Raw genomic sequence first — 72,089 nt, 5'->3', positions numbered from 1 at the left:
TTCTCTGTTAAACTCTGGAACTCCCTGCCTGCTTCTGTACTTCCACCTTCCTATGACTTGAATTCCTTCAAGAGGGAGGTTTCAAGACACTTATTCATCAATTTTTGACCACTGCTTTGACCCTTTTATGGGACTGGCATTTCAGTGGGCATATTTTTTTTATTGGATTTTTGTTGCCCTTGGCCGATGTCCTTCCTACAAAAAAAAAAAAAAAGATTTCACAAACACTACAACGATTTGTTACAGTTCTTTAACATGATTTCACAACACTGTAAAGGGCTTTATACTTATCATTTGGATCCGGCTTCACCCAGCTCTTAAGACTAGGGTCTTTCAGTCTTTCTGTGTTAAAAGCTTTTTGGTACCATGTTTTTGTTTTCTTTTTAAACGGAGATGTACTTTTACAGGCACATCCTCCTGTTACAGGATGATCAACATTACTCTGATCACTCATTGTTTTTTTTTTTCAAACAAGTAGACCCGACCTCAGTATGTACTGACCCTCTCGGAACTGAATGTCTGAGACGTACGTGATGCCTCCCTCCCTCTGTATCACATACGTGTCCTATACTTGTCCCTCCCTCCCAGGCTCATATAAAGACTCATACGTGTATCATGTACGTACTTTTGCCTGTTGCGACGTGCCACATCGTTAGGAAAATATCTCTTACCGATATCTAGAAGCTTAATACACAGAGTAGTACCAGAAATTAAGCATTTTCCTGGATGTCGTATCAAACTATTGTTCTTGATAGAATTATTTTCTTATGAATAGGTTACTGTAGGTAAAGCAGGCCTAGATATCTTTAGTTAAAACTAGCAACAAAACTAGTAATATATAGCTTCTTATAAGAAATCGCCAGATTAGTGACATTTTTTTCTTAGAAATCCAAGATTCCAAGACTAGGTATAAAAAAAAAAAAAATCTTGGGAAAAAAGCCAAAGAGTGGTCACCTGCTGAGTAGAAGGCAGATTTGTTTCTGCCTTTATACCGCGTAAAGAAAACTGCATTGAAGAGTGTATGCAGTAAGTGGGCTAAGCCACTATTAAGCGTAGCTCACATATAAAGGCAGGGGCGAATTATGCCTACTTATTCTTCACAAAAATGAAACACTTTATGTATAATAATCAGAGTAACCTTCACAGTTTTTTTTGGATTAGGTGCATATCATGACACAGAGGGAGAATGCAGCTTCTGAACTATTTTATTCAGGGTAAGCACTGCTTACCCTGCCTACCCAGTCCCTGGTGATGAGGTACTTAAGTGTGAGGGTACCAGTGGGCATATTGTGAGATGTCAGTGGACTAGGAGGGAGTGAAGAGCAAGATTAGAGAGAGTTGAGAAGATTAGAGAGTTGTGTTTCAGGAGTTCGGGTTATGTGAGGAACAATTCAGCAGCCTTATGGCGTTTTAGCTCCTCGGGATCCTGTGGTTTGTGGTGAGTACATAAAGGCGCCTCGTTTTCATGGGCCGCGGGCCGACTCTGCATCTAACTTCAGGGGACTCATCTTCCTTGAGTGAGGTGGGCCACGGCCTGAAGCCTGTTGGTTACTGGTGGAATGCTCCTGTGTTTGTGTGTGTGTGTGTGTGTGTGTGTGTGTGTGTGTGTGTGTGTGTGTGTACGTGAGCGTCTGAGAGGCCACTGACTGAACAGTTTTGGTGCATTTTTATGTTATTTTCTTCTAACAAACAGTGATATCTACACACAGTGTCCATATGTGTATTTAGTTGAATTGAAAGGGTGTTGTATCTATTAAAGTATTATTTGTATGTGTTTGTCGCCCTAGCCCTAGCTGGTGATTCTTTTTTTTTATTTTTATTTATTTATTTATTTATCTTTTATTGGGGGGTTAATCAAGTAGTGAAGTTAAGGTCAGCCCAAGCTGGATGGTAGATAACCATCTCACTTCATTACATAATGGAGTTTTTGACTAATTGGAGAACAGAACTCCCACGACTCCAAACAAATATAAAGTGCATGAAATTCAGATGACGGAGGGCTCAAGTACATTTTGTGGGCCACCTCTCTATCATGTATCACAAGAACAGGCTGTGTTATACCAATGTTATACCAGATACTATCACCTATGTTATGCGTTTACTACACAAAGACAAGACTGACACGGAAGCAATAGTCATTCCATGGAAAAATCAGCATAATGCCTCCTCATGTCAAAAGATTTATGCAAAATGCCAGAGGCATCTCCTTCTTGGGTGATCCTAAGGAGCGATAGAAAATACATATATGAGCTTGTGATCAGAGGAGTCCAACGCAGAAGATGAGGGGAGAGCATAAGCAGAAGGATTAAAGGTGATGAAAAGGTCAAGAATGTTGGGCTATCTCCAAGACGGTCAGAAATACGAGTAGGATGTTGCAACAGTTGCATATAGAGGTCATAGATGATAGCAAAGCTAGCAAAGTCAGTGAAGGGAAAGGTAAGCCAAAGCTGGTGGCGTATACTGAAGTCTCCAAGAATGGAGATCTCTACAAAGGGAAGAGTGTCGGAATGTATTCCAGCTTTGAAATTAAGTAGTGAAAGAATTTTTTATAGTCATAAGAATTAGGTGAGAGGTATACAGCACATATAAATTTAGTTTGAGAGTGACTGTGTAGTTGTAGCCAGATGGCGGAAAATTCGGAAGATTCAAGAGCCTGGGAACGAGAGCAACATAGACCCAATATCCAGCTTTGAATTCAAAATGAGAATAGGGAAAGTAGGAAGGAAGAGAAAACGGGCCACTTTCAGTTGCCTCAGACACCTGTGTTTCAGTGAGGAAAAGAAAATGAGGTTTAGTAGATGGAATTTTGATATAGAAACTCTGGTTTTTGTTACAAATATAACTTATCCTTTCTAAATTAGAAAATGAGAGTAAGATTTCCCCTTCTGCTACTGAAACCCGCTTTGTATTTATTTAACTATGAGCACCATGCAGGTGTTCGTTTGACAACTGGAGCACTCATCACCTATATACAAGTCTGTTCTTTGATGATGAGATAGTGTTACCATGTTCAATGTCTTTAAGAATCTGTTTTCTGCATAGTACTTCAACGAGATTTGCGTTTATAAGTTTATATAGCCCACCCGAGTCTACCTAAACAATTACAGGGATGCTTCTGTCACGGCAAATCTGGATGTTCCTTCCCTGTCAGTTTGCCTGCATCAGTTTCCTAGAGTTCCCTATTGGCAGCCTCCTCTGATACAAATGTACGGCTCTATAATAAAAAAAAAAAAAGAGCTTTTGTTTTTATCTCTTGACTTTACTCTATATTTTTGATTATTTTCTTCCTCGTATCGTGTTTTTAGAACAAACGCATGGTGTTATCTCTGTCAGTAACAGGCCAACCCAGAGGCAAATAAGGAAGACATATAATGAACAACACTGGATACCTGAGTCAGTGTCTTGGGCACATAACGAATAACGCCAAATATCTGGGTAAGTTGGGTCAGTGCTTTGGGTACAATGTGAACAATTCCAGGTGTACCATTCTGCATCATCATGATCAGTAACCCCTCACTTGCAGCTCATATATTTAAATCCTAGCCTGCTGATATATATATATATATATATATATATATATATATATATATATATATATATATATATATATATATATATATATATATATATATATATATATATATATATATATATATGTTTTTTTTTTTGTATTCTTTTAAATTTGATGCATGTATTTTTCTTACCTTTATCTTACATTTTAACACTATTAGCCTTTTATACAATTTTATAATTATTTGCCATATGACCTCGTTTGCTGCAGCCCAATGCAATAGTTATTTTTAGTTAGGTCACCATCTCTCAGTGATGGTTTAGCCACCAACACACCAGTTTGTCCCATCATGCTCAAAAAAATGTTATTCAAATAGGTGGTTTTAAGACCTGTTCCGACCTGCCTTTGGAGAATTCTACGCATCTTGTGACCAATGTTTGCACACACCTAATGTTCCTGACTAATATTCCTGAGTGACAAAAATCCTTCAGGAAAAGTCTATTCTCCCATGTGTCATATTGAAGTATCGAGAGAGAGAGAGAGAGAGAGAGAGAGAGAGAGAGAGAGAGAGAGAGAGAGAGAGAGAGAGAGAGAGAACTTCAGACTATCAGAAATGCAATGCAGTCTTTAGCACCCTTGACCTCTCGCCAGATTTATTCTAGGCTCCCTTTGATAAATAAACGTGTGATAACTGCCTTGAACACATAATTATAATGGTCACTGCTAATGGCTATGCTTCCCCATGAGATCATATAAAGTGTCGCCTTATTGCTACCGCAAGGTGAATAATCAGTTCTTATGCATTATCGACCAAGATCTGGTCACTTATTGCAGTGTCCGGTGACTTAAACACAAACTCAGATACTAAATCTTCTCCAAGACCATCTTTTAAAGCAAACTTAATTTACATTAGTATGCTATTTCTCTGAAATTTTTCATCACCTTCATAAGATGTTCATTCTGACAGCATCCACACCAATGACTATAAGGTTACTATTTTTCTTTTTGTTAATTTGTAAGTAGCTATGACAAATAACGTAAAACACTGCAGTGTGAGATAAGAACTTCATATAATTTCCTATATTTTATCTGGAAACTACATCTGTCGGGAAGAATTCATCAATTGACATATCGATGTCAATTGGGAAAAAAATAGGAAAAAAAATTCTTTAAGTTACCTCAATACCACATCCTTCCGGGAAGAATTCATCCAATGCTATGTTGATGAGTTCAACAAAATCATCGATAGAAAAACTGCGTGTACCAGGAAACCCGCCATCAATATCCAACAAGTAGGGTTGAAAATCAAGAGACACAACTTTCTTAACGACCTGCAAGAGATAGGTATATATATATATATATACCTATATATATATATATATATATATATATATATATATATATATATATATATATATATATATATATATATATATATATATATATATATATATATATATATATATATATATATATATATATATATATATATAAAATGTATATATATATATATACATATATATATATATATATATATATATATATATATATATATATATATATATATATATATATATATATATATATATATATATATATATATATATATATATATATATATATGTATATATATATATATATATATATATATATATAAATATATATATATATATATATATATATATATATATATATATATAGATAGATAGATAGATAGATAGATAGATATAGGTTGGAAATCAAGAGGCACAACTTTCTTAATGACCTGCAAGAGATAGGTATATATATATATATATATATATATATATATATATATATATATATATATATATATATATATATATATATATATATATATATATATATATATATATATATATATATATATATATATATATAATATATAATATATATATTTTTTTTTTTATGTAGGAAGGACACTGGCCAAGGGCAACAAAAATACAATAAAAAAAATATATGCCCACTGAAATGCCAGTCCCATAAAAGGGTCAAAGCAGTGGTCAAAAATTGATGAATAAGTGTCTTGAAACCTCCCTCTTGAAGGAATATAAGTCATAGGAAGGTGGAAATACAGAAGCAGGCAGGGAGTTCCAGAGTTTACCAGAGAAAGGGATGAATGATTGAGAATACTGTTTAACTCTTGCGTTACAGAGGTGGACAGAATAGGGGTGAGAGAAAGAAGAAAGTCTTGTGCAGCGAGGCCGCGGAAGGAGGGGAGGCATGCAGTTAGCAAGATCAGAAGAGCAGTTAGCATGAAAATAGCGGTAGAAGACAGCTAGATATGCAACATTGCGGTGGTGACAGAGAGGCTGAAGACAGTCAGTTAGAGGAGAGGAGTTGATGAGACGAAAATATTTTGATTCCACACTGTCTAGAAGAGCAGTATGAGTGGAACCCCCCCCAGACATGTGAAGCATACTCTTGTACAGAGTTAGCAGCTGGGGGGGTGAGAAAAACTGGCGGAGACGTCTCAGAACACCTAACTTCATAGAAGCTGTTTGAGCTAGAGATGAGATGTGAAGTTTCCAGTTCAGATTATAGGTAAAGGACAGACCGAGGATGATCAATGTAGAAGAGGGGGACAGTTGAGTGTCATTGAAGAAGAGGGAATAGTTGTCTTGAAGGTTGTGTGGAGTTGATAGATGGAGGAATTGAGTTTTTGAGGCATTGAACAATACCAAGTTTGCTCTGCCCCAATCAGAAATTTTAGAAAGATCAGAAGTCAAGCGTTCTGTGGCTTCCTTGCGTGAAATGTTTACTTTCTGAAGGGCTGGACGTCTATGAAAAGACGTGGAAAAGTTATATCATCAGCGCAGGAGTGGATAGGACAAGAAGTTTGTTTTAAAAGATCATTAATGAATAATAATAAGCGAGTGGGTGACAGGACAGAACTCTGAGGAACACCACTGTTAATAGATTTAGGAGAAGAACAGTGACCGTCTACCACAGCAGTAATAGAACAGTCAGAAAGGAAACTTGAGTTGAAATTACAGAAAGAAGGATAGAAACCGTAGGAGGGTAGTTTGGAAATCAAAGCTTTGTGCCAGACTCTATCAAAAGCTTTTGATATTTCCAAGGCAACAGCAAAAGTTTCAACAAAATCTATAAAAGAGGATGACCAAGACAAGTAATAAAAGCCTGAAGATCACCAGTAGAAAAACTCAATTCCTCCATCTATCAACTCGACACAACCTTCCAGAAAACTATCCCCTCTTCTTCAATGACACTCAACTGTCCCCCTCTTCTACACTGAACATCCTCGGTCTGTCCTTTACTTATAATCTGAACTGGAAACTTCACATCTCATCTCTAGCTAAAACAGCTTCTATGAAGTTAGGTGTTCTGAGACGTCTCTGCCAGTTTTTCTCACCCCCCCCAGCTACCAACTCTGTACAAGGGCCTTATCCGTCCATGTATGGAGTATGTTTCACATGTCTGGGGGGGTTCCACTCATACTGCTCTTCTAGATAGGATAAAATCAAAAGCTTTTCGTCTCATGAACTCCTCTCCTCTAACTGACTGTCTTCAGCCTCTCTGTCACCGCCGCAATGTTGCATATCTAGCTGTCTTCTACCGCTATTTTCATGCTAACTGCTCTTTTGATCTTGCTAACTGCATGCCTCCCCTCCTTCCGCGGCCTCGCTGCACAAGACTTTCTTCTTTCTCTCACCCCTATTCTTCCACCTCTCTAACACAAGAGTTAACCAGTATTCTCAATCATTCATCCCTTTCTCTGGTAAACTCTGGAACTCCCTGCCTGCTTCTGTATTTCCACCTTCCTATGACTTGAATTTCTTCAAGAGGGAGGTTTCAAGACACTTATTCATCAATTTTTGACCACTGCTTTGATCCTTTTATGGGACTGGCATTTCAGTGGGCATTTTTTTTTTATTAGATTGTTGTTGCCCTTGGCCAGTGCCCTTCCTACATAAAAAAAAAAAAGGTATAATGATGTTGTGTTCAGGTATATGACTTGATCACTGTCGACAGTGACGATGTGCACAGTGCAATGGATGAGGTGAACACCCGTGTGAGTTTCAGTATCAAACAGGCTAAGTTTTTATAAGTCTGTTAATAGCGAACTAATAGTGCATGACATTTACATAAAAAAAAACGTTAAAGTTAATGAATTGGAACGAGTGTCCTGGACAAGGTTACGTCTGTCTTCATACTCGTTGGCAGTTGAAAAGGGACGCTGGAATCGGCGAAGAAGGGGTCGTCTTCCCATAGAGGAAAGATTGTGTTCATGTGGTATGATTCAAACGGAGATACATGTTCTTGAAAATTGTCCTATTTCCAGTCACGTTAGAGAAAGAAATAATGTAACGACAGTTAGTAATTTATTTGTTGATAGATCTGATTATATAAATGTTTGTAGAATTGTACATGAAGTATTGTCTTTATATTAATGTTGGATGTGTTTGCATAAAAGAAAAAAAGGGGGTTTCTTTGGATAAATTCTTGTTTTTTTTATATAAACATATAGGATTACAATTTAGTCTTTACGCATGTCTTTTATGGGTTTTAAATATTTTCAATGAATTTCTTGTCTAATTATTTACATTCCGCTGTTTTATTTTTATAATGTGTCTTGTTTTTATTTGGTTGGTATGTCAGGTTTTTATGAGTTGTGTTTTGTTTTTATGCAACAGATTTTATTTTCGATGATATATTTTCAATATCGTAGTTGCAAAAATTTCCTCTGTATATTTGTAATTTGGACTATTTTTTAATGTGTTTATTGGTGTGTACTTCCCTATGGTCAATAAATAAATAAATAAATAAAGCAATCAATCTCTCTCTCTCTCTCTCTCTCTCTCTCTCTCTCTCTCTCTCTCTCTCTCTCTCTCTCTCTCTCTCTCTCTCTCTCTCTCTCTCTCTCTCTCTCTCTCTCTCTCTCTCTCACCTGTGCCATCCAGGCCATGTGAGGCAGGAGGACCGGCAATGGGTCACCATCCACCATGAATGCCTGGCACTGAGGCAGGAGTGGTGCCAGGGCCTCCACTGCACCCTGCTACCACCCCTGACACCACACCTGCCCTGCCACACCTGCAGGGGGGTGGTTAGTAGTGGGGAGACAGGTAATGAGGTGAAGTAGTTCATCTTTGTTATGAGTATTGTAAAGAAAATGGAGAATACATCTTTGCAAAATATATTATGTATGTGTCGTAACCCTCCTCCTTACCTTTAAGGGAAGGCAGAGTTTACGCAGGAACTGCACTAATTCTTTATATAACAAACACTACAAGGTTTAAATCCAGGTAATCGAGAGTTAAGGCCTGGGTTCTCACAGTGGGGTAAGGCACAAACGCAGTTCAGAAACGTTAACACTATTTATTAACCAGTAGTTAACACATTCCACGATACTCGCAAGCAACGAAAGACCAGAATTCCACCACATATTAAAACATATAATGACCTTTCGGTAAATCTTGACGTCACTATTCACTTTACTTTAACAAGATTTTATCGACCAACTCAGGTCATTCAGTAACTTATAACACATTAACATGTAAGGACACACATAACATACACATAAAAGAATAATCAAATGTAACATTAAAATATTAGCACTACATGCGAAGTGCCACAAAAGATATTAAAATCACTCATCAAGATTCAGCATTATATCAACAGATGGAAAATGACATAAAATATATGGGGACCACAGTATACTGAAACAACATTTTAAATCGAGACACACAAGGCACTTAGGAAAAAAATCTTCTAAGTATTACTTACGACTAAGACGAGGCAGAGAACGATTAGGAGCTTCATGGTGCTATCGAGTGGGAGCACCTTCCAGGAACTTGTAACACTCCATTCTTGGAGTCTAGTTAGGTCTGAGAGAATCGTTCGCTACTTCGCCTTATATTCCATTTTGACGACGGCAACGTCGACCTACGTACATTGCTATCTACTACTACACAAGGAGTTCCATGGTTAACCACCTTTACACGCAAACATACATGGTTTTTTTTTTCTATGTCCTTCTAGTTCGTGCATTACTGAAGTGTTTTGTGAAGTCAGCGACTGTAAGGTAACTTGATCACAAGATTGATTGCGAATAGGCTAGGTCCATTAACTACATGGCCTTAGTCACCTTTACTCGGCGCTCGGGTGCCTCGTCATCAGGGCAGGCACTGTCTTGTTCGTGTGACCAGGGATGCCATAAGCTTCACGAGGGGTCACGGCGGTAACCAGTGACCTTTGGGGCAATGGGTGGCCAAGGTCTGGATGCCTTGGCGACAACACACTCTCGGCTTGGCTACGACATATGTGTCTTATAAGATCATAAACAAATAAGACAAGCTGCAGGGAGCCATTAGGTTAGTTTAACACGTGGCAGTCCTTGTACCAAACACACCTACCTATTTCCACCTATCATGACTGTCTAATCTTTTAATTATCTAATTTTATTTTTAATTGTCAAATTTTTTTAATTTGTCTAATTTCTTTTAATTGTTTATTTTTTTTATTTTTTTTATTTATTTATTTTATTTTTATTTTTATTTTTTTTTTTTTTGTAGCCACACCGGCAGGTCTTTATAAACTCTCAGATGATCCGTTTTACTGATCCCACCCATCATCGTAGGGATGAGGAAAGGTAGCTCTCTCTCTCTCTCTCTCTCTCTCTCTCTCTCTCTCTCTCTCTCTCTCTCTCTCTCTCTCTCTCTCTCTCTCTCTCTCTCTGACATTTATTAATGAGGTAGGCTTGACCATGAGAAGTGCGAACAAGTTTTCGGTCTCAATTTCTTATAAAATAATATTATATACTGATATCATAAACTTTCAATACATTATAGTATTCATTAACAACACATGCAATCAACTTGGTAATATGACAATCAGTTCTTACTACAGAATTAAAGTATTAGAGTAAGTTATATTAGTATGTACCTTAAAACTAGTATTAGCACATAACGTTTTTTGTTACACTGGCTACTCGGCGGGGATGCTCCGGTCTATATTATGCATCACCCTGTAACAGCAATACTAGACTATGTATTGGTCTCTCTATGATGATCCTGTTAGCCTTTGTGCGTCTTCCCTGGTTTTCAAGATTACAGTCTGACACCTGGACCTTAACCTCTCTTACTAGGCCATCATGATCAGGAGATGCTTCTGTTATTGTTCCCAATTTCCACTGGTTCCTTGCTACAATCTGATCCTTGATGATAACTATGTCACCTGCACCGAGATTCCTTTGGTGTTGTCCATTTATTTCCAAGTTGATGAAATTGCACATACTCCTTTCTCCACCTGGATCAGGACTAGATATCCAGGTATTGTGATCTGTGCCCCCTCTTTATGCAATACAGGTCCTTCTTAATAAAAATGCTTGGAGGTGGTAGCAGTACCTTTATTTTCATAGTTAACAAATTAACTTTCTAGTGTATGCATCAGCTATGATACTTTTGTTTGTAAATCTCTACCTAACAATTTTCTTTGCCTGCCCATAGTCAGCATCAGTTAAGGTACGTAAACATTTTAATAGCATCCTTTGCTTCACTAGCTGTATACTTGTTTAAGTAGGCGAGTCTCTCAATACCACTAGAAGTTCTAGATTCTACATAAGATTTAAAGTTTATTTGTCTAATCTTTTAATTTGTCTATTTTTTTTTTATTTGTCTAATCTTCTTTGTAGTTGCATCGGCAAGTCTTCATTAGCTCTCAGGTGATCTGTTTTACTGATCACACCCATCATCGTAGGGTTGAGGAAAGTCAGCTCGCGCTCTCTCTCTCTCTCTCTCTCTCTCTCTCTCTCTCTCTCTCTCTCTCTCTCTCTCTCTCTCTCTCTCTCTCTCTCTCTCTCTCTCTCTCTCTCTCTCTCTCTGACATTTATTAATGAGGTAGGCATGAGCTTAACAACTGCGAACAAGTTCTCGGTCTCAATTTCTTATATGCATTATGTACTGACATCAAACACTTTCAACACTACAGTATTTATTAACAACACATGCAATCAACTTGGCACTATGATAATCAGTTTTTACTACAAAATTAAAGTATTTACTTCAGTCACCTTCCCACTCATCTTGTCATCTTGTCTGAGCGCAATTTGGCCGTGAGTGACCAGCGATTCCACATTTGTCCCGAAATCTGGTAAAAATTATCATATTCGCCTGTCTACTTTTTGTCAGTTCTGCAGAATATCACAAAATATGCCACAGGAACACTAGACACCAATAAGTTTTTGTTAGGCATTTGATATCTCCCTTGCTAGAGTAACCTTGTGCACTGGCAAACGCTTCTGCTATAGTTATTGTTGAATTATATGTTGCACACATATTATGATCCTTCCCACTTTTCTCTCTCTCTCTCTTATTTTTTTTATGTAGGAAGGACACTTGCCAAGGGCAACAAAAATCTAATAAAAAAATATGCCCACTGAAATGCCAGTCCCATAAAAGAGTCAAAGCAGTGGTCAAAAATTGATGAATAAGTAATAATTAATAAGTAATAAGTAATAACCTCCCTCTTGAAGGAATTCAAGTCATAGGAAGGTGGAAATACAGAAGCAGGCAGGGAGTTCCAGAGTTTACCAGAGAAAGGGGTGAATGATTGAGAATACTGGTTAACTCTTGCGTTAGAGAGGTGGACAGAATAGAAGTGAGAGAAAGAAGAAAGTCTTGTGAAGCGAGGCCGCGGAAGGAGGGGAAGCATGCAATTAGCAAGATCAGAAGACCAGTTAGCATGAAAATAGCGGTAGATATGCAACATTGCGGCGGTGAGAGAGAAGCTGAAGACAGTCAGTTAGAGGAGAGGAGTTGATGAGACGAAAAGCTTTTGATTCCACCCTGTCTAGAAGAGCAGTATGAGTGGAACCCCCAGACATGTGAAGCATACTTCATACATGGACGGATAAGGCCCTTGTACAGAGTTAGCAGCTGGGGGGTGGGTGAGAAAAACTGGCGGAGACGTCTCAGAACACCTAACTTCATAGAAGCTGTTTTAGCTAGAGATAAGATGTGAAGTTTCCAGTTCAGATTATAAGGACAGACCGAGGATGTTCAGTGTAGAAGAGGGGGACAGTTGAGTGTCATTGAAGAAGAGGGGATAGTTTTCTGGAAGGTTGTGTCGAGTTGATAGATGGAGGAATTGAGTTTTTGAGGCATTGAACAATACCAAGTTTGCTCTGCCCCAGTCAGAAATTTTAGAAAGATCAAAAGTCAGGCTTCCCTGCGTGATATGTTTACCTCTTGAAGGGTTGGACGTCTATGAAAAGACGTGGAAAAATGCAGGGTGGTATCATCAGCGTAGGAGTGGATAGGACAAGAAGTTTGGTTTAGAAGATCATTAATGAATAATAAGAAGAGAGTGGGTGACAGGATAGAAACCTGAGGAACACCACTGTTAATAGATTTAGGAGAAGAACAATGACCGTCTACCACAGCAGCAATAGAACGGTCAGAAAGGAAACTTGAGATGAAGTTACAGAGAGAAGGATAGAAACCACAGGAGGATAGTTTGGAAATCAAAGCTTTGTGCCAGACTCTATCAAAAGCTTTTGATATGTCCAAGGCAACAGCAAAAGTTTCACCAAAATCTCTAAAAGAGGATGACCGAGACTCAGTAAGGAAAGCCAGAAGATCACCAGTAGAGCGGCCTTGACGGAACCCATACTGGCGATCAGATAGAAGGTTGTGAAGTGATAGATGTTTAAGAATCTTCCTGTTGAGGATAGATTCAAAAACTTTAGATAGGCAGGAAATTAAGGCAATAGGACGGTAGTTTGAGGGATTAGAACTTTCGCCCTTTTTAGGAACAGGTTGAATGTAGGCAAACTTCCAGCAAGAAGGAAAGGTAGATGTTGAAAGACAGAGCTGAAAGAGTTTGACTAGGCAAGGTGCAAGCACGGAGTCAAAGTTTCGGAGAACAATAGGAGGGACCCCATCAGGTCCATAAGCCTTCCGAGGGTTTAGGCCAGCGAGGGCATGGAAAACATCATTGCAAAGAAATTTAATAGGTGGCATGAAGTAGTCAGAGGGTGGAGGAGAGGGAGGAACAAGCCCAGAATCGTCCAAGGTAGTGTTTTTAGCAAAGGTTTGAGCGAAGAGTTCAGCTTTAGAAATAATTGTGATAGCAGTGGTGCCATCTGGTTGAAGTAGAGGAGGGAAAGAAGAAGAAGCAAAGTTATTGGATATATTTTTGGCTAGATGCCAGAAATCACGAGGGGAGTTAGATCTTGAAAAGTTTTGACATTTTCTGTTAATGAAGGAGTTTTTGGCTAGTTGGAGAACAGACTTGCCATGGTTCCGTGCAGAAATATAAAGTGCATGAGATTCTGGTGATGGAAGGCTTAAGTACCTTTTGTGGGCCACCTCTCTATCATGTATAACACGAGAACAAACTGTGTTAAACCAAGGTTTAGAAGGTTTAGGACGAGAAAAAGAGTGAGGAATGTACGGCTCCATGCCAGACACTATCACCTCTGTTATGTGCTCAGCACACAAAGACGGGTCTCTGACACGGAAGCAGTAGTCATTCCAAGGAAAGTCAGCAAAATACCTCCTCAGGTTCCCCAAACTAGCAGAGGCAAAACGCCAGAGGCACCTTCGCTTAGGAGGGATTGGAGTGATAGGACAAGATAAAGATATGAGATTGTGATCGGAGGAGCCCAACGAAGAAGAAAGGGTGACAGCATAAGCAGAAGGATTAAAGGTCAGGAAAAGGTGAAGAATGTTGGGCGTATCTCCAAGACGGTCAGGAATACGAGTAAGGTGTTGCACCAATTCCTCTAGGTCATGGAGGATAGCAAAGTTGTAGGTTAGTTCACCAGGATGGTCAGTGAAGGGAGAGGAAAGCCAAAGCTGGTGGTGAACACTGAAGTCTCCAAGAATGGAGATCTCTGCAAAAGGGAAGAGGGTCAGAATGTGATCCACTTTGGAAGTTAAGTAGTCAAAGAATTTCTTATAGTCAGAGGAGTTAGGTGAGAGGTATACAGCACAGATAAATTTAGTATGAGAGTGACTCTGTAGTCGTAGCCAGATGGTGGAAAACTGGGAGGATTCAAGAGCGTGGGCTCGAGAGCAGGTTAAGTCATTGCGCACATAAACGCAGCATCCAGCTTTGGATCGAAAATGAGGATAGAGAAAGTAGGAGGGAACAGAAAAGGGGCTACTGTCAGTTGCCTCAGACACCTGAGTTTCATTGAGGAAAAGAAGATGAGGTTTAGAAGAGGAGAGGTGGTGTTCTGCAGATTGAAAATTAGATCTTAGACCGCGAATGTTGCAGAAGTTAATGAAGAAAAAGTTGAGGGGCGGTGTCAAGACACTTAGGGTCGTCGACAGAAAGGCAGTCCGACCTGGGGACATTTATGGTCCCCTCCCCAGATGGTGACTTCGAGGCTGGTGTAGGAGTCGCCATGATGATTTTAAATTTTTTGAGTGAAGGGTGTGTGTGTTATTAGGTGCTTGTAGTTTTGTGTGGAGGAAGAGTTGTCTTTAGAGGGCAGGCTGTGACTGCCCCCTTGTGTTGTGAGACACAAAGGGAAACGTTCAGTGAGGTCACAGCTGAGTTTAATGATAAGTTCACAGCACCCCCTGAACAGTGCCTTAGACCTCACTAGGAGTAATTATCGTTTCGGCAGGTGTCTACTGCCTCCTCTATGAAGCTTTACTGTTGTTAACTGTGCAGTAATTTCAACACCAGATTTTTTATACACTGCTTTACACGAGTCCTTCCTGAATAGTCTTAACCATGGAAATTCTTTTTCCCAGACTTCTCTGTACTTTTGTTCACGCCTTGCTTTATTCTTGTTTTTTTTTTTTTTAATTGTGTTTTCACTATATTACGGCACTGCGTTTATCTGCCATTCTCTTTACTGTGAAATGTGCCAGATTATAAGAATTTAGCCAGATAGAACAACACCTGCAACTGAGCTGCCTCCTGTCTGAGACTCCCGATGAAGACTAATCAGGCCTTCCCACAGTCCCCCGGCGCCCCCCTCATAAACTAAATACAGGAACAGATCGTGTAGTGTTTCCTCCCCTCCCCCTCACTCCGTCTGCAGCCACTCCCACTAAATACACGAACTGATTGTATAGTGTCCCTCCCCTCACTCCCTCCCTCCTGCAGCTAAACACCAACCACCCACTCCACCCCTCCTCCCTCTTTCTCTCTTTCTCAAGAAGTATAGTTTCCTTCACAGAAGTGTGAACAAATGGGATGAACTCAGTGAAGACGTTGTGAATGCCGAAACTGTCCATGCTTTTAATACCAGACTGGATAGATAGACGGGATACTATGAGATTACTCCCCTCCTGTAAACCACAGCCAGGTAAATACAACCAGGTAAATAAATACACACATGACAAAATGCTGCTAAGAGAAGAGGGAAATACCAGATACAGACAAGGCCACAGCAAAGACTAATAAAAGGAAGATGCTTGAGTGACATAAAGAAATAAAATTTCCCACAGAGAAATATATAAGTTTGGAACAAGCTCAGTGAGGAGGCAGTATTGGCAACGAGTGTGCACAACTTTGAGGAAAAGCTGGACAAGTGTAGATATGGAGGCAGACCACACGAACGTAGCTCAGGCCTTGTAAATTACAACTAGGTAAACACACACACACACACACACACACACACACACACACACACACACACACACACACACACACACACACACACACACACACATAAAAAGAAAATCCATAATCACACATAGGATAACAACAACAAAGAAACAATAATACAACAGAAATAATTAAAAAACATCCCCTTTTAATGATTTGCATGGAACCACCACCACCACCACCACCAGCACATACAGCAGGGGTTCTCAAAGTGGTCAATATCGATCCTCAGCGGTTGATGGGACCATCCAAGGGGTCAATGAATAATTAGGGGGTTGAAAGGGAGTCAATGAATAACAGAGGGGGTCAAAAGGGGGTCAATGAATAACCAGGGGTTTGAAGGGGGTCAATGAATAACCAAGGGATCGATGAATATTTACTGCTGGGGTCTAAGGGACCGTTGAAACCTCTGATTAGAAATTCTCAAAAATAATTTGCAAAAATCTGAAGAATACCAGGCATAATTATTACTATTATTTTTAATTATAATAATTTCTTGAATTCAAACAATAGGTCAAATTGTCAGTGAATCTTCAGAAATTTCAGCAGTGCTGGCAACACTACCTTCAACCAATCCCTCCCCCTCATTGTGTCTCGCAGCTCTCCGGTCTGTACTAGGGTCTGTACACAATGCATTCTTGTCTCTGTCCCGTACTGAGCCAGTGAACGTATCCCACCACCCCACCCCACCCCGCCTATGTCTCTCTCGCTGTCTCGCACACATTAGTTCAGCGCACGCTCAGCTCTCGTAAGTGTGGTCCGCGAACTGATTATTGTGACGCATTGAAAACTGTGCGTAACAAGCACAATGGCTGTCGTTGCTGCTAAGAAGAAATGCCGTCAGTGTTCTCAGAAATATTTGAAATATGGATTCATTACTTCATTAACCAATGACACCATGCCATTGTGTCACTTGTGTGAAAAGACTTTCAGTAATGATGCCATGAAGCCTGCAAAGATGAAGCACCACCTTGAAACGGTTCACTGTGATAAGAAAAACAAAGACCTTGACTATTTCAAGACACTGAAAGAAAACTCAAAAGTCGATCAAATATCAAGACTCTTTTCAAAGCACCCGTCAGTGGTGATACTGAAGGAGGTTTAAGAGCTTCATATAACATCTCCCTCATGAAAGCAAAGAAAGGAAAGGCACACACTATTGGTGAGGGTATCATAATCCCAGCTATTAAAGAAGTTATAGAAAGTGTTATGAAGAAAAATTCTCACTCTGTTCTTAAAGATTTGCCATTAAGTAACAGTACAGTGCAAAGAAGAATTGATGAAGTGAGTGACTGTGAATGGCTGGGAATGGATGGGAGAGGAGTGGCTGTGAATGGCTGGAAAAGGAGTGGCTGTGAATGGCTGGGAAAGGAGTAGCTGGGAATAGCTGGGGGAGGAGTGGCTTGGAAAGGGGTGGCTAGGAATGGCTGGGCGAGGAGTGGCTGGCAATGGCAGGGAGAGGCTGGGATGGGAGTGGCTAGGAATGGTTGGGGGAAAAGTGACTGTGAATGGCAGGGAAAAGAGTGGCTGGGAATGGCTGGAAGAGGAGAGGCTAAAAATGGCTGCGAGAAGAGTGACTGGAAGTGGCTGGGAAAGGAGCAATTCCTCTCCAAGCCATTCGTATAACCACTCCTCTCCCACCCATTCCTAGCCACTCCTCTCCCAGTCATTCCCAACCATTCCATTCACAACCAATCCTCCCCCAGATATTCCCAGACACAGCCCTCCCAGCCATTACCAGCCATTCCTCTCTCAACCATTACCAGTTACTCCTCTCCCAGTCAATTCCAGACACTCCCCTAAAAGCCATTCCCAGCCACTCCTCTCCCAGTCTCTCCCAGCTACTTCTCCCTCAGCCATTCCCAGCAACTCCTTCCCTAGTCATTCCCAGCCACTCCTTTCCCAGCCACTTCTCTCCCAGCCACTAATCTCTCAGTCATTCCCAGCTACTCATCCCCCAGTCATTCCCAGCCATTCCTTTCCCAGCCACTTCTCTCCCAGCCACTCCTCCGCCAGCCATTCCCAGACACTGTCCTCCCAGCCGTTACCAGCCATTCCTCTCCCAACCATTACCAGATACTCCTCTCGCAGCCAATTCCAGACACTCCCCTAACAGCCATTCCCAGCCACTCCTCTCCCAGCCATTCCTAACCAATGCCCTCACAGTCTCTCCCATCCCCATCTCCCCCAGCCATTTCCACCCACTGCCCTCCCTGCCTCTCAAAGCCACTCCTACCCCGGACACACAAAGGTGATCCTGCCCATCAATTTTCAACCACACCCCTCCCAGCCTCTCCCAGCCATACAAAGCCATTCACAGCCACTTCTCTCCCAGCCTCTTCTCCCCCCACCCATTTCTAGGCTCTCCCAGCCATTCCCAGCCTCTCCTAGCCACTCCCAGCTTCTTTCCCAGCTATTCCCAGCCATTCCCTTCTCAGCCATTCCCAGCCACTCCAGATTCAGCTATTCCCAGTCACTCCTCTCCCAGACATTCCCAGCCACACCTCTTTCAGCTATTCCCAGGTACTAATCTCCCAGCCATTTTCAGCCACTCCTTTCCCAGCCATTCCTCGCCACTCCTTTCCCAGTCATTCCAAGCCACTCTTCTCCCAACTATTTCCAGCCATTCACAGCCACTCCTCTCCCGGTCTATCCCAGCTACTTCTCCCCCAGCCATTCTCAGCTAGTCCCCTCCCAGCCTCTCCTCGCCCAGCCATCCCCAGCCGCTCCATTCCCAGCCACTCCTCCCACAGCCATTCCCAGCCTCTCCCAGTCGCTCCTCTCCCAGCCATTCCTTGTTACTCCTCTTCCAGCCAATGCCAGCCATTCCTCTCACAGCCATTCCCAGCCACTCCTCTCCCAGCCATTGCTAACCACTCCTCTCCCAGACACTTCTACTCCAGCCATTCCCAGCCACTCCCCTCCCTGCCCCTCCCAGCCATTCTTCCCCCAACCATTCCCAGCCTCTCTTAGCCACTCCTCTCCCAACCATTCCCAGCCACTCCTTTCCCAGCCATTCATAGCCAATCCCAGCCACTACTTTCCCAGCCATTCCCAGTTACTTATCTCCCCGGCAGTCCTCTCCCATGCAGTCATTCCCAGCAACACATCTCCCAGCCTCTTCGAGCCAATCCCAGCCATTCCCAGCCACTCCTCTCCCAGCCATTCCTCTCCCAGCTATTGCCAGCCATCCCTCTACTAGCCATTCCTCTTTCAGCTATTCGCTGTTACACCTGTCCCAGCTATTCCCAGCATTCCTAGCTGCTCCTCCTCCAGCCATTCCCAGACTCTGCTCCCTCAGCCATTCCCAGCCACTCCTCTCCCAGTCGTTCCCAGCCATTCACAGCCACTCGTCTCAAATCCATTTCCAGCCACTTCTCTCAGAGCCATTCACAGCCATTCCTCTCCCAGTCATTTCCACCCACTCCTCCCACAGCTAGACCCCTCCTAGCCTCTCCCAGCCAATGCCAACCAATACTCTCCCAGCCATTTCCAGCCATTTCTCTCCCAGCCATTCCCAGCCATTCTCAGCCACTCCCCTTCCAGCTAATCCTCTCCTAGCCATTCCCAGCAATTCCCAGTTACTCCCCTCCCAGCCATTCCCAGCCACTCCTCTCCCAGCCATTCCCAGCCGCTTCTCTCCCAGCCACTCCTCTCTCAGCTATTCCCAGCCACTCCTCTCCCAGCTACCCCTCTCCTAGCCACTCCTCTCCCAGCCATTACTAGCTAACCCTCTCCTAGCCACTCCTCTTCCAGTCATTCCCAGCCACTCCTCTCTCAGCTATTCCCAGCCACTCCTCTCCCAACCATTCACAGACACTTCTATCCCAACCATTCTTAGCCACTCACAGCTACTCCTCTCCCTGCCATTCCCAGCCACCCTTCTCTTAGCCACTCCTCTCCCAGCCATTCCCGGCCACTCTTCTTTCAACCATTCCCAGTTACTCCTCTCCCAGCCATTCTCAGCCTCTCCTCTCATAGCCATTGATAAACACTCCTCGCCCAGTCTCTCCCAGCCACTCCTCCCCCAGCCATTCCAGCCTCTCCCAGCCAATCCCTGCCACTCCTCTCCCAGTTTCTCCCAGGCACTCCAGCTTCTCCCAGCCGAACCCAACCATTCCTCTCTCAATCTCTTCCAGCCATTCCAAGCTACACCCCTCCCAGCCACTCCTCTCGCGGCCATTTTCAGCCGCTCCTATCCCAGCCATTCCCAGCTACTCCTCTCCTAGACACTTCTCTCCCAGCTATTCCCAGCCACTCTTCTCACAGCCACTTCTCTCCTAGCTACTCCTCTCCCACCCATTCCCAGCCAATCCCAGCCACTTCTCTCCCAGCAGTTCCCAGTCATTCCTCTCCCAGCCATTCCCAGCCACTCCTCTCTTAACCATTCTCAGCCATTCATAACCACTCCTCTCCCAGCCTCTCCCAGCCACCTCTCCCCCAGCCATTCCTAGCCCATCTTCTCCTTCTCCCAGCCATTCCCAATTACTCCTCTCCCAGCCGTTCCCAGCCTCTCCTCTCCTAGCCAATCCCAGACAGTCCTCTGCATTCCAATCCCAGCCTCTCCTCTCCCATCGAATCCCAGCCACTCCTATCCTATTCTATGGTAACCTTTCCTACTCCTAACCTACTTGAGTGAGTCCGTTTGGTGATCTTTGTAGTTTACAGGGTGGGACAACGGATGGGGATGGCAGTTCCCCCCTGGGCAGCTCCTTCACCATACTGTGTGTTTTGTACCCACGCTTCCCTCACGCAATCTTAAAGTTCATCACGAGCACCCAACACATTTGTTGGTAAACTTGGTCTACTCGTACTTCCGCATCTTCTGGTTACGTTAATTCATATTAAACATTTATCATAATATAATATATATTATTTTCTTATGGCGTCCAATAATATTTATTAATATTATATTAAGTATATTCTTAGCAGATAATTTCATTTATTTATTTATTTTTTTTTTTTTTTTAAGTTCTTAAGAGGGATTTGAACGCTTGCGTCCAACACTCAAGGTCCTCCAGACCGTCACTCTGTCCACTGGGCCATGGGAACCTCAACACACCTCAGGGTAAAGAAGATATATTTGAACACAGTATTTCCCTCCCTGTGTTCATGCCGTACCAAAAGTTCAATAAGAATAGCTCCTGTCGATTTTAATGTAAACATTTACATTCACAACGATAATAAGATAAAATTAAGTATTGTGGACTGTTGTGGGAGTAGCAATCATGGCGTGCAAACAGCAGTAGATGAGATTAAAGAGCTTGTGTGTGGAGCCGCCTGTGGGAACCCTCCCCTGTGTTGCGTGGTGACTGGCACACGTGCTTCACCACTACCACCACCACCACAACACACCACTACACCCTTAAAGCACTCGCTTGTTATTCACGCAGGATTTACCTACCAGCAGAAAGAAAGCTTCCGGCGGGGAGGGAGGGCGGCGGGGGAGGAGTTAAAGAGGAGGGGGTAGGGGGACCAGGGGAGGCCGAGGACGTGTGTGTGCTTTCATTTTTTTTTCACACGTCAAACAAATATCGTTGTAAGTCACCGCCCAGCAAACCACCCCTTACAAATTCACCATCCTAGCGACAGTCTATGTGTGTGTGTGTGTGTGTGTGTGTGTGTGTGTAGGACAGCTGTCATTGATAATATAAATCATTATAAATACAGCAGCAGTCTGTGACAACCTCACTCATCCCTGCCGTTCTCCTCTTTCTCCTTCCTTTTGTCGCTTTTCATTCTATCTCTCCCTCCTATACATATCTGAAGAGAGAGAGAGAGAGAGAGAGAGAGAGAGAGAGAGAGAGAGAGAGAGAGAGAGAGAGAGAGAGAGAGAGAGAGAGAGAGAAATTTCGTTCAGTTTGTGTCCATTCTAGAGAGAGAGAGAGAGAGAGAGAGAAAAAAATTTCGTTCAGTTTGTGTCCATTCTAGAGAGAGAGAGAGAGAGAGAGAAATTTCGTTCAGTTTGTGTCCATTCTAAGTATTATTGTTATTCTTATTAATATCATAACTACTAAAATAATAAATGTAAGAAAAATAATAATCATTTTCATAAAGTGCATTGTTCTTTTTCATACCTGCAGTACAATCAAGATTCAGCGACTCTGGTTGGATCTTGCCTACAATAATTCACCAAACACACACACGTCCTCGGCCGCCCCTGGCCTCCCTACTCCCTTCTCTTTAACTCTTTCCCCGCCACATCTTCCTCCCGGTCAGAAGCTTTCACCCTGCCGATAATTAAATCTCATGTGTAGAACAAGTGAGTGGTGGAAGGGCATTCAGCTGCCAAGAGACTGTCACCAACTTTTTTTAGGTGACTGTACGAGCTGGCAAGACTCGCTCCTGCGGCGCATTCAGCAGTCATTAGTTCCACCTTGACATAGTGGTGGTGTACCTCGCCCGTATCAGCACCTGGCTCTGTGTGTAGCGCGGGGAAAGGTTGAAGACCGCTGGGATAAAACAAGACGCAAGGTAAACTTCATTAAGATATGATAACCAGGATCATAAGTTTTTTTCTTTTATTTTCTTTCACATTTCAAACTATAAAAGTCTCATTCACGAAAAACTGCTCTTCACAAAGGACTGTATTCTGAAACACTTCCGCTCCGCACCTCCACTACTTTCAAAAGACTCGAGGCAGATGAAGGCACACTGGTTTTTGAGTGTTTATACAGTGCTAGTGACAGATTAACAAGATTTCTACATTATTATTAAGAAAAACAGTCTTGAGAAACCGGCTAATCATCTCTGTGGCCTTTAAAAATAGTCATGATGAGAGAGTAGAGTGTTTCTGAATATGGGCGTATTTGGTAAGTTACACGGGTTTTTAAAGATGTAGTTATGGTTCTAGTGATAGATTAACAAGATTTCTACATTATCATTAAGAGAACCCGGCTAATTATTTATGTGGCTTTTAAAAATAGTTGTGTTGAGAGAGCTGAATGCGGGCCAGACACGCACAGCTTAACTACAGCGAGTCAGGAAGGAAAACAAGCTTAAAACCACGAAACAGCTGGGGAAACAAGCACCACGCCCCAAATGTCTCAAAGTAAAGACAGACACATCAGGATTCACGAAAGGAAACTGCATTTCACACAGCCACGGACAGGCAAAGTTAACAAAACTGAGATAGGAAGTAAAACAAGCTTAAAATCATGAAACAGCTGAGGACACAAGCACCACGCCCCAAATGCCTCATGGTAAAGGCAACATTCTCCATTGATAGGCAGAAAAACCGCTCTTCACGCAGACACGCACCTCTAAATTTAAACAAACTCAGGAAAGAAAACAAGCTTGAAAAAAAATAAATAAATGACAGTGAGGAGCATAAGCACCACACCTTAAATACTTCAAAATAAATTGAACATTCTCAACTGAGAGACAGAAAAAGAAAAAAAATAAATAAATAAAAAAAAAAAAAAACCCTGCTCTTTACAGACACGTACAGGTAAACTTAACTAAGGCGAGTCAGAAAGTAAAACAAGCTTAAAGAATCATATAACAGAGCCGGGGACAGAAGCACCTCACCCAAAATGCTTCAAGACAAAGGCAACATTCTCCCTTGATATACAAACAGCCTCGTCCCAACGATTCATCTAAGGATCTGTTTGTGACGCTAAATTCTCCATAGCTTTGAGTACCCCCTCCAGGACCCGCATGAGACTGGAAAAACTATCCCTCTCCATCTCTGGAACATCTTGGAGAGACGGAAGAACCATATAAACAGCCTGGAGTAAGCGGTAGCAAGTCCACACCACCACAGGAACCGCGTTGAGTTCTTTTTTAAGTCTCCCTTCGTCTAGACCTCATTTTTTTCTTTTCTCTAAACTGCGTGTGTTTGAAGGAGAGACTATCCTGTGTGTTCCTGAAGCTGGCGTTGATGTTAGTGGTTATTCTTTTCAATACTGAGACCACTTCCAGTTCAGATTTGGGTCGGTGAAGGACTTGGAAGGTTATATTTTGGATTTTTGCTATCAATTCCGTGGTTTTTGTTAATGGGAGGGTGGTGTGCGTGCGTGAAAGAGGTGGGTAACTTAGATTTTCTCTTATTTTGGGTTTATCTTCATCGTTCTCGGTCCTTTCACTTCCTTCATTTCCCTTCTTTTCTACTCCATTGTCACTATTCACCTATTTATCAGTTCTTCCTTTATTCCCCTTCCTATCTCCCACTTACACATCACTCTTGCCTTTCACCTCTTCCGCTCTCTCACACAGTCTATCCATCTCTTCCACCAACACCTCCACCTGTTTCTCCTACTCCACATAATCCATCTCGCTTCTCTCCACTCTCTTCCACTCCTTCCACCCGTCCAGGAGGGAGGTGGAGGAGAGGAGGGCCTCGTGGAGGAGAGAAGTAGGGTGGTAGTGACTCCTGTATCCACTTATCCACCTTCTAAGAACCTGTAATGCATTTTCTGTCTCCTGCGATAGGCGAGTGGATGAGAGGAGAGGTGGATGAGGAAGAATAGGATGTTTTATACTTTCCATACCCTTATTGGAACTCTCAAACGCTATCTTCTTTTTGTGTTTATCGTCCTTTATTTCTGCCTCTTCTGTTTCATCAGCATCGTCTTTTCTTGTTCCTATTTGGGATTGACATATGATTATGACGATGATAATAATAATAGTAATAATAATAATAGTAGTAGTAGTAATCCAGTGCCTAGTGCCTGCAGGAGGGGGTGAAGGTGGTGCTGATCAGAAAGGTATCAAGGAGTAACTGCAGAAGGAGGTGGTGTAGGTGGTGGTGGTGGTGTATAAAGGAAGAGATGAAGGGTAACTGCAGGAGGTAGTGACTGGAAAGGGATGGTGTGTTCTGGTGACATCAAGAAACACAGCTGCCCACACTGAACTACAGACATCTGGAATGACTTAAGTGAAGATGTGCTTATGATGTTGTGCTAATTTGCTGCCAGATGACAATACTCCGTAAGTGCAAAATAGTGAAATGAAAGCTTTAAAACATACTCCAGAACTAGGTGAAGACAACCAGGCAAACACAAAACAGGCAAACACAAAACAGGCAGACACATCCAGGCAGACACAACCAGGCAAACACAGCAAGGCAAACACAGCAAGGCAAACACAGCAAGGCAAACACAACCAGGCAAACACAACCAGGCAAGCACAACTAGGGTCATTCTACCATTACGGTCGTTTCGCTCGGAGGTAACTTACGGGTGTACTCTTACCTCTTATCTATATCTCTACGTTCTATTGCTGCTGTGGTAGACTGTCACCGTTCTTCTCCTAAATCTATTAACAGTGGTGTTCCTCAGGGTTCTGTCTTGTCACCCACTCTCTTCTTATTATTCATTAATGATCTTCTAAACCAAACTTCTTGTCCTATCCACTCCTATGCTGATGATACCACCCTGCACTTTTCCACGTCTTTTCATAGACGTCCAACCCTTCAGGAGGTAAACATATCACGCAGGGAAGCCACAGAACGCCTGACTTCTGATCTTTCTAAAATTTCTGATTGGGGCAGAGCAAACTTGGTATTGTTCAATGCCTCAAAAACTCAATTCCTCCATCTATCAACTCGACACAATCTTCCAGACAACTATCCCCTCTTCTTCAATGACACTCAACTGTCCCCCTCTTCTACACTGAACATCCTCGGTCTGTCCTTTACTTATAATCTGAACTGGAAACTTCACATCTCATCTCTAGCTAAAACAGCTTCTATGAAGTTAGGTGTTCTGAGACGTCTCCGCCAGTTTTTCTCACCCCCCCCCCCAGCTGCTAACTCTGTACAAGGGCCTTATCCGTCCATGTATGGAGTATGCTTCACATGTCTGGGGGGGTTCCACTCATACTGCTCTTCTAGACAGAGTGGAATCAAAAGCTTTTCGTCTCATCAACTCCTCTCCTCTAACTGACTGTCTTCAGCCCCTCTCTCACCGCCGCAATGTTGCATATCTAGCTGTCTTCTACCGCTATTTTCATGCCAACTGCTGTAATGTTGCATCTTTAGCTGTCTTCTACCACTATTTTCATGCTAACTACTCTTCTGATCTTACTAACTACATGCCTCCCATCCTCCCGCGGCCTCGCTGCAAGAAACTCTTCTTTCTCTCATCCCTGTTCTGTCCACCTCTAATGCAAGAGTTAACCAGCATTCTCAATTATTCATCCCTTTCTCTGGTAGTTTCTGGAACTCCCTGCCTGCTTCTGTATTTTCACCTTCCCATGACTTGAATTCTGTTGTTTGGAAGCTTGATATTATCATCTTTAAGAGGAAGGGTTAACTCATAATGCCCATCCTTCAGCAAATGTACTCCTTCTTCCATCTTACTCACAAACCTTTTATCTTCATATGATAATGGAGTGTCACCTGACTTTCCATCACCGAAGTCAAATTCAAACATATCCCTCACATGAGAAGGATTAATCTATTCTGGTTTTAGTTGGAACCACTAAGAAATTAATGCTCTTTTCTTCATTAATTTCTACTTCTTGTGTCACTGTTCTGCAGACTACCATTGTATCCTCCACTGGACTTGCATGAGGAGAGATTCTATCAATGATTCCCCAACCTAGCTCTGTCCTACATGCATAGGGATGCTTCTTACTATCACCTGCTATTTGCTCTTCTGCCATAATGGCTTCTGCACAATCAAGAACAATGAGGAGTCCTATGTCAACATTTGGGTCATATTTCATTAGTTTGTCAGAGATCGCCTTCAAGTGGGGCCAGTTACAAGCAGTCTTGGGCCTTGGCATCTGACTTTATCTAGCTGAAATGTTTTCTGTTGAATATGCTGAAGGGATTGATATTTCCACTTCTTCATTATAACCTCTCACTTTAAGTCCATGAACTTTGATAGAATCAGTGATTTGTTTTCCACTTATTGTGTGAATATTAAGTGACATTGGTGGGCTGCTGACTTCCAATTTATCCAGAGTACTTTCCTTGATGAATGATGCATCAGACTGCTTATCCAGCAGTCCATGCAGTACTGGAATAGCTGGGAGAGAAGCTGGGAGTGGCTAGGAGAGGCTGGGAATGGCTGGGAGAGCCTGGTAATGGGTGGGGGAGAAGAGGCTGGGAGAGAAGTGGCTGTGAATGGCTTTGTATGGCTGGGAGAGGCTGGGAGGGGTGTGGTTGAAAATTGATGGGGAGGATCACCTTTGTGTGTCCGGGGTAGGAGTGGCTTTGAGAGGCAGGGAGGGCAGTGGGTGGAAATGGCTGGGGGAGATGGGGATGGGAGAGACTGTGAGGGCATTGGTTAGGAATGGCTGGGAGAGGAGTTGCTGGGAATGGCTGTTAGGGGAGTGTCTGGAATTGGCTGCGAGAGGAGTATCTGGTAATGGTTGGGAGAGGAATGGCTGGTAACGGCTGGGAGGACAGTGTCTGGGAATGGCTGGCGGAGGAGTGGCTGGGAGAGAAGTGGCTGGGAAAGGAATGGCTGGGAATGACTGGGGGATGAGTAGCTGGGAATGACTGGGGGATTAGTGGCTGGGAGAGAAGTGGCTGGGAAAGGAGTGGCTGGGAATGACTAGGGAAGGAGTTGCTGGGAATGGCTGAGGGAGAAGTAGCTGGGAGAGACTGGGAGAGGAGTGGCTGGGAATGCCTGGGAGAGAAGTGGCTTGGAATTGCTGGGAGAAGAGAGGCTAGGAATGGCTAGGAGAGGAGAGGAGAGGAGTGGCTGTGAATTGCTTGGAGAAAAGAGGCTAGGAATCCTGGGAGAGGAGTGGCTGGGAATGACTGGGAGAGGAGTGGCTAGGAATGGGTGGGAGAGGAATGGTTATAGGAATGGCTTGGAGAGGAATGGCTCCTCTCCCAGCCATTTCCAGTCACTCTTCTCACAGCCATTTTTAGCCTCTCCTCTTCCAGCAATTCCCAGCCACTCCTTTCCCTGCCATTCACAGTCACTTCTCTCCCATCCATTTCCAGCCTCTCCCAGCCATTGCCAGCCACTCCTCCTCCTGCCATTACTAGCCACTCCTCTCTAACCCACTCCTTTCCCAGCTATTCTCAGCCACTCCTTTCCCATCTGTTCCCAACCACTCCTTTTCCAGCCATTCACAGCCACTCCTCTCCCATCCATTCCCAGCCATTCAACAGTCACTCACTTCATCAATTCTTCTTAATTCTACTCAATGGCAAATCTTTAAGAACAGAGTGAAAATCTTTCTTCATAACACTTTCTATAACTTCTTTAATGGCTGGGATTATGATACCCTCACCAATAGTGTGTGCCTTTCCTTTCTTTGCTTTCATGAGGGAGATGTTATATGAAGCTCTTAAACCTCCTTCAGTATCACCACTGACGGGTGCTTTGAAAAGAGTCTTGATATTTGATCGACTTTTGAGTTTTTCTTTCAGTGTCTTGAAATAGTCAAGGTCTTTGTTTTTCTTATCACAGTGAACCGTTTCAAGGTGGTGCTTCATCTTTGCAGGCTTCATGGCATCATTACTGAAAGTCTTTTCACACAAGTGACACAATGGCATGGTGTCATTGGTTAATGAAGTAATGAATCCATATTTCAAATATTTCTGAGAACACTGACACCATTTCTTCTTAGCAGCAACGACAGCCATTGTGCTTGTTACGCACAGTTTTCAATGCGTCACAATAATCAGTTCACGGACCACACTTACGGGAGCTGAGCGTGCGCTGAACTAATGTGTGCGAGACAGAGAGAGAGACGTAGGCGGGGTGGGGTGGGGTGGGGTAGGGATACGTTCACTGGCTCAGTACGAGACAGAGACAAGAATGCATTGTGTACAGACCCTAGTACAGACCGGAGAGATGCGAGACACAATGAGGGGGAGGGATTGGTTGAAGGTAGTGTTGCCAGCACTGCTGAAATTTCTGAAGATTCACTGACAATTTGACCTATTGTTTGAATTCAAGAAATTATTATAATTAAAAATAATAGTGATAATTATGTCTGGTAATAGATTTTTGCAAATTATTTTTGAGAATTTCTAATCAGAGGTTTCAACGGTCCCTTAGACCCCAGCAGTAAATATTCATCGATCCCTTGGTTATTCATTGACCTCTTTTTGACCCCCTAATTATTCATTGACCCCATTTTGACCCACTGATTATTCATTGACCCTCTCCCCTTTTGACCCCCTTGGTTATTCGTTGACCCCCTTTCAACCCCCTAATTATTCATTGACCCCTTGGATGGTCCCATCAACCCCTGAGGAGCGATATTGACCACTTTGAGAACCCCTGCTGTATGTGCTGGTGCTGGTGGTGGTGGTGGTGGTGGTGGTTCCCTGCAAATCATTAAAAGGGGATGGTTTTTTTACTTATTTCTGTTGTTTTATTGTTTCTTTGTTGTTGTTATCCTATGTGTGATTATGGATTTTCTTTTTATATGTGTGTGTGTGTGTGTGTGTGTGTGTGTGTGTAGATGGCTCTCCTACAGTGCTGTCATCAAGAGGATGCTAGAACAATGGGGTGCTCTGCAGCTCTTTTTCACAGACTTACACAATCAGCAGAGTAAGAGCTATTCACACGCACTAAAGAATGCTTATGAACTATTGCATAGTCCTTTTGTTAGACTATATTATTGCTTCTTTGAATCAGTGTTGCCCAGATTCACCCACTTTAACCTTCATTTTCAAAGTGAAAGAGTTGTGATAAATGCACGTCATAGTCTAAAGTTTGTAGTCTGTACAAGGATATACTGTTGATGTATATGAAGAGAGACAGCCTGATGAAGCAACCGCTCGGTAATAATGAACCAAGAAATGAGCGTGAATGGAATATGCTGAAACAGGTGTACTTAGGAGCTTCGGTGCCTGAAAGAGTAACGAGTACTCTTGATCTGTATAAGGATAGAGACGAAATGACTGAATTCCAGAAGAGATACAGATCTTTCCTTGTCACAGCTGCAGAACAGATCAAGAAGAGACTTGATTTTGAGGACCCAGTTCTCTCAATACTGTCTATCTTGGAGCCAGCCTACGTCCTGGGTAAGAAAGAAGTAAACGAATCTAGTCTGGTTACTTAGGCAGTTCATCTTCCACACATAATTGGTGGAGATGATGCCACACTGCAGCAACTGGATGACGAATGGAGGAAGCTTGAGTTTGAAGATCTCCCAGAAAACATCATGAGTGGGGGGAAGGAAATGGAAAAATAAAAGATAAAGCTCCTGATTTGTTTTGGGGTGAGATAAGGCTGATTCTGGATAGTGAGGGATGCTCTAAGTGCAAGTGAGTGTCTGTCTTTGCGCTAGCATGCCTTTCATTGCCCCATGTAAATGCAGATTGGAAAAGATGTTTTTGGGACATAAACAGAATGAGAACTGAAGACAGAAACAAACTCAAAACAGAATCAGTAAGAGACATTTTTTTAGCAAAACAATCTGTAACAAGCAAAGGAAACCGTAACTGGACCTCATCCCAGCCATCCAGGAGCATGATAAGGAGCATCACTTCCCAAGGGCTATATCCAACTGGTGTAGAAAGTGACCCAAACTCTCCAAAAATCCACGGTGACTCAGCCATTCACCTACAAAATGGTGAGTATATGATAGCGTCTCGTAACATGCAATGCTTCTCAGAACTTATATCAAATGCCTAACAAAAAACTTTTTGGTGTCTAGTGTTCCAATGGTATATTTTGTGATATTTTGCAGAACTGACAAAAAAATAGGTGAATCTTGGTGTATGATAATCTAGCACAAAATACGATAATTTTTATGGGTGTGTACGATAATTTCGGGACAAATCTGGGAACACTGGTCATTCACGGCCAAGTTGCGCTCAGACAAAGATGAGCAGGAAGGTAACCGAGGTAAATACTTTAATTTTGTAGTAAAAATTGATTGTCATATTGCCAAGTTGATTGCATGTATTGTTAATGAATACTGTAATATGTTGAAAGTTTCATATCAGTACATAATGTTATTTTATAGGAAATTTAGACTAAGAACTTGTTCGCATTTGTTACAGTCATGCCTACCTCATCAATAAATGTTAGAGAGAGAGAGAGAGAGAGAGAGAGAGAGAGAGAGAGAGAGAGAGAGAGAGAGAGAGAGAGAGAGAGAGAGCTGCAGCTGCCTTTCCTCGACCCTATGATGATGTGTGTGATCAGTAAAATTGATTACCTAAGAGCTAATGAAGACCTGCTGGTGTAGCTACAAAGATTAGACAAATACAAGAAATTAGACAAATTAAAATATTAGACAAATAAACATTGAAACTTATGTAGAATCTAGAACTTCTAGTAATATTGATAGACTCGCCTACTTAAACAAGTATACAACTGGTGAAGCAAAGGATGCTATTAAAATGTTAATGTACCTTAACTGATGCTGACTATGGGCAGGCAAAGAAAACTTTTAGGGAGAGATTTGGAAACAAAAGTATCATAGCTGATGCTTACACAAGAAAGTTAATGAATTGGCCACCAGTCTCTAAGCATAATGGTCTGGCCTTAACAGTATTCTTGGATTTTTTAAAGTGCTGTCTAGCTGCAATAAAACACTCTTCTCACTTGTAATTTCTGGACGACCCTAGGGAGCAGAGAAAGGTACTAACAAAACTCCCTGATCATATGGTTTATGACTGGAGAAAACAAGTGATGACATATCTCGACACTAACAGTAACAGCAGCACTCCTAGTAGTGATGATGAGCACCAAACACCCTTTGAAATGTTATGTAAATTTATCCAGAAGGAAGCGAAAGGAGCAAGGAATCCCTTTGTTTCCTGGGATTCAGTAAATAGGGAAGTAAATAACTGGAACAAAACTGAAACAAGCAGCCAAATGGAAACCAAGGGAATCAAACACCATGACAAAGAATAGAGGGAGCAGAACTTTCATGGCTATATCAATTGAAGAAAAACCAATGTGTTCATTGCAAAGTAAAGTGAATGTACAAGCCAACAAACAATATCCCTGGGAGCAGGAAAGGAAAGGACAGTTCTGTCACTACTGTACAAAGGATCATGACTTAGATGATTGCAAGGAATTTGCCAAACTTGATAGTAATACCAGGTACACATTTGCTAAAGAAAGATGGTTATGTACACGGTGTTTAAAAATGGGTCACAAAGGGAAAAATTGTAGAAGAAGGAAATTATGTAAAGTATGTCAGAGATACCATCCCACAGCTCTTCACAATGGTGACATGACGAGAACCGAGAGCCAAAGGGTGCCAGAACAAGCAACTCAGCCTAAAAGTGATAACAAATCCACAGTAGTAGTAGCAAATAAGGTCAAATTAACAGAATCAGTGACACATGACATGCACACCATGACAGTTCCTGTATGGTTACATCATGTTAGTAATGAAGAGAATAAAATTTTAGTGCATGGACTGCTGGATGAGCAGTCTGATGCTTCATTCATCAAGGAAAGTACTCTGGATAAATTAGAAGTCAGCAGCCCACCAATGTCACTTAATATTCACACAATAAGTGGAAAACAAATCACTTATTCTATTAAAGTTCATGGACTTAAAGTGAGAGGTAATAATGAAGAAGTGGAAATATCAATCCCTTCAGCATATTCAACAGAAAACATTTCAGCTAGTTAAAGTCAGATGCCAAGGTCCAAGACTGCTTGTAACTGGCCCCACTTGAAGGCGATCTCTGACAAACTAATGAAATATGACCCAAATGTTGACATAGGACTCCTCGTTGTTCTTGATTGTGCAGAAGCCATTATGGCAGAAGAGCAAATAGCAGGTGATAGTAAGAAGCATCCCTATGCATGTAGGACAGAGCTAGGTTGGGGGATCATTGATAGTATCTCTCCTCATGCAAGTCCAGTGGAGGATACAATGGTAGTCTGCAGAACAGTGACACAAGAAGTAGAAATTAATGAAGAAAAGAGCATTAATTTCTTAGTGGTTCCTACCAAAACCAGAATTGATTAATCCTTCTCATGTGAGGGATATGTTTGAATTTGACTTCGGTGATGGAAAGTCAGGTGACACTCCATTATCATATGAAGATAAAAGGTTTGTGAGTAAGATGAAAGAAGGAGTACATTTGCTGAAGGATGGGCATTATGAGTTAACCCTTCCTCTTAAAGATGATAATATCAAGCTTCCAAACAACAGAATTCAAGTCATGGGAAGGTGAAAATACAGAAGCAGGCAGGGAGTTCCAGAGTTTACCAGAGAAAGGGATGAATAATTGAGAATGCTGGTTAACTCTTGCATTAGAGGTGGACAGAACAGGGATGAGAGAAAGAAGAGTTTCTTGCAGCGAGGCCGCGGGAGGAAGGGAGGCATGTAGTTAGTAAGATCAGAAGAGCAGTTAGCATGAAAATAGTGATAGAAGACAGCTAAAGATGCAACATTAAAGCAATGAGAGAGAGGCTGAAGACAGTCAGTAAGAGGAGAGGAGTTGATGAGATGAAAAGCTTTTGATTTTACCCTGTCTAGAAGAGTGGTATGAGTGAAACCCTCCCAGATATGTGAAGCATACTCCATACATGGACGGATAAGGCCCTTGTACAGAGTTAGCAGCTGGGGGGGTGAGTAAAACGGACGGAGACGTATCAGAATGCATAACTTCATAGAAGCTGTTTTAGCTAGAGATGAGATGTGAAGTTTCCAGTTCAGATTACAAGGAAAGGACAGACCGAGGATGTTCAGTGTACAAGAGGGCGACAGTTGAGTGTCGTTGATGAAGAGACGATAGTTGTCTGGAAGGTTGTGTCAAGTTGATAGATGGAGGAATAGAATTTTTGAGGCATTGAACAATATGAGGCTTGCTCTGACCCATTCAGAAATTTTAGAAAGATCAGAAGTCAGGCGTTCTGTTGTTTCCCTAATCAATAAACAATTGGTAGTTATATATATATATATATATATATATATATATATATATATATATATATATATATATATATATATATATATATATATATATATATATATATATATATATATATATATATATATATATATATATATATATATATATATATATAGTGATCCAAAAAGCCATTTATGTCGTGGTACTTTTATTGCCATTATTTTTGCTTTATATATATATATATATATATATATATATATATATATATATATATATATATATATATATATATATATATATATATATATATATATATATATATATATATGTAACACATGGTGTTTGATGGTGGTCACTATACAAATTATTTCTGTATATTGCTCGTTTCATATTTGTTTGTTTCATAGTATTTGCTCGTTTCATATGATAACTACCTAGGAATAATGAGTGTTAATGAGTGTTTCATTTGTGTATGAATCCCTCGAGCGGTAAACCGAGGGAAGGTAGCTCAGGGAGGGAGGTCAAGCCGGCAGTCTATCTGTGGTATAGCAGCCGCACACACCTTGTTGGATTTAAACCTGTGGATTTATTTCCTGTGAGCGCCAGAGATTGGTGAGTGTTACTCTATTATATTTGTGATAGGTTTAGGAATATATCAGGAAAGTGTAGTACTTTGTTGCTTGTTATTCTCTCCTGTTGTATTTACTTTACGTTACACCCAGAACTGTTACATATATGTTGTGTTTTTTGTGATATTTCAACGTAAATTGTCATAGGTAATCAAACATTCATGTGAGATTTATGTGACTCAGAAGTGTCTTTACACCGTAAGGATAGTCACCATAGCTTGTTAGCTAGTAGTTTATTTATCATGTATTTGTTAATTTATTTTTCTTTTTTTTGACACGTGTGCATAGTGATTTCATTGCGTTGCTCTAATGCCTTCATGAGGACTTTGTGATGTTACTTATGTTAATTTTGTATTGCATAGAGATTAATTAAGGGTCCTTCTCCAGTTGGACCGTTCACCCTCACGTTCACCCTCACATTCACTCTTACGTTCACCATATGGGACAAGTAAACACACACAAGAATCAACGAGTGTCAATAACCTGGCGTAATGATATACCAAGAAGAAATACCCTTGTCTAACGCCCCTGAGTGGGTGTTACAATATATATTATATGTATATGTATGTATGTATATTAGGGTGATCCAAAAAGCCATTTATGTTCTGGTACTTAATTATTGTCATTATTTTTGTTTGATTTCTTAAGGGAATCGCAGTGAAATGACGGTAACGAAATTATTGAAACGACCATAACGGCATTTATTATTTTTTGTGGGAAAAACTGAAATGGTATTTGACAAAATCTATACTTATTTTCAAAGCTTAAACCTTCATCTACAACCTCCATTTAAAATATTTTGATTTTTTCTTATAATCTCACAAAGTTTTGCACGACTGCAACGTCCTCTTTAACAATTAATAGCAAGAACACCAATGAATACAGAATGTTCTGGATAGTCTCATTATCCTCTTTAGCCATTAGTACTATCTTGGTAAAAATCACATCACGTTAACTACTTCTAGAGATATACGAGTAGGTAAGAGTACACCCGTAAGTTACCTTCCGAGCGAAACGACCGTAATGGTAGAATGACCCTAGTTGTGCTTGCCTGGTTGTGTTTGCCTGGTTGTGTTTGCCTTGCTGTGTTTGCCTTGCTGTGTTTGCCTTGCTGTGTCTGCCTGGTTGTGTTTGCCTGTTTTGTGTTTGCCTGGTTGTGTTTGCCTGTTTTGTGTTTGCCTGTTTTGTGTTTGCCTGTTTTGTGTTTGCCTTGCTGTGTTTGCCTTCCTGGTTGTGTTTGCCTTGCTGTGTTTGCCTTGCTGTGTTTGCCTTGCTGTGTCTGCCTGGTTGTGTTTGCCTGTTTTGTGTTTGCCTGTTTTGTGTTTGCCTGGTTGTGTTTGCCTGGTTGTCTTCACCTAGTTCTGGAGTATGTTTTGATGCTTTCATTTCACTATTTTGCACTTACGGAGTATTGTCATCTGGCAGCAAATTAGCACAACATCATAACCACATCTTCACTTAAGTCATTCCAGATGTCTGTAGTTCAGTGTGGGCAGCTGTGTTTCTTGATGTCACCAGAACACACCATCCCTTTCCAGTCACTACCTCCTGCAGTTACTCTTCATCTCTTCCTTTATACACCACCACCACCACCTACACCACCTCCTTCTGCAGTTACTCCTTGATCCCTTTCTGATCAGCACCACCTTCACCCCCTCCTGCTGGCACTGGGTGGGGCTGGCACTGCTCCTCCTCCAGCTGGAGTGTTCCCTGCGGTGCCTCTTTGCGTGGGCCAATAAGGTGCCTTCGCAGGTGATCACTGCCCAACACACGGCTCTCTACACTACCATCGACCATGCCCTTGCTGCTCCTGTGACTGGAGGAAGAGCAGGAGGCGCAAAAGGAGGAGGAGAGGTGCAAATTGAAGAAAGAAGAGAAGAAAGTGGAATGACTGAAGGTATGTTTCAAGCTGTGGCTTTTCCGGTATTGTGGTGGCATTGGTATAACACTAGTAGTAGTAGTAGTAGTAGTAATAGTAGTAGTAAGAAGAAGAAGAGGAGGAGGGGGAGGAGGTTGTGATATTAAAAATTAACAGGAGAGATGAAAAAAAAGTGATTTATGTATCCATATAGCAAGACGGCAAATAATGATGATGAAATAATAATAATAATAATATTAATAATATTAATAATAATAGCAATAATAATAATAATGATATTTATTATTATTATTATTATTATTATTATTTTTACTACTACTACTATTATTATTACTATTATTATTATCATCGTCATAATCATACGTCAATCCCAAATAGGAACAAGAAAAGACGATGCTGATGAAACAGAAGAGGCAGAAATAAAGGACGATAAACACAAAAAGAAGATAGCGTTTGAGAGTTCCAATAAGGGTATGGAAAGTATAAAACATCCTATTCCTCATCCACCTCTCCTCTCATCCACTCGCCTATCGCAGGAGACAGAAAATGCATTACAGGTCCTTAGAAGGTGGATAAGTGGATACAGGAGTCACTACCACCCTACTTCTCTCCTCCACGAGGCCCTCCTCTCTTCCACCTCCCTCCTGGGCGGGTGGAAGGAGTGGAAGAGAGTGGAGAGAAGCGAGATGGATTATGTGGAGTAGGAGAAACAGGTGGAGGTGTTGGTGGAAGAGATGGATAGACTGTGTGAGAGAGCGGAAGAGGTGAAAGGCAAGAGTGACGTGGAAGTGGGAGATAGGAAGGGGAATAAAGGAAGAACTGATCAATAGGTGAATAGTGACAATGGAGTGGAAATGAAGGAAGTGAAAGGACCGAGAACGATGAAGATAAACCCAAAATAAGAGAAAATCTAAGTTACCCACCTCTTTCACGCACGCACACCACCCTCCCATTAACAAAAACCACGGAATTCATAGCAAAAATCCATAATATAACCTTCCAAGTCCTTCACCGACCCAAATCTGAGCTGGAAGTGGTCTCAGTATTGAGAAGAATGACCACTAACATCAACGCCAGCTTCAGGAACACACAGGATAGTCTCTCCTTCAAACACACGCAGTTTAGAGAAAAGAAAAAAATGAGGTCTAGACGAAGGGAGACTTAAAAAAGAACTCAACGCGGTGCCTGTGGTGGTGTGGACTTGCTACCGCTTACTCCAGGCTGTTTATATGGTTCTTCCGTGTCTCCAAGATGTTCCAGAGATGGAGAGGGATAGTTTTTCCAGTCTCATGCGGGTCCTGAAGGGGGTACTCAAAGCTATGGAGAATTTAGCGTCACAAACAGATCCTTAGATGAATCGTTGGGACGAGGCTGTTTGTATATCAAGGGAGAATGTTGCCTTTGTCTTGAAGCATTTTGGGTGAGGTGCTTCTGTCCCCGGCTCTGTTATATGATTCTTTAAGCTTGTTTTACTTTCTGACTCGCCTTAGGTAAGTTTACCTGTACGTGTCTGTAAAGAGCAGGGTTTTTTTTATTATTATTTTTTTTATTTATTTATTTTTTATTTTTATTTTTTTCTGTCTCTCAGTTGAGAATGTTCAATTTATTTTGAAGTATTTAAGGTGTGGTGCTTATGTTCCTCACTGTCATTTTTTTTTTTTTTCAAGCTTGTTTTCTTTCCTGAGTTTGTTTAAATTTAGAGGTGCGTGTCTGCGTGAAGAGCGGTTTTTCTGCCTATCAATGGAGAATGTTGCCTTTACCATGAGGCATTTGGGGCGTGGTGCTTGTGTCCTCAGCTGTTTCATGATTTTAAGCTTGTTTTACTTCCTATCTCAGTTTTGTTAACTTTGCCTGTCCGTGGCTGTGTGAAATGCAGTTTCCTTTCGTGAATCCTGATGTGTCTGTCTTTACTTTGAGACATTTGGGGCGTGGTGCTTGTTTCCCCAGCTGTTTCGTGGTTTTAAGCTTGTTTTCCTTCCTGACTCGCTGTAGTTAAGCTGTGCGTGTCTGGCCCGCATTCAGCTCTCTCAACACAACTATTTTTAAAAGCCACATAAATAATTAGCCGGGTTCTCTTAATGATAATGTAGAAATCTTGTTAATCTATCACTAGAACCATAACTACATCTTTAAAAACCCGTGTAACTTACCAAATACGCCCATATTCAGAAACACTCTACTCTCTCATCATGACTATTTTTAAAGGCCACAGAGATGATTAGCCGGTTTCTCAAGACTGTTTTTCTTAATAATAATGTAGAAATCTTGTTAATCTGTCACTAGCACTGTATAAACACTCAAAAACCAGTGTGCCTTCATCTGCCTCGAGTCTTTTGAAAGTAGTGGAGGTGCGGAGCGGAAGTGTTTCAGAATACAGTCCTTTGTGAAGAGCAGTTTTTCGTGAATGAGACTTTTATAGTTTGAAATGTGAAAGAAAATAAAAGAAAAAAACTTATGATCCTGGTTATCATATCTTAATGAAGTTTACCTTGCGTCTTGTTTTATCCCAGCGGTCTTCAACCTTTCCCCGCGCTACACACAGAGCCAGGTGCTGATACGGGCGAGGTACACCACCACTATGTCAAGGTGGAACTAATGACTGCTGAATGCGCCGCAGGAGCGAGTCTTGCCAGCTCGTACAGTCACCTAAAAAAAGTTGGTGACAGTCTCTTGGCAGCTGAATGCCCTTCCACCACTCACTTGTTCTACACATGAGATTAAATTATCGGCAGGGTGAAAGCTTCTGACCGGGAGGAAGATGTGGCGGGGAAAGAGTTAAAGAGAAGGGAGTAGGGAGGCCAGGGGCGGCCGAGGGCGTGTGTGTGTTTGGTGAATTATTGTAGGCAAGATCCAACCAGAGTCGCTGAATCTTGATTGTACTGCAGGTATGAAAAAGAACAATGCACTTTATGAAAATGATTATTATTTTTCTTACATTTATTATTTTAGTAGTTATGATATTAATAAGAATAACAATAATACTTAGAATGGACACAAACTGAACGAAATTTCTCTCTCTCTCTCTCTCTCTCTCTCTAGAATGGACACAAACTGAACGAAATTTCTCTCTCTCTCTCTCTCTCTCTCTCTCTAGAATGGACACAAACTGAACGAAATTTCTCTCTCTCTCTCTCTCTCTCTCTAGAATGGACACAAACTGAACGAAATTTCTCTCTCTCTCTCTCTCTCTCTCTCTCTAGAATGGACACAAACTGAACGAAATTTCTCTCTCTCTCTCTCTCTCTCTCTCTCTCTCTCTCTCTCTCTCTCTCTCTCTCTCTCTCTCTCTCTCTCTCTCTCTCTCTCTTCAGATATGTATAGGAGGGAGAGATAGAATGAAAAGCGACAAAAGGAAGGAGAAAGAGGAGAACGGCAGGGATGAGTGAGGTTGTCACAGACTGCTGCTGTATTTATAATGATTTATATTATCAATGACAGCTGTCCTACACACACACACACACACACACACACACACACACACACACACACACACACACACACATAGACTGTCGCTAGGATGGTGAATTTGTAAGGGGTGGTTTGCTGGGCGGTGACTTACAACGATATTTGTTTGACGTGTGAAAAAAAAAAATGAAAGCACACACACGTCCTCGGCCTCCCCTGGTCCCCCTACCCCCTCCTCTTTAACTCCTCCCCCGCCGCCCTCCCTCCCCGCCGGAAGCTTTCTTTCTGCTGGTAGGTAAATCCTGCGTGAATAACAAGCGAGTGCTTTAAGGGTGTAGTGGTGTGTTGTGGTGGTGGTGGTAGTGGTGAAGCACGTGTGCCAGTCACCACGCAACACAGGGGAGGGTTCCCACAGGCGGCTCCACACACAAGCTCTTTAATCTCATCTACTGCTGTTTGCACGCCATGATTGCTACTCCCACAGCAGTCCACAATACTTAATTTTATCTTATTATCGTTGTGAATGTAAATGTTTACATTAAAATCGACAGGAGCTATTCTTATTGAACTTTTGGTACGGCATGAACACAGGGAGGGAAATACTGTGTTCAAATATATCTTCTTTACCCTGAGGTGTGTTGAGGTTCCCATGGCCCAGTGGACAGAGTGACGGTCTGGAGGACCTTGAGTGTTGGACGCAAGCGTTCAAATCCCTCTTAAGAACTTAAAAAAAAAAAATAAATAAATAAATAAATGAAATTATCTGCTAAGAATATACTTAATATAATATTAATAAATATTATTGGACGCCATAAGAAAATAATATATATTATATTATGATAAATGTTTAATATGAATTAACGTAACCAGAAGATGCGGAAGTAGACCAAGTTTACCAACAAATGTGTTGGGTGCTCGTGATGAACTTTAAGATTGCGTGAGGGAAGCGTGGGTACAAAACACACAGTATGGTGAAGGAGCTGCCCAGGGGGGAACTGCCATCCCCACCCGTTGTCCCACCCTGTAAACTACAAAGATCACCAAACGGACTCACTCAAGTAGGTTAGAAGTAGGAAAGGTTACCATAGAATAGGATAGGAGTGGCTGGGATTCGATGGGAGAGGAGAGGCTGGGATTGGAATGCAGAGGACTGTCTGGGATTGGCTAGGAGAGGAGAGGCTGGGAACGGCTGGGAGAGGAGTAATTGGGAATGGCTGGGAGAAGGAGAAGATGGGCTAGGAATGGCTGGGGGAGAGGTGGCTGGGAGAGGCTGGGAGAGGAGTGGTTATGAATGGCTGAGAATGGTTAAGAGAGGAGTGGCTGGGAATGGCTGGGAGAGGAATGACTGGGAACTGCTGGAAGAGAAGTGGCTGGGATTGGCTGGGAATGGGTGGGAGAGGAGTAGCTAGGAGAGAAGTGGCTGTGAGAAGAGTGGCTGGGAATAGCTGGGAGAGAAGTGTCTAGGAGAGGAGTAGCTGGGAATGGCTGGGATAGGAGCGGCTGAAAATGGCCGCGAGAGGAGTGGCTGGGAGGGGTGTAGCTTGGAATGGCTGGAAGAGATTGAGAGAGGAATGGTTGGGTTCGGCTGGGAGAAGCTGGAGTGCCTGGGAGAAACTGGGAGAGGAGTGGCAGGGATTGGCTGGGAGAGGCTGGAATGGCTGGGGGAGGAGTGGCTGGGAGAGACTGGGCGAGGAGTGTTTATCAATGGCTATGAGAGGAGAGGCTGAGAATGGCTGGGAGAGGAGTAACTGGGAATGGTTGAAAGAAGAGTGGCCGGGAATGGCTGGGAGAGGAGTGGCTAAGAGAAGGGTGGCTGGGAATGGCAGGGAGAGGAGTAGCTGCGAGTGGCTAAGAATGGTTGGGATAGAAGTGTCTGTGAATGGCTGGGAGAGGAGTGGCTGGGAATAGCTGAGAGAGGAGTGGCTGGGAATGACTGGAAGAGGAGTGGCTAGGAGAGGGTTAGCTAGTAATTGCTGGGAGAGGAGTGGCTAGGAGAGGGGTAGCTGGGAGAGGAGTGGCTGGGAATAGCTGAGAGAGGAGTGGCTGGGAGAGAAGCGGCTGGGAATGGCTGGGAGAGGAGTGGCTGGGAATGGCTGGGAGGGGAGTAACTGGGAATTGCTGGGAATGGCTAGGAGAGGATTAGCTGGAAGGGGAGTGGCTGAGAATGGCTGGGAATGGCTGGGAGAGAAATGGCTGGAAATGGCTGGGAGAGTATTGGTTGGCATTGGCTGGGAGAGGCTAGGAGGGGTCTAGCTGTGGGAGGAGTGGGTGGAAATGACTGGGAGAGGAATGGCTGTGAATGGCTCTGAGAGAAGTGGCTGGAAATGGATTTGAGACGAGTGGCTGTGAATGGCTGGGAACGACTGGGAGAGGAGTGGCTGGGAATGGCTGAGGGAGCAGAGTCTGGGAATGGCTGGAGGAGGAGCAGCTAGGAATGCTGGGAATAGCTGGGACAGGTGTAACAGCGAATAGCTGAAAGAGGAATGGCTAGTAGAGGGATGGCTGGCAATAGCTGGGAGAGGAATGGCTGGGAGAGGAGTGGCTGGGAATGGCTGGGATTGGCTCGAAGAGGCTGGGAGATGTGTTGCTGGGAATGACTGCATGGGAGAGGACTGCCGGGGAGATAAGTAACTGGGAATGGCTGGGAAAGTAGGGGCTGGGATTGGCTATGAATGGGCTGGGAAAGGAGTGGCTGGGAATGGTTGGGAGAGGAGTGGCTAAGAGAGGCTGGGAATGGTTGGGGGAAGAATGGCTGGGAGGGGCAGGGAGGGGAGTGGCTGGGAATGGCTGGAGTAGAAGTGTCTGGGAGAGGAGTGGTTAGCAATGGCTGGGAGAGGAGTGGCTGGGAATGGCTGTGAGAGGAATGGCTGGCATTGGCTGGAAGAGGAGTAACAAGGAATGGCTGGGAGAGGAGCGACTGGGAGAGGCTGGGAATGGCTGTGGGAGGAGTGGCTGGGAATGGAGCGGCTGGGGATGGCTGGGGGAGGAGAGGCTGGGAGGGGACTGGCTGAGAATGGCTGGGGGAGAAGTAGCTGGGATAGACCGGGAGAGGAGTGGCTGTGAATGGCTGGAAATAGCTGGGAGAAAAGTGGCTTGGAATGACTGGGAAAGGAGTGGCGGGGAATGGCTGGGAAAGGAGTGGCTGAAAATGGCTGGGAGATTAGTACCTGGGAATAGCTGAAAGAGGTGTGGCTGGGAATGTCTGGGAGAGGAGTGACTGGGAATAGCTGAATCTGGAGTGGCTGGGAATGGCTGAGAGGGGAATGGCTGGGAATAGCTGGGAGAGAAGCTGGGAGTGGCTAGGAGAGGCTGGGAATGGCTGGGAGGTCCTGGGAATGGGTGGGGGAGAAGAGGCTGGGAGAGAAGTGGCTGTGAAAATTGATGGGCAGGATCACCTTTGTGTGTCCGGGGTAGGAGTGGCTTTGAGAGGCAGGGAGGGCAGTGGGTGGAAATGGCTGGGGGAGATGGGGATGGGAGAGACTGTGAGGGCATTGGTTAGGAATGGCTTGGAGAGGAGTTGCTGGGAATGGCTGTTAGGGGAGTGTCTGGAATTGGCTGCGAGAGGAGTATCTGGTAATGGTTGGGAGAAGAATGGCTGGTAACGGCTGGGAGGACAGTGTCTGGGAATGGCTGGCGGAGGAGTGGCTGGGAGAGAAGTGGCTGGGAAAGGAATGGGTGGGAATGACTGGGGGATGAGTAGCTGGGAATGACTGAGAGATTAGTGGCTGGGAGAGAAGTGGTTGGGAAAGGAATGGCTGGGAATGACTAGGGAAGGAGTTGCTGGGAATGGCTGAGGGAGAAGTAGCTGGGAGAGACTGGGAGAGGAGTGGCTGGGAATGGCTGTCAGGGGAGTGTCTGGAATTGGCTGGGAGAGGAGTAACTGGTAATGGTTGGGAGAGGAATGGCTGGTAATGGCTGGGAGGGCTGTGTCTGGGAATGGCTGGGGGAGGAGTGGTTGGGAATGGAATGGCTGGGAATGATTGGGAGAGGAGTGGCTAGGAATTTTGTGGGAGAGGAGTGGTTATAGGAATGGCTTGGAGAGGAATGGCTCCTCTCCCAGCCACTTCCAGTCACTCTTCTCGCAGCCATTTTTAGCCTCTCCTTTTCTAGCCATTCCCAGCCACTCCTTTCCCTGCCATTCACAGTCACTTTTCCCCCAACCGTTCCAATTCACTCCCATCCCAGCCTCTCCCAGCCATTGCCAGCCACTCCTCGCCCAGCCATTCCTAGCCACCCCCTTTCCAAGCCTTTCCTCTCCCAGCTATTCCCAGCTACTTCTTTCCCAGCCATTCACAGCCATTCCTTTTCCAGCCATTCACAGCCACTCCTCTCCCATCCATTCCCAGCCATTCACAGTCACTCACTTCATCAATTCTTCTTTGCACTATACTGTTACTTAATGGCAAATCTTTAAGAACAGAGTGAAAATTTTTCTTCATAACACTTTCTATAACTTCTTTAATAGCTGGGATTATGATACCCTCACCAATAGTGTGTGCCTTTCCTTTCTTTGCTTTCATGAGGGAGATGTTATATGAAGCTCTTAAACCTCCTTCAGTATCACCACTGACGGGTGCTTTGAAAAAAGTCTTGATATTTGATCGACTTTTGTGTTTTCTTTCAGTGTCTTGAAATAGTCAAGGTCTTTGTTTTTCTTATCACAGTGAACCGTTTCAAGGTGGTGCTTCATCTTTGCAGGCTTCAAGGCATCATTACTGAAAGTCTTTTCACACAAGTGACACAATGGCATGGTGTCATTGGTTAATGAAGTAATGAATCCATATTTCAAATATTTCTGTGAATACTGACGGCATTTCTTCTTAGCAGCAACGACAGCCATTGTGTTTGTTACACACAGTTTTCAATGCGTCACAATAATCAGTTCGCGGACCACACTTACGAGAGCTGAGCGTGCGCTGAACTAATGTGTGTGAGACAGCGAGATAGGCGTGGGCAGGCTGGGGTGGGGTAGGGATACGTTCACTGGCTCAGTACGAGACAGAGACAAGAATGCATTGTGTACAGACCCTAGTACAGACAGTAGAGCTGCGAGACACAATGAGGGGAAGGGTTTGGTTAAAGGTAGTGTTGCCAGCACTGCTGAAATTTCTGAAGATTCACTGACAATTTGATCTATTGTTTGAATTCAAGAAATTATTGTAATTAAAAATAATAGTAATAATTATGTCTGGTATTCTTCAGATTTTTGCAAATTATTTTTGAAAATTTCTAATCAGAGGTTTCAACGGTCCCTTAGACCCCAGCAGTAAATATTCATCGATCCCTTGGTTATTCATTGACCCCCTTTTGACCCATTACTTATTCATTGACCCCATTTTGACCCACTGATTATTCATTGACCCCCTTCAAACCCCTGGTTATTCATATACCCCCTTTTGACCCCCTCTGTTATTCATTGACCCCCTTTCAACCCCCTAATTATTCATTGACCCCTTGGATGGTCCCATCAACCCCTGAGGATCGATATTGACCACTTTGAGAAACCCTGCTGTATGTGCTGGTGGTGGTGGTGGTGGTGGTGGTGGTGGTTCCCTGCAAATCATTAAAAGGGGATGTTTTTTAATTATTTCTGTTGTATTATTGTTTCTTTGTTGTTGTTATCCTATGTGTGATTATGGATTTTCTTTTTGTGTGTGTGTGTGTGTGTGTGTGTGTGTGTGTGTGTGTGTGTGTGTGTGTGTGTGTTTACCTAGTTGTAATTTACAAGGCCTGAGCTACGTTCGTGTGGTCTGCCTCCATATCTACACTTGTCCAGCTTTTCCTCAAAGTTGTGCACACTCGTTGCCAATACTGCCTCCTCACTGAGCTTGTTCCAAACTTATATATTTCTCTGTCGGAAACTTTATTTCTTTATGTCACTCAAGCGTCTTCCTTTTATTAGTCTTTGCTGTGGCCTTGTCTGTATCTGGTATTTCCCTCTTCTCTTAGCAGCAGTTTGTTATGTGTGTATATATTTACCTAGTTGTGTTTGCCTAGCTGTGGTTTACGGGAGGGAAGTAATCTCATAGTATCCTGTCTCTTTACTTATCCAGTTTGGTCTTAAATGCATGGACAGTTTCAGCATTCACAACGTCTTCACTGAGTTCATTCCATTTGTTCACACTTCTTGATGTCTCTTCTACAGTTGTTGTTGTTGTTGTTGTTGTTGTTGTTGTTGTTGTTGTTGTTGTTGTTGTTGTTGTTGTTGTTGTTGTTGTTGTTGTTGTTGTTGTTGTTGTTGTTGTTGTTGTTGTTGTTGTTGTTGTTGTTGTTGTTGTTGTTGTTGTTGTTGTTGTTGTTGTTGTTGTTGTTGTTGTTGTTGTTGTTGTTGTTGTTGTTGTTGTTGTTGTTGTTGTTGTTGTTGTTGTTGTTGTTGTTGTTGTTGTTGTTGTTGTTGTTGTTGTTGTTGTTGTTGTTGTTGTTGTTGTTGTTGTTGTTGTTGTTGTTGTTGTTGTTGTTGTTGTTGTTGTTGTTGTTGTTGTTGTTGTTGTTGTTGTTGTTGTTGTTGTTGTTGTTGTTGTTGTTGTTGTTGTTGTTGTTGTTGTTGTTGTTGTTGTTGTTGTTGTTGTTGTTGTTGTTGTTGTTGTTGTTGTTGTTGTTGTTGTTGTTGTTGTTGTTGTTGTTGTTGTTGTTGTTGTTGTTGTTGTTGTTGTTGTTGTTGTTGTTGTTGTTGTTGTTGTTGTTGTTGTTGTTGTTGTTGTTGTTGTTGTTGTTGTTGTTGTTGTTGTTGTTGTTGTTGTTGTTGTTGTTGTTGTTGTTGTTGTTGTTGTTGTTGTTGTTGTTGTTGTTGTTGTTGTTGTTGTTGTTGTTGTTGTTGTTGTTGTTGTTGTTGTTGTTGTTGTTGTTGTTGTTGTTGTTGTTGTTGTTGTTGTTGTTGTTGTTGTTGTTGTTGTTGTTGTTGTTGTTGTTGTTGTTGTTGTTGTTGTTGTTGTTGTTGTTGTTGTTGTTGTTGTTGTTAGCAGTGAAGGAACTAATTAGTGAAAAACTGTGATAAACAATGAGCACACAAATGATATGGACACTCACTGTGTTGCACTAAGAGTGAGGCAGTGAGGCACACGGACACATAGACACACATCACAGAAAAGGTGACAGAGGCAAGGAGTGTGCATCAGCTGAAAGAAAGGATTATTGTCCCTAAGATTACAATAAATAAATAAACAAAATAATACAATAAATAATAATAAAATAATACAAAATCTTACAATAAATAAATAAACAAAATAATAGTAATAATGAAATAGACTCAGGTGGCTGTGTTACCTTGAGATTTGTTGATTAAGTGAAAGGTGGATGAGAGAGAGAGAGAGAGAGAGAGAGAGAGAGAACTATGCAGGAAAAATCAAACACACAAAGAGAAATAAGAATAAATAGGTAAGTACTTGTAATAATGATAATACTTATGTTCAAAATAATAATAATAATAATAATAATAATAATAATAATAATATAATAATAATAACAATAATAATGGTAATAATATTGTAACAGGTGATGGCAGGAGAGTGTGGAGGAAGGAAAGGGAGAGGTTTGGAGGAAATTACAACACGGAAAACCTTTTTATCTCCACCAGTGAGGGAAATTCTCCTGAAAGTCACTGCTCCCTCTCCTCCTCCTTCTCCTCCTCCGCCTCCTCCTTCATCTGATCGGTGTGGGAGCAGCCAGGATGGGCAGATTAATCCATGAAAAAGTTTGTCTCCACAGATCAAAAATCGCGCGGGCGCCAACAACACGACCAGCGTCGTAAACACTAACGTAATTATTTCATCCACAGGTTCAGACAAGATCAGAGCTTGTTACTTCAATGCCTGTAGTTTACAAAATAAATTAAATGAGCTGCAAGCTCTTATTTATCTTGAAAACTACGACATCATAGGCGTCACGGAAACGTGGATAAATTCAAGTAGGGATTACTTAGCTGAGTACTCGCTCCCTGGCTACACCATTTTTAGCTGCGAGAGAACGTAAACAAAACACCGGGGCCAGACAAGATATCACCCAGGCTTCTTAAAGAAGCAAGAAATGAATTTGTGAAACCGCTTACAATTTTATTCAATAAAACTTTACTAGCGGGTAAAGTTCCCCACAAATGGGAACTAACAAATGTCACGCCAATCTTTAAAAAAGGAAATAAATCTCTCCCAGCCAATTACAGGCCGATCAGTCTCACCTCAGTAGTGTGCAAGCTGATGGAAACAAAAATCTGAGATAAAACTATTAAATATTTAGAAGAAAAAAAAAATCATAAAGGATTCGCAACACGGTTTCAGAACCAAGCGCTCCTGCTTAACAAACTTATTAGACTTCTTTTATGAAGTATTTAACTTGTATGACGAGACACAAGCTGTTGATATTATCTACCTTGATTTCCAGAAAGCTTTCGACACTGATCCCCATAAGAGACTCATCAGTAAAGTAAAGCTCACGGCATTGATGGAAACACCCTGAAATGGCTGAGAGACTGGTTCTCTGACAGAAAACAGCGTGTTGTGATAAATGGAAAAGAGTCAGAGTTGCATAAGGTAAATAGCGGTGTTCCTCAAGGCTATGTATTAGGACTAGTACTCTTCATAATGTACATTAATGATATTGATGAAGGGATAAACTGCAAAATAAATAAATTTGCAGACGACAGCAAAATAACAAGTAGAGTAACGTCTGTGTCACAATGGCAGGAACTGCAGTGTGACCTCAATAAACTAACAAGCTGGGCAGAAAAATGGCAGATGAGATTCAATATAGAAAAGTGTAAAATTTTACATATCGGAAGCAACAATGTTCACGCGAGATATGTAATGAATAACCTGCCACTCTCAAGTGCTGATAAAGAAAAAGATCTTTGTGTCGTTGTGTCAAACGATCTAAAGCTGAGTCAACACTGCACAGAAAACGTAAAGACGGCAAATAAATTTGTAGGGTTCATTGGAAGAACCTTTGAATTTAAATCAGAAAAGGTTATACTTGCCTTCTATAACTCACTGGTGCGCCCTCATCTAGAATACTGTGTACAGTTCTGGTCACCATACTACAAAAAAAGACATTGAAAAACTAGAAAAGATACAGCGCAAGGTCACAAAGATGATTCCAAGATTGCGCAATAAGTCGTATGAGGAACGACTGGAAGAACTAAACCTATTTAGTTTAACAAAGCGCAGGATGAGAGGAGACCTAATTGAAGTGTTCAGAATTTTCAAAGGATATAGTAACATTGATGCACATAAATATTTTACCATTGATCATTCTAACCTAACAAGAAATAATGGATTCAAGATTATACCCAAACGTTTTAAATCCCACTAGTCCAAACATTTTTTCTTTAATCGTATAGTAAATATATGGAATAAACTTCCTGCCGAAGTTGTGAACAGCAATACTATTGAATCATTCAAAAATAAAATAGACAGATATTTAAAAGCAAATCTCCAACAAGCTCTCTTCTTGTCCGAATAATTACTAAATTCAATAATAAACTCTTATTTTACAGAAACCAGTTTTAATATAAATTGTATTAACTTTCAGATAGGCGTATAGAGTTCGCCGTAGGGTGAATAGTAGAACTTCCTTTCATCCTTTCCTATGAAAATTCCATTTGAGTTTTTCCATACTGCATGGTACTTTTCCCAACTATTTCCATGCCAGCGCAAGCTGGAGGGAGTGGTGGGTGGGGAGGAGCCTTCTGCTATGCTGTCCTGTCTCTTCTTTGTAGCTAATTAGAAGTATTTACCAAACAGCCTTGCAAGGACCAAAAGGTCTTTTGCTGTTTGGCTTTCCTTTGTATTCCTTTGTATCCCTCCTCCTCCCTCTTGGGTTACCCCAGATGGCAAGATTGAATGGGAGAAGATTGGAGAGTTACTTGCAAGAGAGAGAGAGAGAGAGAGAGAGAGAGAGAGAGAGAGAGAGAGAGAGAGAGAGAGAGAGAGAGAGAGAGAGAGAGATTTTAAAGGCCACAAAATGTACTAGGTATAATTAACTGGACAACGTAGCAGTGCAAATATGATACATTAGACACACTTCACATACAAAACACATGAAAATAGAGAAATAAAGCGCATGGTCTGTCTATCTGTCTACACACCAGGCCAGCAATCCCACACAGTGCGACACAGGCAAGGCACCACACACACAGAAAAAAACAGAAAATGTCAAAGCCTTTCAAGATCTAACTCCCCTCATGATTTCTGGCATCTAGCCAAAAATATCTCCAATAACTTTGCTTCTTCTTTCCCTCCTCTACTTCAACCAGATGGCACCACTGCTATCACATCTATTTCTAAAGCTGAACTCGTTGCTCAAACCTTTGCTAAAAACTCTACCTTGGACGATTCTGGGCTTGTTCCTCCCTCTCCTCCACCCTCTGACTACTTCATGCCACGTATTAAAATTCTTCGCAATGAAGTTTTCCATGCCCTCGCTGGCATAAACCCTCGGAAGGCTTATGGACCTGATGGGGTCCCTCCTATTGTTCTCCGAAAGTGTGCCTCCGTGCTTGCACCTTGCCTAGTCAAACTCTTTCAGCTCTGTCTGTCAACATCTACCTTTCCTTCTTGCTGGAAGTTTGCCTACATTCAACCTGTTCCTAAAAAGGGTGACCGCTCTAATCCCTCAAACTACCGTCCTATTGCTTTAATTTCCTGCTTATCTAAAGTTTTTGAATCTATCCTCAACAGGAAGATTCTTAAACATCTATCACTTCACAACCTTTTATCTGATCGCCAGTATGGGTTTCGTCAAGGCCGCTCTACTGGTGATCTTCTGGCTTTCCTTACTGAGTCTTGGTCATCCTCTTTTAGAGACTTTGGTGAAACTTTTGCTGTTGCCTTGGACATATCAAAAGCCTTTGATAGAGTCTGGCACAAAGCTTTGATTTCCAAACTACCCTCCTACGGTTTCTATCCTTCTCTCTGTAACTTCATCTCAAGTTTCCTTTCTGACCGTTCTATTGCTGCTGTGGTAGACGGTCACTGTTCTTCTCCTAAATCTATTAACAGTGGTGTTCCTCAGGGTTCTGTCCTGTCACCCACTCTCTTCTTATTATTCATTAATGATCTTCTAAACCAAACTTCTTGTCCTATCCACTCCTACGCTGATGATATCACCCTGCACTTCTCCACGTCTTTTCATAGACGTCCAACCCTTCAGGAGGTAAACATATCACGCAGGGAAGCCACAGAACGCCTGACTTCTGATCTTTCTAAAATTTCTGATTGGGGCAGAGCAAACTTGGTGTTGTTCAATGCCTCAAAAATTCAATTCCTCCATCTATCAACTCGACACAACCTTCCAGACAACTATCCCCTCTTCTTCAATGATACTCAACTGTCCCCCTCTTCTACACTGAACATCCTCGGTCTGTCCTTACTTAAAATCTGAACTGGAAACTTCACATCTCATCTCTAGCTAAAACAGCTTCTATGAAGTTAGGTCTTCTGAGACGTCTCCGCCAGTTTTTTTCACCCCCCCAGCTGCTAACTCTGTACAAGGGCCTTATCCGTCCATGTATGGAGTATGCTTCACATGTCTGGGGGGGTTCCACTCGTACTACTCTTCTAGACAGGGTGGAATCAAAAGCTTTTTGTCTCATCAACTCCTCTCTTCTAACTGACTGTCTTCAGCCTCTCTCTCACCGCCGCAATGTTGCATATCTAGCTGTCTTCTACCGCTATTTTCATGCCAACTGCTCTTCTGATCTTACTAACTGCATGCCTCCCCTCCTTCCGCGGCCTCGCTGCACAAGACTTTCTTCTCTCTCTCACCCCTATTCTGTCCACCTCTCTAACGCGAGAGTTAACCAGTATTCTCAATCATTCATCCCTTTCTCTGGTAAACTCTGGAACTCCCTGCCTGCTTCTGTATTTCCACCTTCCTATGACTTGAATTCCTTCAAGAGGGAGGTTTCAAAACACTTATCCACCAATTTTTGACCACTGCTTTGGCCCTTTTATATGACTGGCATTTCAGTGGGCATTTTTTTTATTAGATTTTTGTTGCCCTTGGCCAGTATCCTTCCTACATATAAACACACACACACACACACACACACACACACACACACACCGCATAGTGTAGTGAGGCGAGCGTCGGCACACTCAAGAACGCGAATCCCGGGCTCGGCGAGGCAAATGGGCGAGCCTCTCAATGTGTAGCCCCAGTTCACCTATCAAGGAAGTAGTTATGGGAGAGAACCTGAGGGGTTGTTACCTCGCTGTCCTTGTGTGTGGTGTGTCAGTAGTCTCGGTCCTACCCAATGATCGGTCACTATGAGTTCTGAGCTCTTTCCATTGCGGAACGGCTGGCTGGGTGACCAGCAGACGACCGTAGGTGAATCTCACACACACACACACACACACACACACACACACACACACACACAAACACACACCACCGTTTACACTTTCAGTCCTGTAGACCCCCACAGAAAGGAAAACACATAATAAAAGATTAATTAAATTAAATTAATTAAAATATTAGACAAATAAAAGAAGATTAGACATTAAAAGACTAGGCAAATAAAAAGATTAAACAAATAAATAGTTAGACAAAATAAAAGAAGTTAGAGAAATTAAAAGATTAGAGAAATAAAAAGATACGACAGTTAAAAAAAAAGATTAGACAAAAGAAAAAAATAGATAATTAAAAGATCAGACAAATTAAAAGAAATTAGATAAAAGAATGTTACTGTACGTAAAGGGTGAGTGCCTCCTCAGTATTCCTCGATAATCATAAGTGAAATGTTCAATAGTTTCCTAATTGCATGAAGACGCATGTAATATGCGTATCAGTACTCAGTGCTACATGAAGCCCCAAGCTGATGGTCGTTTGTAGGCGTCACTCAAAGGGTTCTCAGACGTACGATAATTATCATACAAGTACAATAATTTAGCATACTGTAACATAAAAAAAATATAGTGAGTGTGATTATACGATAATGTACAGTTATGTGCAATAATTTATACTTTCTTGAAATAATTCATTTTGGAAGTGATACTGCAGAGTACCCCTGAAGAGAGAGAGAGAGAGAGAGAGAGAGAGAGAGAGAGAGAGAGAGAGAGAGAGAGAGAGAGAGAGAGAGAGAGAGAGAGAGAGAGAGAGAGACGGGGGGGAGGAGGTGGGTGTTTGGCTGGAGGAGGGAGGGAGTGAGGGGAGGGACACTACACAGTCAGTTCATGTATTGAGTGGGAGTGGCTGGAGATGGAGTGAGGGGGAGGGGGGGAACACTACACGATCTGTTCCTGTATTTAATGTATGAGGGGGGAGGCGGGCGCCAGGTGACTGGGGGGATGCTTGATTAACATTCATCAGGAGTCTGAGACAGGAGGCAGCTCAGTTGCGGGTGTTGTTCTACCTGGCTAAATTCTTATAACCTGGCACATTTCACAGCAAAGAGAATGGCAGATAAACGCAGTGCCGTGAATAGTGAAAACACAATAAAAACCAAGAAAAAAGCAAGGCGTGAACAAAAGTACAGAGAAGTCTGGGAAAAAGAATTTCCGTCGTTAAGACCATCCAGGAAGGACTCGTGTAAAGCAGTGTATAAAAGAATCTGGTGTTGAAATTACTGCACAGTGAACATCAATAAAGCTTCATGAGAAAAGTGGGAAGCATCACAATATGTGTGCAACATCTAATTCAACAAAAACTATAGCAGAGGCGTTTCCCAGTGCACAAGGGCACTCTAGCAAGGGAGATTCACTTAAAGCTGCTGAAATCAAGCTAGCACCGATGATGGTTGAACATAACACAAGTTTTAGAATGGCTGATCATTCATGTGGTGATATCAAAGAATGTTTTCCTGACTCGGCCATTCCTAAAGAGGTAAAAATAAAAAGAACAAAGTGTCAAAACATACGTGGTAATGTTATGGCTAAGTGTCATAAGCAGGACCTGGCAGATAAACTGAAGAAAATGGATGAATCTACGGACATTTCAGTATCTCAGAACTTGTGTATAATGGTGCGATATGCAAAAGAAAATGGTGTTGCTAGTAAGTTTTGGGACCTGGTGCCAGTCTTCAGCAGTGATAACACAGAGACTGCAAGTGAAGGTGCTACTAGCAATAGAATTTTTTTTCAGCCATAATAAAATTATTCAGTGATTTTACAGTGCCAGTTGATAATATGATTCGATTTGGTTCAGATGGCTGTAGCACCATGATGGGCGCAAAAAAAATTGTGATAATAGCAGACTTAAGGCTGCTTGCCCAGGTATATACATGATGAAATATATATGTCACTCAGCACACACGTGTGCCTCTGAGGCGTGTAAACAGTTGCCACAGTGCGTTGAGCAGTTAGCATATGACGTGCACAATACACTGAAACATTCTTCCAAACGAATGGCACAGTTATGCGAATTTCAAGAGTTCGCTGGAGTAGAAAGGCAGAATTTTATCACCATCACGTACAAGATGGCTCTCCTACAGTGCTGTCATCAAGAGGATGCTGGAACAATGGGGTGCTCTGCAGCTCTTTTTCACAGACTTACACAATCAGCAGAGTAAGAGCTATTCACACGCACTAAAGAATGCTTATGAACTATTGCATAGTCCTTTTGTTAGACTATATTATTGCTTCCTTGAATCAGTGTTGCCCAGATTCACCCACTTTAACCTTCATTTTCAAAGTGAAAGAGTTGTGATAAATGCACGTCATAGTCAAGTTTGTAGTCTGTACAAGGATATACTGTTGACGTTCATGAAGAGAGACAGTGTGATGAAGCAACCGCTCGGTAATAATGAACCAAGAAATGAGCGTGAATGGAATATGCTGAAACAGGTGTACTTAGGAGCTTCGGTGCCTGAAAGAGTAACGAGTACTCTTGATCTGTATAAGGATAGAGACAAAATGACTGAATTCCAGAAGAGATACAGATCTTTCCTTGTCACAGCTGCAAAACAGATCAAGAAGAGACTTGATTTTGAGGACCCAGTTCTCTCAATACTGTCTATCTTGGAGCCAGCCTACGTTCTGGGTAAGAAAGAAGTAAGCAAACCTAGTCTTGTTCCTCTGGTAGTTCATCTTCCACACATAATTGGTGGAGATGACGCCACATTGCAGCAACTGGATGAAGAATAGAGGAAGCTTGAGTTCGAAGATCTCCCAGAAAACATCATGAGTGGGGGCAAGGAAATGGAAAATTAAAAGATAAAGCTCCTGATTTGTTTTGGGGTGAGATAAGGCTGATTCTGGATAGCGAGGGATGTTCAAAATACAAGCACGTGTCTGACTTTGCACTAGCATGCCTTTCATTGCCCCATGCAAATGCGGATTGCGAAAGATGTTTCTCAGACATAAATAGAATGAAAACTAAAGACAGAAAAACTGAAAACAGAATCAGTAAGAGACATTTTTTTAGCAAAACAATCTGTAACAAGCAAATGAAACCGTAACTGCACCTCATCCCAGCCATCCAGGAGCATGATAAGAAGCATCACTTCCCAAGCACTATATTCAACTGGTGTAGAAAGTGACCCAAACTATCCAGAAATCCACGGTGATTCAGCCATCGACCTATAAAATGGTAAGTATACGATAGCCTCTCGTAACAGGCAGTGCTTTTCAGAACCTATATCAAATGCGTAACAAAAACTTATTGGTGTCTAGTGTTCCAGTCGTATATTTTGTGATATTGTGCAGAACTGACAAAAAGTAGACAGGTGAATGTTGGTGTACGATAATCTAGTTCAAAATACGATAATTTTTGACGGATGTGTACGATAATTTCGGCACAGAAATCTGGGAACGCTGGTCACTCACACCCAAGTTGCGCTCATACAAAGATGGGCAGGAAGGCGACCGAGGTAAATACTTTAATTCTGTAGTAAGAACTGATTGTAAAAGTGTGAAGTTGATTGCATGTGCTGTTAATGAATACTGTAATATGTTGAAAGTGTTTGATATCAGTATATAATGTTATTGTATAAGAAATTGAGACCGAGAACTTGTTCGCAATTCTTACGGTCATGCCTACCTCATCAATAAATGTCAGAGAGAGAGAGACAGAGAGAGAGAGAGAGAGAGAGAGAGAGAGAGAGAGAGAGAGAGAGAGAGAGAGAGAGAGTTGCCTTTTCTTGACCCTACGATAGTGGGTGTGATCAGTAAAACAGATCATCTAAGTGCTAATGAAGACCTGCAGGTGCAGCTACAAAGATTAAATAAAAAAAAAAAAAACTAGACAAATTAAAAGATTAGACAAATAAACTTTGAAACTTTGTAGAATCTAGAACTTCTAGTGTTTTTTTTTTTTTTTGGGTAACGTTGTTCGATTTCTCCATATAGAGTGCTATTCATGCATTTAAGCGTTTTGGTACCGAAGAAGATCAAAACACTAATAATACACGTTTTTCGTAAACTCTTTTCGATTCCACATATAAAGCACTTTGCCTGCATCTTTGCGTTTTTCTACATAACATGCTGAAAAACACATAAAAACGTTTTTTTTTTTTTTTTGTAATGTTATTTTGTTTCTCCATAAAAAGAGTTTTACAGGCGTTTTAGCTTTTTTGTACGTAATAAGTTCAAAATACTCAAAAGTTATGTTTTTCGTAATGTTGTTTTGTATTCCCATATAGGTTGATTTCCATTTTTTTTTTTTTTCTGTGTGTGTGTTTTGGTGCCTATTACGCTCAAAAACATTCAAAAGATATCTATCGTAATATCATTTCGTTACCCCATATATGGGGATTTCCAAGTATTTCAGCTTTTTCATACCTATTATTGTTAAAAACACTCAAAATACACGTTTTGGGTATTATTGATCTGTTTCTCGATATAGAGTGCTATCTCAACGTTTTATGATTTTGCTTTGTAAGAAGCATAATACACGTTTCTCGTAATATATTTTTATTTTCCATATAAAGAACTCTGCGTGGATTTTGGCGTTTTTCTATGTAACAAACTCAAAAACTCTCAAAATACTTGTTTTTTTGTAGTTATTCTTTTTTTTATATAAATTGTTTATAAATCATTTTTTTTTCTTGGTAATGTTATCCTGTTTCTTGCATATGTTTTAGGGTTTTGGTATGTAAGCTGAAAAACACTCAAAACACAAGTTTTTCGTGATGGTTTGTATTCCCATAAAGAAAGCTTTCTATGTTTCTTCAGCGTTTTGCTGCCTAGCATATAAAAAAAAAAAAAAGAAATAAATAAATAAATAATAATTTTTTTTTTTTATGTAGGAAGGATACTGGCCAAGGGCAACAAAAATCTAATAAAGAAAAATGCCCACTGAAATGCCAGTCCCATAAAAGTGTCAAAGCAGTGGTCAAAAATTGGTGGATAAGTGCCTTGAAACCTCCCTCTTGAAGGAATTCAAGTCGTAGGAAGGTGGAAATACAGAAGCAGGCAGGGAGTTCCAGAGTTTACCAGAGAAAGGGATGAATGATTGAGAATACTGGTTAACTCTTGCGTTAGAGAGGTGGACCGAATAGGGGTGAGAGAAAGAAGAAAGTCTTGTGCAGCGAGGACGCGGAAGGAGGGGAGGCATGCAGTTAGCAAGATCAGAAGAGCAGTTAGCATGAAAATAGCGGTAGAAGACAGCAAGATATGCAACATTGCGGCGGTGAGAGAGAGGCTGAAGACAGTCAGTTAGAGGAGAGGAGTTGATGAAACGAAAAGCTTTTGATTCCACCCTGTCTAGAAGAGCAGTATGAGTGGAACCCCCCCAGACATGTGAAGCATACTCCATACATGGACGGATAAGGCCCTTGTACAGAGTTAGCAGCTGGGGGGGTGAGAAAAACTGGCGGAGACGTCTCAGAAGACCTAACTTCATAGAAGCTGTTTTAGCTAGAGATGAGATGTGAAGTTTCCAGTTCAGATTATAAGTAAAGGACAGACCGAGGATGTTCAGTGTAGAAGAGGGGAACAGTTGAGTGTCATTGAAGAAGAGGGGATAGTTGTCTGGAAGGTTGTGTCGAGTTGATAGATGGAGGAATTGAGTTTTTGAGGCATTGAACAATACCAAGTTTGCTCTGCCCCAATCAGAAATTTTAGAAAGATCAGAAGTCAGGCATTCTGTGGCTTCCCTGCGTGATATGTTTACCTCCTGAAGGGTTGGACGTCTATGAAAAGACGTGGAAAAGTGCAGGGTGGTATCATCAGCATAGAAGTGGATAGGACAAGAAGTTTGGTTTAGAAGATCATTAATGAATAATAAGAAGAGAGTGGGTGACAGGACAGAACCCTGAGGAACACCACTGTTAATAGATTTAGGAGAAGAACAGTGACCGTCTATCACAGCAGCAATAGAACGGTCAGAAAGGAAACTTGAGATGAAGTTACAGAGAGAAGGGTAGAAACTGTAGGAGGGTAGTTCGGAAATCAAAAGCTTTGTGCCAGACTCTATCAAAGGCTTTTGATATGTCCAAGGCAACAGCAAAAGTTTCACCAAAATCTCTAAAAGAGGATGACCAAGACTCAGTAAGGAGCCCCAGAAGATCACCAGTAGAGCGGCCTTGACGGAACACATACTGGTGATCAGATAGAAGGTTGTGAAGTGATAGATGTTTAAGAATCTTCCTGTTGAGGATAGATTCAAAAACTTTAGATAAGCAGGAAATTAAAGCAATAGGACGGTAGTCTGAGGGATTAGAGCGGTCACCCTTTTTAGGAACAGGTTGAATGTAGGCAAACTTCCAGCAAGAAGGAAAGGTAGATGTTGACAGACAGAGCTGAAAGAGTTTGACTAGGCAAGGTGCAAGCACGGACGCACAGTTTCGGAGAACAATAGGAGGGACCCCATCAGGTCCATAAGCCTTCCGAGGGTTTAGGCCAGCGAGGGCATGGAAAACATCATTGCGAAGAATTTTAATACGTGGCATGAAGTAGTCAGAGGGTGGAGGAAAGGGAGGAACAAATCCAGAATCGTCCAAGGTAGAGTTTTTAGCAAAAGTTTGAGCAAATAGTTCAGCTTTAGAAATAGATGTGATAGCTGTGGTGCCATCTGGTTGAAGTAGAGGAAAGAAAGAAGAAGAAGCAAAGTTATTGGAGATATTTTTGGCTAGAATCCAGAAATCACGAGGGGAGTTAGATCTTGAAAGGTTTTGACATTTTCTGTTAATGAAGGAGTTTTTGGCTAGTTGGGGAACAGACTTGGCATGGTTCCGGGCAGAAATATAAAGTGCATGAGATTCTGGTGATGGAAGGCTAAGTACATTTTGTGGGCCACCTCTCTATCATGTATAGCACGAGAACAAGCTGTGTTAAACCAATGTTTAGAAGGTTTAGGACGAGAAAAAGAGTGAGGAATGTACGCCTCCATGCCAGACACTATCACCTCTGTTATGCGCTCAGCACACAAAGACGGGTCTCTGACACGGAAGCAGTAGTCATTCCAAAGAAAATCAGCAAAATACCTCCTCAGGTCCCCCCAACTAGCAGAGGCAAAACGCCAGAGGCAACTTCGCTTAGGGGGATCCTGAGGAGGGATTGGAGTGATAGGACAAGATAAAGATATGAGATTGTGATCGGAGCCCAACGGAGAAGAAAGGGTGACAGCATAAGCAGAAGGATGAGAGGTAAGGAAAAGGTCAAGAATGTTGGGCGTATCTCCAAGACGGTCAGGAATACGAGTAGGGTGTTGCACCAATTGCTCTAGGTCATGGAGGATAGCAAAGTTGTAGGCTAGTTCACCAGGATGGTCAGTGAAGGGAGAGGAAAGCCAAAGTTGGTGGTGAACATTGAAGTCTCCAAGAATGGAGATCTCTGCAAAAGGGAAGAGGGTCAGAATGTGCTCCACTTTGGAAATTAAGTAGTCAAAGAATTTCCTATAGTCAGAGGAGTTAGGAAAGAGGTATACAGCACAGATAAATTTAGTATGAGAGTGACTCTGTAGTCGTAGCCAGATGGTGGAAAACTCAGAAGATTCAAGAGCGTGGGCACGAGAGCAGGTTAAGTCATTGCGCACATAAACGCAGCATCCAGCTTTCGATCGAAAATGAGGATAGAAAAAGTAGGAGGGAACAAAAAACGGGTTACTGTCAGTTGCCTCAGACACCTGAGTTTCAGTGAGGAAAAGAAGATGAAATATGATAAAATAAAATAAAAATAAAAATATGAATTTGCGTTTCTTGTAAAGTCATTTCGTTTCCACACATAAGATACTTTGCAAGCATTTTGACGTTTTGATATCTAAAAATGTGAGACACTCAAAATGCACGTTTTTGGTAATGATCTGTTTCTCCAAATAGAATACTATTAACGTGTTTTTTTTGCATTTTGGTACCTAAGAAGCTCGAAAACATTAATAATACACGTATCTCGTAATGTCTTTTCGTTTCCCCATGTAGGCATGCATGCATTTATGTGTTTTTCTACGTTACAAGCTAGAAAACACTCAAAATACATATATTTGTTAATGTCATTTGGATTCTCCTTAAAGCGAGTTTTGCATGCGTTTTATGCGTTTTGCAAAGCTTTTTCGCGATTTGGTACCTAAGAAGATTAAAAACAATCTTAATACACGTTTCTCGTAATTTTCTTTCGTTTTCCCATATAGGATATTTTACTTGTTTTTTGTAATGTTAAGGGTGTTTTGCATGCGCTTAAGCGTTTTGTTACGTAACTAGCTTAAAAATAATAGAAAGAGACGTTTTTGGTAATGTTGTTTTGTTTTCCCATACAGGTTACATTCAATGTTTTTCATAATTTTAGCGGTTAACACGCCAATAAACACTCGAAGGACATGGTTATGGAAATATCGTTTCGTTTCACCATAGCGGGTGCTTTGCATGCATTTTGCTGTATTGGTACTAACAGTGTGAAAAACATTCAAAGCACATATGTTGTTCTGTTTCTTCTTATACAATGCTATTCATGCGTTTTACCGTTTTTGTAGCTGAGAAACTCTAAAGCACTGAAAATTCGCCTGTTGTGATATTCTTGTTTCCCCATATCGTATACTTTCCATACATTTTGGTGGTTATGAACGTAACAAGTTGAAAAACTCTCAAAATACACGTTTTAGGAAAACTTATTCTTGTTTCTCTATAAAAAGATGTTTTGCATGCGTTTTAAAGTTTTGGTACGTAAGTAACAAAAAAAAAAAATGCTCAAGACACGTTTTTGATAACTATTTTTCCCCATATAGTGTCCTTTTCATGCTTTTTTTTTTAACGTTTTAGTTCCTAACACGCCCATAGAGACTCAAAAGACATATTTCTGGAAATGTCGTTTCGTTTCAAAATACACGCTTTAAAAGATACTAAAAAGGCATGTTTCTGGATATGGGATAATGTTCTTTCGTTACCCAACATAAGGTATTTTCCATGCATTTTGCCATTTATTTGCGTAACAAGAATAAAATCTCTCAAAATACTTCTCTTTGATAATTTTATTCTTGCTCCATAAAAAGTGTTTTTGTGAACAACACTCAAAATACACATTTGTTCTTATTCTCTCTGCGGTGTTGGTGGTGAGAATGAAGCTGTCTGCCCTCTGCGCGCCTTATATGCAGCCCGCACGGGATCAGAACGAGCTACGCACTATGGGCGGAGCCGCTGATTGGCTGCTTTGTCGCGTGGCTCGGTGAGGTTGCCGCTTCGTTTTTCTTTCTTGATTTCTTCATGTTTGGTAGGGCTTGAAGGTCTTCTGACTGTTTAACTTCAGATGATTTTCTTTTATGTGGAAGGCTTCTAATATGCTTGGCGTCATCCATCGTTGCATCCATCGATTATTTCTGTGAAATAATCGATGGATGCGTCTTAGCGTTTTGGTACGTAAGACGATCGAAAGTACTCATAATACCCATTTTTAGTAATGTTCTTTCGTTACCCTATATAGGGTACTTTCCATGCATTTTGTCGTTTTTTATACATAACGAACTCAAAAATACTTATAATACTTGTTTTTCGTAATGTTATTCTCTCTTCATAAAAAGTGTTTCCTATGCGTTTTAGCGTTTTAGTAAGTAAGAAGCTAGAAACACTCAAAATATACGTTTTGTGTAATGTTGTTTGGTATTCCCATATAGGGTGATTTCCATGCATTTTACCGTTTTGGTGCATAACATGCTTATAAACACTCCAAAGACATGTTTCTTGAAATATCATTTCTTTTCCCAATATAGGGTGCTTTGCATGCATTTTGGCAGTTTGGTACCTAACAATGAAAAAAAAAACTCAAAATACACATTTTTAGTAATGTTGTCCTTTCTCCATATATAATGCTATTGAAGCGTTTTTGCATTTTGGACATTTTTTTTTTTTTTTTTTTTTTCGTCTAGCTTTTTCCCCGAGTGGATGCCCTTCCTACCCTCGGACCGTAGCCAGGATTCGAACCCGTGCGCTTTGATGACCACTTGGCCCCCGAAGCGCGCGCGGTACCACTGTACCACGGCGGCTCCCTTTTGCATTTTGGACACTAAGAAGCTCAAAAACACTCATAACACACTTTTCTCTTAATGTCTTTTCATTATTAAATATCGGATATTTTACTTGAATGTAAGCATTTTCGTACATAATAATATGAATATCACTCATAACACACGTTTATGGTTGTGTTGCTCTTTTTCTATGTATAGAGAGCTATTGAGCGTTTTGTTACTTAAGAGGGTCAATAACATCCATAATACACGTTTCTGGTAATATTGTTATGTTCACCATGTAGGGTACATTGCATGGATTTTGCTGTTTCTGTACCTAACGAGCTCAAAAACACTCAAAATACACTTTTTTGGTAATGTTATTCTGTTTCTTCTTAATGGGTGTTTTGTATGAATCTTAACGTTTTGGTACGTAAGAAGCTCAAAACACAAAAGACACCTTTTTGGTAATGTTGTTTTGTATCGAAAATATGGAACTTATGCATTTTAGCGTTTTGGTGCATAAATCGCTCAAAAACACTAAAAAAACACGTTTCTGGTAATGTCGCTTCATTTCCCTATGTAGAGTGCTTCGCATGCATTTTACCGTTTTGGTACCTAACAATATAAAAACACTCAAAATGCACGATTTTTTATAATGCTGTTCTGTTTTTCCATATAGAGTGCTATTCAACGCATTTTCGTGTTTTGGTACTTAACAAGCTCAAAAACACTCTTAATACACGTTTCTCGTAATGCTCTTTCATTAGGTACTATGGTAATATCATTTCGTTTACCCTATTGGGTAATTTCCATGCATTTTGACGTCATAGTCAAAAACACTCAAATTACACATTTTTGGTAATGTTATTATGTTTCTTTATATAGGGTATTTTCGATGCATTAAGCCTAAAACCACTCAAATGACACGTGTTTAGTAATGTTATTCTATGTTTCATTATATGGTGTTTTCCATGGCTTTTTGTATCTTTGCGCATAAAACGCTTCAAAACCCACAAAAGACACTTTTTCTTAATGTCGTTTCGTTTCCATATATAGAAAAAATTACATGCTTTTTGGTATTTTATTACCTAACAAGTTTAAAAACAGTTATAATACATGTTTTTGATCATGCCATACTGTATCTTCATATAATGTGAAAATACAATAAACACATTTTTGGTAATGTTATTTTGTTTCTCCACATATAGTTCTATTAAAACGTTTTAGCATTTTTAGTAATTAAGAAGCTTTAAAATACTCATAATTCACGTTTCTGGTAATTTTGTTTCTTTCCCCATATAGAGTACTTTACATGCATTTTGACGTTTTTGGTATTTCACTCGGTCAAAAATCCTTAAATTATATGGCTTTGATGATTTTAATATTTTCTTCATATACGGTGTTTTTTTTAAGCATTTTAGCGTTTTGGTACATAAGAATCTGGAAAACATTTTTTAAGCATCTTAGCGTTTTGGTACATAAGAATCTGAAAAACAGTCTGGTAATGTTATTTATTTTTCAATATAGAGTGCTTTCTATGTTTTTTTAGCGTCTTTGTATATAAAAAAAATATATATATATATAAAAACACTCCAAAGACACGCTTTTGGTAATGTTTAGTTATCATGCAATTTGGCGTTTTGGTAATTAAAAATCTTAAAAAGCAGTCATAATAAACATTTCTGGTGATCTTCATATAAGGTGCTTTGTGTGCATTTTGTCGTTTTGTTATTTAACAAAATAGAAACAGTAAAAAATAATTTTATGCTGCTATTACATATTGATTGGTTTTAGCGTTTTGGTAGCAACGAAGTTCAAAAACACTTATAAGAAACGTTACCAGTGATATCGTTTTGTTTCCTCATATAGGGGTAGTTTACATGAATTCTGGCATTATGGTTCATCTTGATTTTATGAACGCTCAAATTACACATTTTTGTTATAATTATTGCTTCTTTATATAGGGTGTTTTGCATGCATTTTTGCGTTTTTGTACGTAAGAATCTCAAAAACAATGAAATGGCAATTGTTTGGAAATATTATTTTGTTTTCCAAAATAGTGTGCTTTCTATGCTTTTTAGCGTCTCTGTGCATAAAACGCTAAAAAATACTGAAAACAAACGTTTATGGTATTGTTTCGTTTCCCTATATATGGTGGTTTCCATGCATTATGGCATGCTGGTAACTAACAATCTTTAAAAAGCCATAATACACGTTTCTGGAGATATTGTTCTTTTGTTCTCATAGGTAATGTGAAGCTTACAAAGCATATTTTGCTGTGCCAGTTGGGAACCAAGACAAGACCAGGGCACCTCATTTTACTTGTGAGCATTGTGAGAGAACATTACAAGGCAAAATAGCTGTTAGTTTTTCAAGAGTAATATTCAATAAAAAAAATTAAGAAAAAATAAAAATAAGTTTAACAAACTTATACTGCTGTTCTTTTACAAGGTGGTATAGAGGGGAAAAGAGAACCATGAAATTTGCTATACCTAGAATATAGCGTGAACCTACTGATCACTCAAGTGACCGCTTTTTTCTGCATGGTGGATCCTTCCAAACGCCGATCTGGGAAAAATGCACCTGTCTGTTCATCCAGACATTCTATCCATTCCATTGCACCAGTACCACATAGTGCTGATCTGCTGATTCTCCAGAAAGAAATCAACTATCAAAAGAAAGCAGCAAGTCAGAAGATGAGCCAAACAAAGAGAAAGACTGTGAATTCACAGATACAGTTGTAGTTGGAAGGAATCCTTACTACCCAAATCAAAGAGACCTCATTGATCTCATCAGAGATCTTGGTTTGACAAAGTCAAATGGTGAGCTTTTGATTTCAAGGCTGAAGGAATGGGACTTACTTGATGAAAGTGTGCAAGTGACCAGCCAAAGAAAACGTACTTGAAGGTCCATATCCTAGATTGTCATCTCGACAGCTTCAAGAGAATAAGGGAGCATATTCAGAGGAACAAGGGGAGTCCCTCCACCAAGATATAACGAACTTTGAACAGAGATATCAGGGATCCTTCAATGAAAAACATGATGGGAGACTACATTTAGGGGCTCATACATGAAAGTTATTTGTTGTATTCAAGCAAATCAAGAAGAAAAAAAAAAGTTTTAAAATTAATTTTGGTGTCATTTGAATTTTTTTTCTTTCCAAAAATGGTAAAAATGGTGAAATTTAGCTATTTTGGGGTAAAAATCATTCTAAAAGCCACAAAATCTAAGTTTGACAGAAATAATTGACATTTTCTATTGTTTTGAAATGAAAAGATTTAGAAAATGAAGACAAAAATCGTGTTAGAGAGTGATAATACACATTTCTGTTAATACCTTTTCGTTTCCCCATATCGGGTACTTTCCATGTATTTTGATGTTTTGGTACTTCACACGCTTAAAATCAATGAAATATTACTTTTCTAATAATGTCGTTTCATTTTAATATATAGGATGGTTTTCATGCATTTCGACGTTTTGGTACCTAACAAGCTTAAAAAGGGTCAAATTACATTGGTCGTGGTGTACTGTTTCTTCATACCTTACAAGGTACCTAACAAGATAAACAAAACAAAATGAAAATACACGTTTTTGATAATGTTCTGTTACTCCAGTTAGAGTGCTATTCACGCGTTTTAACGTTTTAGCTCAAAACACACACCTTTCTGGTAATATCGTTTCTTTCCCCCCAAATAACGTACTTTACGTGGATTTTGGTGTTTTGGTATCTCACACGGTCAAAAACATTCAAATTACATTATTTTGGTAATGTTATTATGAATCTTTATATAGGGTTTTTTGCAAGTATTTCTGCGTGTTGGTACGTAAAAATCCAGGACATAACATGGCGAAAAAAAAAAACTTTCAAAATAAATGTTTTTGGTAAGATTGTTCGTTTTCTCCATATCAGGTGCTATTCACACGTTTTAGTTTTTTTTTTTATCTAAGAAGCTCAAGAAAACTTTTAATACACGTTTCTGGTTATATCGTTTCGTTTCTCCATATAGGGTAATTTCCATGCATTTCGACGTTTTGGTATCTCACTCCGTAAAAAAAAAAAAAAACAATGAAATTAAACGTTTTGGTATGGTTATTATGTTTCTTAATATAGGTCGTTTTGTATGCATTTTATTGGTTTTCGTATATAGAAGAACAAATGACACGTGTTTGGCACTGTTATTTTGTTTTCCAATATATGGTGTTTCCCATGTTTTCAGCGTCTTTGTGCATAAAACACTCAAAAACACAAAAAAAAAACACGATTCTATTAATGTCGTTTCATTTCCTTATATTTGATAGTTTGCGTGCATTTGTTGCTTTTTGGTACCTAACAATCTTAATAACAGACAAAATTACACGTTTCTGGTCATGCTCTTCTGTTTCTTCATAAAGGTGCTTTGCATGCTTTTTGACGTTTTGGAATCTACCAAGGTGAAAAATACTTACCATACACATTCATCGTAATGTTCTGTTTCTCCATAATGAGTGCTATTATAACGTTTTAGCGTTTTGGTAGCTAAGAAGTTCAAAAACACTTACAAAGTACGTTTCTGGTAAAAATCTCTTCGTTTCTTCATATAGGGTATTTTGTATGAATTTTGGTGTTTGGGTTCCTCACACTCAAATTATATGTTTTTGGGAATATTATTCATTTCTTCATATACGCTGTTTTTCATGTATTTTCTTTTTTTTTCGTATTGGCACATGAGTCTGAATTCCCTCTATAAGGTGGCTTCCATGGAATTTGGCGTTTTAGCTTAAAAACAATCATAATACAATTTTTGGTGATGTTGAGTTATTTCATAATGAGGGATTTCATGAATTTTTGCGTTTGGTACCTAAAAAGGTAAAAAAAAAAAAAAACACTCAAAATAACGTTTTCGTTATTTACACGTGCTATTTACACGTTTTAGCGGTACCTAAAATCCTGGAAAACATTCCTAACACCAGTTTATGGTAATATCGTTTTGTTTCCCCATATAGGGTATTTTGCATGCATTTTTGCGTTTTGGTTCCTTACATCGTCATAAACACTCAAATTACACCTTATTGGTAATGTTGTTTCTTTATATAGTGTGTTTTGCATACTTTTTAGCGTTTTTATACGAATCTCAAAAACCCTCAAAAGAAATGTGTTTGGTAATGTTATTTTGTCTTCGTTTCCAAATTTGCAAGCATTTTGACGTGTTGGTACCTAATAAACTTAAAAACAGTAAAATTACACTTTTTTTTGGTCATGCTCTATTTCTTTGTATAGGGTGCTTGACATACATTTTGGCATTTCGATATATGGTGAAAAACACTAAAAATACACGTTTTTGGTAAAGTTGTTCTGTTTCTTAATATAGAGTGCTACACGCACATTTTAGTGTCTTGGTACCTAACAATCTCAAAAACTTTCATAGGACACGTTTCTGGTAATATCATTTCGTTTATCCATATAGGGTACTTTACATGCATTTTGGAGTTTTGGTATCTCACACGGTATCTCAACACGGTTGGTAAAGTTATTTTCTTTCTTTATATAGGGTGTTTTCCATCGCTAAAAAGCATGGAAGTCATCCTAAATGGAATACAAAACATTACGAAAAACGTGTATTTTGAGTGTTTTAGAACTTCTTACGTACCAAAACGGTAAAACGCATGCAAAACACTTTATGGAGAAAATATTCAATTTACCAAAAAACAAGTATTTTGAGTGTTTTTGAGCTTCATATGTAGGAAAACCTTACTTTATATTGTACAGTATATGGTGAAACGAAAAGACATTACAAAAAAACGTGTATTATGAGTGTTTTTGAGTTTGAGGTACCAAAATTAGAAAAACGCGTCAGAAACACTTTATATGGAAAAACGAAAAAAAAAAGCGTGTATTTTGATTGTTTTCACACTGTTACATACCGACTCGCCAAAATGACTGCAGTCTCTTATATTAGAAAACGAAATGACATTATAAGGAACATATCTTTTGATTGTTTTATGCGTATTAGGAACTAAAACGCTTAAAAGCATGGAAAGCACCCTATGTAATAGTGAAAAAAAAAGCGTGTCTTTTGAGTGTTTTCAGGTTCTTACGCAACAAACCGCTGAAACGCATGGAAAACTTGGAGAAAAGAATACTATTACTAAAAACAAGCATGTTAAGTGTTCTGAGCTTGTTAGGCAGAAAACGCCAATATGCATGGAAGACACCATATATGGGGAAAGGAAAAAACATTACGAAAAACTTGCATTATAAATGTCTTTGAGCTTCTTAGATATAATAACGTGAAAACACTTTAATAACACTCTATATGAAGAAACAGAATAACATTACCAAAAAAACGCGTATTTTGTGTGTTTTTTGGAAAAGAAACGACATTTCCAAGACGGTGTCTTTTAAGTTTTTATGCAACCAAAGTACGTTATATGTAGAATAAAAAAAGATATTATCTGAAAAGTGAATTTTGAGTGTTTTTGAGATTCTTTGGTGCCAAAACGCTAAAATGTATGAATAACACTCTATGTGGAGAAACAGAACAACATTATCAATCGCGTATGTTTTTGGTGTAAGTTATCATAACGCCAAAAGGCATGCAAAGCACCCTATCTGGGGAAAGAAAACGAGATTTCCAGAAACGTGCCTTTTTAATGCTTATGAATGTACTAGGAACTAAAACACTGGAAAGCATGGAAAACACCCTGTATGGGAATTAAAAACATTACAAAAAATGTATTTTTTTAGTGTTTTCAGCTTTTTATGTACCATAATGATAAAACACATGCAAAACACCTTTTATGTAGAAACATTGATATTATAAAAAAAAAAAAAAAGGTACTTTGAATGTTTTTGAGTTTGTTACGTAGAAAAATGCCAAATAAAAAAAGCATACAAAGTACTCTATATGTAGAAACGAAAAACATTACAAGAAACGTGTATTATGAGCTTTTGAGCTTCATAATTAATAACACACTAGAACGCATGAATAGCACTTTATATAGAAAAAACTGAAAAACATTACCATATGTAGAAACGAAAAACATTACAAGAAACGTGTATTATGAGTTTTTGAGCTTTATAAGTAATAACACGCTAGAACGCATGAATAGCACTTTATATAGATAAATAGAACAACATTACCAAAAACAAGTATTTATGAGTGTTTCTAAGATTATGTAAAAAAAAAAAACGCCAAAATGCATGCAAAGATCCCTATATGAGGTAATGAAAAAAATTACGAGAAACGTGTATTATGAGTGTTTTTCTTTTTAGTTTCTTAGTTAACAACACGCTAGAACGCATGAAGAGCACTCTATATAGAGAAACGGAATAATACTACCTAAAACGTGTATTTTGAGTGTATTTCACATTGTTAGGTGCCATAATGCCAACATGCATGCATAATACATTATATTAAAAACCAAAACAATATTTCAAGAAACGGTTGTTTTGAGTGTTTATGAGCGTCTTCAGCACCAAACCGCTAAAAAGCATGGAAATGGCATTGGAAAAGCATTGGAAAAACTCTAAAGAGTATGCAAAACACCCTATATAAAGAAACATAACATTACCAATAAGGTGTAGTTTGAGTGTTTATGACGATGTAAGGAACCAAAACGCAAAAATGCATGCAAAGTACCCTATATGGGAAAAAAAAACGATATTACCATAAACTGGTGTTATGAGTGTTTTCCAGGATTTTAGGTACCAAACCGCTAAAACGTGTAAATAGCACGTGTAAATAACGAAAACGTTATTTTGAGTGTTTTTTTTTTTTTTTTACTAAGGTACCAAACGCCAAAATTCATGCATATCCCCCATTATCAAATAACTAAACATCACCAAAACTTGTATCATGAATGTTTTTAAGCTAAAACGCCAAATTCCATGGAAGCCATAATGTCTTTTCATCTCTACATATTAAGTACTTTTATTGCATTTTGGCGTTTTTCTACGTAACAATCCCCAAAACATTCGAAACACACGTGTTTCGAACACATAATTTTCTTTTTCTCTTTATAAGGTGTTTTACATACGTTGAATGGTTTTCTTACGCAAGTAGCTGAAAAACACTCAAAATGACAATTTTTTGGTACTGTTGTTTGTTATACCCCATTGGGTGCTTTCCATGATTTTTAACGTTTTGGTGCCTAACACGTTCATAAGCACTAAAAAGTTACGTTTCTGAAAATGTTTCCTTTTCAAATTGTCTCCCATGTATAATTCTTTTTTTTTTTTTTTTTGGTACCAGTCAATGTGTTACCAGTCAGGGTGTTTTTGCGTTTTGTTTCCTTAGAAGCTCAAAAACACTCATAATACACGTTTCTCGTTATGTCCTTTCGTTTCGCAATATAGGGAACTTTCAATTCATTTTCTGCTTTTATATGTAAGAAGCTCAAAAAAAAAAAAAATACACGTATCAGTCAGTGTTACTCTGTTCCTACATAAAGGGAATTTTGCATATGTTTTAGCGTTTTAGTACATAAAAAAAAATAAAATACACTTAAAAGACACGTTTTGGTAGTTTTTTTTTTCTATTACCACATAGAGTTATTTCCATGCTTTTTACTGTTTTGGTATCTAACATGCACAAAAACACTCAAAAGACACGTTGCTTGCAATATCGTTTTGTTTGTTCACATGGAGTGACTTTTCGGTACCTATCAAGGCAAAAAACACTGAAAAAATCCGTTTTTGGTAATGTGTGATATATTTCTCCAAAAAAAAAAAAAATGTTAATCACGCGTTTTAGCAATTTGGTAAGTAATAAAAACAAAAACACTCATAATACACGTTTCTCATAATATCCTTTCATTTCCTCATTTAGGGTGCTTTCCATGCATTTTGGCGTCCTTGTAAGTAATAAGCTAAGAAAAAAAAACAGAAAATATATCTCTTTGGTAATATTTCTTATCAAATACTATTCACGCGTTTTAGGATTTTGGTACCTAAAAACCTCAAAAAAATATCATAATAAACATTTTTCGAAATGTCCCTTCGTTTCCCCATGTGGTTTTATTTTCAAGGCATCTTAACGTTTTTGTACGTAACAAGCTCAAAAACACTCAAAATACACGTTGTCATTAAAGTTATTCTGTCTCTCAATAAAATGTGTTTTGTATGGATCTTAGTGTCTCGGTAAGTAAGCTCAAAAACAATAAAAAGAAACATTTATGACAATGTTGTTTTGTTTTCCCATAAAGGGTGCTTTCCATGCATTTTAGCGATTTGGTGCCTTAAACATTCATAAACATTCAAAAGACGCTTTTTTTTCTGGAAATGTCATTTTGTTTTCCTCATATAGATTGTTTATCATTGATTTTGGCATTTTCATACCTAACAATGTGAAATACACTGAAAATACACGTGTTCGATAATGATAATTTATTTCTTGATATAGAGAGCTATTCATGCCTATAAGCTATTTTGCTACCTAATAATCTGAAAAACTCTCATAATACACGTTTCTCGTAATGCTTATTACTTTCCCCATATAGAGTACTTTTAATGCATTTTGGCATTTGTTAAATTACAATCTCATAATACACGTTTTTTTTTTTCGTAAAGTTATACTGTTTCTCCTTTTTTTTTTGTATGCGTTTCAGTGTTTTGGTACGTACCTAGCCCCGAAAAAAGATAAAAAAAACATGAACGAAGATGTTTTTTTGGTAAAGTTATCTTGTTTTCTCATACAGAGTGCTTTCCATGCTTTCTTTTTAAGCGATTTGTTGCCTTACACCCTCATAAACACTCAAAGAACACGTTTCTGGAAAACTCGTTTCCTTTCCTTATATATAGTGCTTTGTATGTATTTTCCCGTTTTATTACCCAACAATATGAAATACACTCAAGATACACGTTTTTGTAATGTACATTTTTTTTTTTTCCAAATAGAATGCTATTCATGCGTTTTAGCGTTTGTAACCAAGAAGCTTAAAACACTCAATACACGTTTCTCGTATTTTTTTTTTCTTTTTTTCATTTGTCCATATTGGGTGTTTTGTATACTTGTCAAAATACTTGTTTTTGGT

The 72,089-nt window shown here is 40.5% G+C and overlaps 3 protein-coding genes across 4 annotated transcripts; 1 reads left to right on the top strand and 2 right to left on the bottom strand.

Moving 5' to 3' along the window:
• Positions 1-27,115: 27,115 nt before the first annotated feature.
• LOC135092568 (uncharacterized) lies at positions 27,116-28,580 on the bottom strand. The gene is made up of 4 exons (XM_063991183.1): positions 28,316-28,580; positions 27,626-27,848; positions 27,255-27,389; positions 27,116-27,170 (listed from the first exon to the last, which is right to left on the bottom strand). The coding sequence occupies exons 1-4, from the start codon at positions 28,578-28,580 to the stop codon at positions 27,116-27,118; spliced, it is 678 nt and encodes a 225-aa protein (XP_063847253.1).
• A 5,656-nt stretch (positions 28,581-34,236) lies between these two features.
• Positions 34,237-39,070, top strand: LOC135092587 (uncharacterized). 2 transcript variants are annotated; one of them, XR_010262934.1, is made up of 3 exons: positions 34,237-34,478; positions 36,194-36,392; positions 36,753-39,070. XR_010262934.1 is itself a non-coding variant. In XM_063991198.1 (3 exons), the coding sequence occupies exons 1-3, from the start codon at positions 34,339-34,341 to the stop codon at positions 37,076-37,078; spliced, it is 723 nt and encodes a 240-aa protein (XP_063847268.1). In that variant the 5' UTR covers positions 34,237-34,338; the 3' UTR covers positions 37,079-39,070. The 2 variants fall into 2 exon arrangements, 1 of the variants encoding a protein (XP_063847268.1); XM_063991198.1 differs by having other exon boundaries at positions 36,136-36,392.
• A 3,137-nt stretch (positions 39,071-42,207) lies between these two features.
• On the bottom strand, positions 42,208-44,529 carry LOC135092567 (uncharacterized). The gene is made up of 5 exons (XM_063991182.1): positions 44,386-44,529; positions 43,596-43,749; positions 43,175-43,439; positions 42,947-43,108; positions 42,208-42,811 (listed from the first exon to the last, which is right to left on the bottom strand). The coding sequence occupies exons 1-5, from the start codon at positions 44,527-44,529 to the stop codon at positions 42,208-42,210; spliced, it is 1,329 nt and encodes a 442-aa protein (XP_063847252.1).
• Between the last annotated feature and the right edge of the window lie 27,560 nt (positions 44,530-72,089).

Source organism: Scylla paramamosain, chromosome 40 (genome assembly GCF_035594125.1).
Source record: "Scylla paramamosain isolate STU-SP2022 chromosome 40, ASM3559412v1, whole genome shotgun sequence".
NCBI lineage: Eukaryota > Metazoa > Arthropoda > Malacostraca > Decapoda > Portunidae > Scylla > Scylla paramamosain.
The sequence above is the reverse complement of the archived record's forward strand: the minus strand, read 5'-3'. Positions and strand labels throughout refer to the sequence as shown.

Bases quoted from the DNA above. Each gene is read 5' to 3' on its own strand.
- LOC135092568 (XM_063991183.1), bottom strand. From the start codon at position 28,580: ATGCCATTGTGTCACTTGTGTGAAAAGACTTTCAGTAATGATGCCATG. The intron at 27,849-28,315 runs GTGAGGGTATCA...ACCCATTCCTAG, and splicing joins AGGAAAGGCACACACTATTG to CCACTCCTCTCCCAGTCATT. The intron at 27,171-27,254 runs GTGATCCTCCCC...CTTCTCTCCCAG, and splicing joins CCTACCCCGGACACACAAAG to CCTCTTCTCCCCCACCCATT.
- LOC135092587 (XM_063991198.1), top strand. From the start codon at position 34,339: ATGAATCCCTCGAGCGGTAAACCGAGGGAAGGTAGCTCAGGGAGGGAG. The intron at 34,479-36,135 runs GTGAGTGTTACT...CTTTCTGATCAG, and splicing joins CCTGTGAGCGCCAGAGATTG to CACCACCTTCACCCCCTCCT. The intron at 36,393-36,752 runs GTATGTTTCAAG...AATCCCAAATAG, and splicing joins AGAAAGTGGAATGACTGAAG to GAACAAGAAAAGACGATGCT.
- LOC135092567 (XM_063991182.1), bottom strand. From the start codon at position 44,529: ATGCCATTGTGTCACTTGTGTGAAAAGACTTTCAGTAATGATGCCTTG. The intron at 43,750-44,385 runs GTCGATCAAATA...AATCATTCCCAG, and splicing joins CACTGAAAGAAAACACAAAA to CCATTCCATTCCCAACCACT. The intron at 43,109-43,174 runs GTGATCCTGCCC...ACCCATTCCCAG, and splicing joins CCTACCCCGGACACACAAAG to GACCTCCCAGCCATTCCCAG.